Source organism: Schistocerca cancellata, chromosome 2, assembly GCF_023864275.1.
Source record: "Schistocerca cancellata isolate TAMUIC-IGC-003103 chromosome 2, iqSchCanc2.1, whole genome shotgun sequence".
NCBI classification, from domain to species: Eukaryota; Metazoa; Arthropoda; class Insecta; order Orthoptera; family Acrididae; genus Schistocerca; species Schistocerca cancellata.
Window position 1 is genome coordinate 192,194,622 of NC_064627.1, and position 72,089 is coordinate 192,266,710.

General features: G+C 42.3%; 1 protein-coding gene across 1 annotated transcript; it reads right to left on the bottom strand.

Moving 5' to 3' along the window:
* Positions 1 to 20,211: 20,211 nt before the first annotated feature.
* LOC126161510 (uncharacterized) lies at positions 20,212 to 55,393 on the bottom strand. The gene is made up of 3 exons (XM_049917414.1): positions 55,270 to 55,393; positions 29,808 to 30,063; positions 20,212 to 22,582 (listed from the first exon to the last, which is right to left on the bottom strand). The coding sequence occupies exons 1-3, from the start codon at positions 55,291 to 55,293 to the stop codon at positions 22,149 to 22,151; spliced, it is 714 nt and encodes a 237-aa protein (XP_049773371.1). The 5' UTR covers positions 55,294 to 55,393; the 3' UTR covers positions 20,212 to 22,148.
* Positions 55,394 to 72,089: the final 16,696 nt, after the last annotated feature.

The following is a 72,089-nucleotide window of genomic DNA, read 5'->3' on the forward strand; positions in this document are numbered from 1 at the left end:
TATTCTCTTCTTGGCTAAAATGTTTATCGTCCATGTTTCACTTCCATACATGGCTACACTCCATATAAATACTTTCAGAAAGGACCTCCTAACACTTAAATCTGTAATCGATGTTAACAAATTTCTCTTCTTCAGAAACGCTTTTCTTGCCATTTCCAGTCCACATTTTATAACCTCCCTACTTCGACCATCATCAGTTATTTTGCTTCCCAAATAGCAAAATTCCCCTACTTTAAGTGTCTCATTTCCTAATCTAATTCACTCAGTATCACCCGATTTAATTCGACTACATTCCATTATCTTCGTTTAGCTTTTGCTGATGTTCATCTTATATCCTCCTTTCATGACAATGTCCATCCCGTTCAACTGCTCTTCCAAATCCTTTGCTGTTTCTGACAGAATTACAATGTCATTGGCAAGGCTTAAAGTTCTTATTTCTTCTCCCATGACTTTCCAGTATTTTTTCTTTTGTTTCTTTTACAGTTTGCTCAATATGCAGGGCATGTGTAAAAACTCTGAAATATTGCACTGATAATGGCTGGTTACTAGCCGAAATCTGGATCTGCTTTAATAACGGTAGAAGGTAACGACGACTCGTTGCTGCTTTCTGTCATTTTTAAAGTCATATCACAGTCGTTGAGCTCATCCCACTTACCTAATGGAAGGTAATTTGATCAGAGATATTGGCGGTTTGTGCTCTTGCGTTGTCCGGCACTAGATTCCCGTAGGTCGTCTCGTTAGTTGAAATAATATATATCTACTAGTAGTTATGGTTTGGTGGAAAACAGTTGGTCCAGTAATTGCTGTTGCTGTGACTGAACATCATATTCCTGTTTTGACAGCTTTCAGAGACAACTGGTGTAACTCATTAGGATTTTCAGAACTACAACGTCCATTGTTTTGTGCGTCAATGTACGCGATAAGCGTAACGAACCTTCATCTGAAAAACAAAGTATTTACGGATCAACCTCTCCATCGTGCACAGAATGTAAGAACCATTTGTGGTACTGACGTCAGGCAACAGTATCTGAATTACTCAATAAGATGACAGTAGACACACCAAGCTAAAATGCTAAATAGTTGAATGATTTTCTCGGACTTCTTTCCAAAGCCGTCTAGTTTGAAGTTGTTGTTACTGTGGTCTTCACTCCGTAGATTGCTTTACTTCATTTCTCTGCGCTGGTCCATACAAGGCAAGTAACTTGATATATGCCTCCGAATGAGATTGCGTATTCTCAAGACACAGGAGATGATGAAATGACGAAATGACGCTCAGCAAATCTCCCGTCCATCATGATGTACGGTATTCGCTATTTGCCTGAATCATTTAAGGCAGGTACCTGGATGTCCCATTTGAAAAGGCACAGGCGGCTACTTTGCGCCTTCCGAGTTTGCTTGACTCTGCTCAGATAGGACGTTAAACCCTAATCTTTTTTCTTTGCACGACTCGGCACTGTTACTACCAGGACCGCTAGCTCGCCATTACCGGACATTAACTACATATCAACTGTCGTGTCATTCTATCCGAGGAGACCTCACGGCATTTGTATTTTTGAAATTCTTTATATTTCTGGTACTTTAGAACTCAAATATCAACATCCCAAAACCGTTGGATAGGACCCTCAAAAATTCTCCATAAAATCGACATTGAAGACTCCTAAGCGTATTGAGTGCAGTAAAGGAAGGTCGACATTCCGATTGACAGTGTATCTGTGTAGTAGAGGGTTGGCCTGCCACGCGGGAGGCTGGAGTTCAGTTTCCTAGCCTTGGCAAATACTTAGACAAAGGTGCATGTACTACGAGTATTTCCATGAAACGTAAGATATTAAAAAATGGGAAAAAGAAATCAGTAGCGCTCGACACTGGAAATTTCTGGACAGCTAGTTCTACACTTGTTTCTGTCACTGTATTTTTTCGTTTTATTTTTTGTCGTCCAGTTCGATTACCTACCTCATTTAAATATAAAATAATCAAATGTACGCTCATTAAAACATAACTAATTGCCATTACTATGAAAATTTAGGTTTTCTTATTTCTTGTTACATATCACACATAAAATTCAGTATTCATTGCAAATGTAAATTTTTATTTACCGATGTTTTATAAAAGATTGTTAATAGAGATAGTTTAATTAATTTTTTCATCTTCATGTATTTTGCTCTTCACGGAAATGCTCGTAGTGCATGCTCCTTTGTTTAAGAAGTTGTATCAGTCAGGAATCTAACGGAAGCACCCGTCGTGGCAAGTGAAAATTGTACCACCCAGCCACGCTGGCTCTCGAAAATTTGAACTTGATTGAGACTGTCAAAGACGCTGGGAGTACTTCAGAGTCGATTTTCTCGAGAATTTTTGAGAGTTGCAAAGAACTGATTTGGAATATTTATATTTGATTCTGAACTTCACGTACTGTAAATATTAAAAAAAAAAAAACGAAAATCCCGATTACCGTGTGGTCGTGTCATACACTGTGTAGAGAGGCATGAGTCACCCCGCCGCTGTCCTCGCACCAGTGCGTTTCCCAGACCTTAGAACCGCTACTTTCCACTCACGTAACTCCCCTGTGGGTATCACGAGGCGGAGTGCACACCGTTCCAGTACTCCTACGAAGCAAAAATCCCTGGCAGTGCAGTCATCTGACCCTGGGATCTGCGCATAGTAGTCACACACGCTCACCACTCAGCAACGGAGGTGTATATTTTTCCACAGCTACTGCAACCTGCTTACTGTAGCTAATCCGTAGTTTCCATAACAGTTTCTAGCTGTCCACCACCTCCCCTCCCACCTCACACACAGGCGCACACATACCTCCCTCACCAAATTAACTATTCATTTTATGTATTGTATTGTACGTTAACGGGGGTCCTTGAAACGACGGAGAGGCTCCATCCCCACCGCAGCCGCAGTGGTTCACAACCCCACGACGACTAACGCAGCTCACACCAAACCTCTTTCGCCCCACACCGAACCAGGGTTATTGTGCGGTTCGGCCCCCGGTGGACCCTCCAGGGAACATCTCACGACAGACGACTGTAACCCCTAAGTTCGCGTGGTAGAGTTAGTGATGGTGTACTCGTACGTGGAGAACTTGTTTGTGCAGCAATTGCCCACGTAGTGTCGCTGAGGCGGAATAAGGGGAACCAGCCCGCATTCGCCGAGGCAGATGGAAAACCGCCTAAAAACCATCCACAGACTGGCCGGCTCACCGGACCTCGACGCAAATCCGCAGGGCGGATTCGTGCCGGGAACCGGCGCTCCTTCCCGCCCGGAAACCCGTGCGTCAGACTGCACGGCCATCCGGGCGGGCTACAACTATTCATTGATGATTTGGTCCTATGAACCAATATCTTCTTTTATCCCCAATTATGTCTAGTATTTCTTCATTACTTGACCGATCTACACATACAATCATCACTGTACACTTCAGAGTTTATGTTATTTTTGTATTGCTGTGAAAGTTTCTTGTAAAACTTATTTCAATATCGAAATGCGTAAATTTCAGTCCAGGTCAACAAAACTGTATGATAATCTAGTTTTGAACGGAAATCTGAAGAATTCCCGCTACCCGATGCGAAATCCAGGCTACATCAAAAATTCACCTGCGAGAAAGCGATTAGTTTTCAATGAAATTTACATATTAATATGTTGGCCCTAAATATTGTTAATTTTCGTGTTAGTCTTGCAAGCAAACACTCTATCAGAAATGTTATTGTAATTACTGAGAAAATGAACATAAAAATTAACGGAGTGGCTCCGTCCTCGCCGCAGCCGCAGTGGTCCACAACCCCACGACGACTACCACAGTCCACTTCACTCCTACGTCGCCCCACACCGAACTGATAAAACTGCTTGAAAATTCACCTGGTAGCACTTTACTGAAATCATTTACTGGTATTAAGACTCAGAAGTGATGCTCATATTTTCCCTAAAACGTGCTGACAATCCCTGTGCCTTACAATGGATATGAACTTTAGTGGTAATTAAATTTATCAGCCTACCTGTGCGTAAGGATCGCTCGTCTGCTCTGCAGCCTGTCGCTATTAGAACAATGATGTGTCTGTCAAAAATCAGTTTTCATTTACTGTACTTGCGATGTGCAATGCAAGACGGTATCTTATCAGTTTTCAGAAAAATGCTTCTGAATACACAACTCGCGATGTGGCATGCGAGTATGCAAACACAGTCATGAGAGCAAAGAATTAAAAAATGAGGAACTAAACGAATGATAAATGGGAACAAAGTGTAACTATGGTTCATTAAGTCATAAAAATAATAATAATACACCATATCATAAAGTTCTCACACCTAGACAAGTTAACAAAAACGTTTCTTAATAACGGTCTTGTACACAATTACCTTCCTTGACACTTATTTCAACTATTAGACAAGTCCTTTAATTTTAATTAAATGATAATTAAAATTAATAAAATTTTAATTATCATCTAGAAAAAAATAAATTTACGTACGAGTAGCATTCTATAACTATTGCAACACATTTTTTTTCTGAAAGCAAGTTGGTTTTATTCAGGATTATAATACATCATATTATTCTCCACTCTTTTGGTTACAAAATCCGGTTTCTCAACGTAATCTCCGTTTAACGAGACTGCCTTACGCCACCTTATTGGGAGGGCCCGTATGCCCTTGTGCTTCACTATAAAACTTCTGCAGCAAACTTCAACCATACACCATGTTCCAACAATACGCACATACAAATATAAGAAGACCAGTTTCTTCATTCTTGCATCCACATCGACTCATTTCCACAAAATTTTTTCTCAAAGCAAATTACTAGAAAAATCTTTTTTTTTTTTTTTTTTTTTTTTTAAGTAATGCTATATCCGCACACGACAGGTCAGCTTGCAATGTTTTAAAACCAAGTGCATATCCAGACTGTCCAACACTCACTGCTTTCTACTTTCTTCAAAAGAAGGAACGTCTCTGCCCAACATCCGTGGTCTCAAGAACACACTTACTGTACAAAGAATATGGTTATATCGACACTATAGAGGTTGAATGCATTTGTCGAATTCGCAATTTCATTCACATTTATGGGAAAAACTTCTTGAAAATCGTCATGGCAAATAAGACAGCGCCCTTTCAACTGTTTATCGTTAACGCTCACCTTCCATATATGACTACAGTCTAGAAAAATACTTACAGTGACACATAAAATAATATTTGAATTTAACATATTTATCCAGAAGTGATTTACTTGCAATTTCCAGTCAACATTTTATTCTGTTTACTCAGTCATTCGTCACTTTCCTGCTAAAAGTGTTTCATTTCTTGATCTAATAATCTCAGTCACTCTGCATCACCTTTTTTGATCTCTGTTACAGTCGTCTCATAACCTCGTTCCTAGGCACTAGATGTTCTGATCTTGTAAGTCCTTTGTCATCCGTAACAGAATTACAATGTCACGGGGAAATCGTAACTTTTTTATTTCTGCTCCCTGAAGATTAATTCCTTGCAAGGGTCGTCCTTGGTATCCTTTACTGTTTTGGACATATCAAGTAATCCTGCCCAACTTCATTCTTAATGCCTACTATGCTTCATGTCCTTCAGTTCTTTTTGTGTAATGTACCTCACACACTTTCAGTTCATTTTTTCGCTTTATTTTTTAGTCGGCATATTTTCACTGTTTCGGCTATGATTTTGAAGAGGGTGTTTCTTTCATGTCCACTCTTCTGCATGCCATCGGTCTTTTTTCTGGTCATGAACTCATTGCTGTACAATGATTCCTGTGAATCCCATTTACATAAACCATAGCTAAGAGTGAAACTGCAACGACATTCGGGTCATCAGATATGAATAACATCATTTACACGTAAGTTATGTTCCATGCTGCACAAAGAAACGATGAAGGTACGTAGCAATAAAACAATAATACTTGCCCACGTCAGATATGTGGGGCAGCCGTTATATGTTGCGGTAATAGCTCCTGGACGAGTTTAGTTTCATTGTTTGTATTTCTGTAAGCTGTTTATCTTGTATATCCTGCTACCGTGATTATTTACGTTTTATTCTGCTAACGCTGTTAATACTCGTACCGCCATCACGATTACGTGATTCTATTTATGATTAACAGATGCAAGTGCATTTATACGCCTGATTTACACAAGGTTACTGTAAACTGTAACATCCTGAAACACCAAGGTCACCTTATTTTGAAACTCAGCAAAATAATCCTGTTACAAGAAATTAGAATAAGAAGAAATGCTGTACGTGCAAGGAGGTCAATTTTCACAAGCTGTAATTTGCCCATGCTGAGCCATTACGTTCCGGCAAAGTAAAGAGCCTTCGAAATGCGTTCGCTACGTTCATGACATGATCCCCGCTTTCGAGACAGGTTTGAACAATTACTCCTGCGTTCAGGTAGGCTACTAATTTTTGTAGAAGTAACTGCTGCAGTACAGCGTCAAACATTTGCCGAATGGCGTTTATTATAGTAGCAAATGTTTCTCATACAAGCGAACGTAATCGATTCAGAAACTGAGACAGGCTCTGAATATAGGTTTAACAACATCACTGATGAAATTTTTTCAGAAATATGTGTGTTTGAATTTGTTTGTGCTAACGTGCTTGAATGTGTGTGTGTGTTTGTGAAGGAGGAGGAGGAGACTAGTGTTTAACGTCCCGTCGACAACGAGGTCATTAGAGACGGAGCACAAGCTCGGGTGAGGGATGGATGTGGAAGGAAATCGGCCGTGCCCTTTCAAAGGAACCATCCCGGAATTTGCCTGAAGCGATTTAGGGAAATCACGGAAAACCTAAATCAGGATGGCCGGAGACGGGATTGAACCGCCGTCCTCCCGAATGCGAGTCCAGCGTGCTAACCACTGCGCCACCTCGCTCGGTGTGTGTGTTTGTGTCTATTTGTGAATTAGAGGGTGATTAAAAAGTTATGTCCCTTAGGTGAAAGTCTAGATTTTGCTCTTATGATAGGAATTTTGGAGCCCGCGTATACTATACAAATTTTTATTGTTTTGGACCATACCACCTCTTCGCAAAATGTGGAAATTCAAGAGCTTGCAACAGAAGCGATTCGTTTCGCAGTATAGAAGATGAAGAACTGCTCAAAGCTCTTAATGCATATATTTTAGATCTCATGTTTACTAGATGATTGCTCCTGTCGTACTCCTGGATACGACTTTGTCCTATGGGCCAAGGCTGTTGAAACATGAACGTAAACTTCGTCCTACGGGACATGACTTTTGATCACCGTGTGAACAGGAAAGCCACCGACAAACTTTCAGAGATTGTTCTTGGATACCTTCTGAGAATTTCGATATAAGGGACGCACGGTCTCCGGAAGTTCGTTTCTGAGTAATACTGTAACTATGATCTATTCGGTTTGTTACCGCAACCACCCTTATATCTATGAAAATATCTACACAGCGGTGAAGATGCTTGTAATATGCAATAATCAAAACATACAACACACAACATAACGTAATGCAACAATCCTCAGACAGATGCAGAAAGTAATGTGATTTGGTTGCCATCGGTGTGGAAACAGCTCAATGTTGAGTCGTTTTGCCATTCATCCACTGCATTTTGTGAATCCATAGAGTGAAGAGAATATTGGCCAACTCTTCCATCAGTAATCCTACCTGTAGAAATAAGGGCGACACTTGCACTGTTGTGCACTATTGTCAGTGCAAGTACACATAAAGCTATTTCGGGCAAGAAACCAGACGCAATGCAATAATTCTGTGACAAGCTGTCAGAGACCGCCCGAGATCGTGGATCCATTATCCCAAAATACCCAGAACAATACCATGAACAGCTTTTGAGCGTTTGTCAGTGGAGTTGTGATTCACATAAGAAACCTCCACGACACAATTCGGTAGTTTTGATCTTTGTCTGCAGGTACGTACAGAGGTTAACATTTCTATTTTTGCTAGCTGCATTCTGTCGTCTGCTTTACGTTTCATTCTTCTATTTTGTTGATGCGATCTTCAGTCATATAGGGTGAACTTAAATTCGCCCACTCGGGCGCCACTGTGACATTCTCTGCATACTCACATCACATAGACGTGTCTACCAGAATATATATTTTCGGTAGAAAACGATCGTCAAAGAATGGCAATTTGGCAACACTACTCTCCAGTCTGCATTGTCTAGGTTGGCTGTACAGTCATCGGAGTGTGTAGAGATATTTGTTAGGATGTTCGGGTTTGTGAGTTCGATTCCATATCTATTTGTACTTTTTTATTTTCTAATATAGTTTTCTGTTTTATCTGGCTTCTTAATCACTATACGACAATTACAGCAGTTCTATGTAAAATACAGCCGACTATTTAATACTAACACAGAAATGAGATTCCAATTGTTTTTATCATTCCGTTGTTGAAGACGTATTTTGCCTTTCAGCGTTTATTCTCTTTCACACATTACATCCTTCAATGTTTTCCGGTCAATCGACATGCTATCCATGACGGTGTATTTCAGACATTACGACTTAGTGTATTTTAGATACTGCGACTGGCCAATCTTACGTATTGTACTACTACTTGATTACTCAGCATTGCCCGGATATGAATTTATTCCAGTCTTCTATTAATCCGCCTCCTCCTTCCTCACCCTCTCTGTGTCAATCTCCTCTTCCCCTCTCTCTGGTCATCTCCTCCTCTTTACCTTTCCATCTCAGTCTCTACCCTCTCTCTCTCCATCTCCTCCTCTTAACATTCCCTGTCCACTTGCTCCTCTCCCTCTCTCCATCTCCTTCCCCTCTCTCACTCTCTGTCCATCTCTTCCTCCCCACTGTAGGTCTCCATCTCCTCCTCTTTTCTTCCAAGTCCATCTCCTCCTTACCCCCGCCTGTCCATCTCCTCCCCCCTCTCTCTGTCCATCTCCTCCTCACAATTAACTGCCTCCAAATTCACCTCTACCTCTTGTGAATGTCGCCCTGCTGTTTCGTTTTCACGGCAGCTTAATGTTTATGACATCAGATCTCGCGAACAGTGTCGTACAATGATATAATTTTGTAGTAACATTCAACGCCACAAGTGAATACCGCCTGCGAAATTTGTTGCCCATGGAGTTAGTAGCAAAGAAGTAATAAATACAAACGCCACACATGATGCAGCAGTTTTTCACACACGTCAGTGTTTATGATGCCATGTCTCTTGAACTGTGTGTTGTACAATGACATAATTTTGTAGATACATTCAGCGACATATGTGAATACTGTCTGCGAAATGTGTTAGTAGCAAATAGGTAATACAATTAAACGTCATGTACAATGCCGGAGCTACACTCCTGGAAATTGAAATAAGAACACCGTGAATTCATTGTCCCAGGAAGGGGAAACTTTATTGACACGTTCCTGGGGTCAGATACATCACATGATAACACTGACAGAACCACAGGCACATAGACACAGGCAACAGAGCATGCACAATGTCGGCACTAGTACAGTGTATATCCACCTTTCGCAGCAATGCAGGCTGCTATTCTCCCATGGAGACGATCGTAGAGATGCTGGATGTAGTCCTGTGGAACGGCTTGCCATGCCATTTCCACCTGGCGCCTCAGTTGGACCAGCGTTCGTGCTGGACGTGCAGACCGCGTGAGACGACGCTTCATCCAGTCCCAAACATGCTCAATGGGGGACAGATCCGGAGATCTTGCTTGCCAGGGTAGTTGACTTACACCTTCTAGAGCACGTTGGGTGGCACGGGATACGTACGGACGTGCATTGTCCTGTTGGAACAGCAAGTTCCCTTGCCGGTCTAGGAATGGTAGAACGATGGGTTCGATGACGGTTTGGATGTACCGTGCACTATTCAGTGTCCCCTCGACGATCACCAGTGGTGTACGGCCAGTGTAGGAGATCGCTCCCCACACCATGATGCCGGGTGTTGGCCCTGTGTGCCTCGGTCGTATGCAGTCCTGATTGTGGCGCTCACCTGCACGGCGCCAAACACGCATACGACCATCATTGGCACCAAGGCAGAAGCGACTCTCATCGCTGAAGACGACGCGTCTCCATTCGTCCCTCCATTCACGCCTGTCGCGACACCACTGGAGGCGGGCTGCACGATGTTGGGGCGTGAGCGGAAGACGGCCTAACGGTGTGCGGGACCGTAGCCCAGCTTCATGGAGACGGTTGCGAATGGTCCTCGCCGATACCCCAGGAGCAACAGTGTCCCTAATTTGCTGGGAAGTGGCGGTGCGGTCCCCTACGGCACTGCGTAGGATCCTACGGTCTTGGCGTGCATCCGTGCGTCGCTGCGGTCCGGTCCCAGGTCGACGGGCACGTGCACCTTCCGCCGACCACTGGCGACAACATCGATGTACTGTGGAGACCTCACGCCCCACGTGTTGAGCAATTCGGCGGTACGTCCACCCGGCCTCCCGCATGCGATACGCCCTCGCTCAAAGTCCGTCAACTGCACATACGGTTCACGTCCACGCTGTCGCGGCATGCTACCAGTGTTAAAGACTGCGATGGAGCTCCGTATGCCACGGCAAACTGGCTGACACTGACGGCGGCGGTGCACAAATGCTGCGCAGCTAGCGCCATTCGACGGCCAACACCGCGGTTCCTGGTGTGTCCGCTGTGCCGTGCGTGTGATCATTGCTTGTACAGCCCTCTCGCAGTGTCCGGAGCAAGTATGGTGGGTCTGACACACCGGTGTCAATGTGTTCTTTTTTCCATTTCCAGGAGTGTATTTACGCATCTCAATTTTTATGACGACATCTCTCCAGATACTTTCAGTGTAAACCCGAATATTGTCTGTAACATTTGTCACGAATAAAGTTAGTAGTAATGACGTAACAAATTGAAATATCATGTCTGGTGCAGTAGTTTTATTGCATGAACAGTCGAAATGTGGATAGCTACGAATTTTTTTCCTTTCACCATTTTTTGGGGGTTGTGAATCAGAAAAATTTTCTTGAATGTTTGAAATTATGTGTCAAGTTTGCAGCTAGTCACTAAGCGCGTTCATTGTCAAGTACTGGATGAATAAAATCTGGGTATCCTCATGTCATGGGCTACACGACTTTTTAAGCCCCACTCGTTTGGTAGGTTGGTGGTCTTGCTCCTAAGCGATTCTTTCCGGACAGTAATTGATTTGTATACCAAGTTTGGTTGAAATCAGTTCAGTGGTTTAGGAGGAAATTTGAACGCACATAAGTATAATTTGCGAATTTTTGGCGTAGGAGAAGAAGAGTAGGAAAACGCAGACGGCCTGCTTATACAGGTTGTTCGTGAGAAATTAGGTACTGAAGTCAGTAAGTCAGCCATCGGATGGGACGAAGCCTATCAGGTGCTACGAAACCTCATCCAATAATTGTGAAGTTTGTCTCATACCGAAAGAGGGTGGCGATCTTTAGCCACAAGGAAAAATTAGCAAGAACAGGGCTTACAATAAGGAAAGCTCTTACGGACCGACATCCAAGGATTTTGAATAATGCCGTATCGCATTTCGGTGTTCGGAATGAGTCAACTCAGGATGGCAGAATAATTATCAAGATCGCAGCTGGAAAGAAGGTAGGACAAACATGACAGCACTGAAAAGCATTCAGTGAAACTAAGTGAACCAAAGTGTAAATTTAACATCTCTCGCCCTTGGTTTAATACTACTCTAGTGTAATATCCCTTATACTCTAAATACATTCTTATGATTTTATCAACTTTAGAACTATCTTTGTATCTGTGCCTTCACTTATCGTTCTCGTAATTGTAACTCTGTAATTATTTTTGTGGTAGTACCTTCGCTTATTGCCCTTATATTAATCTTAACTTTAGTATTTCTTAATTTTATATTATTTGCTGTTAACAGCATTTGTCTGAAAATTCTCTACTACTGATTGTTTTAATTTCAAGTTTGACGCTGGGGTATAGATGACAAAACAATTTGTGCAAATTTATAGTTTTCGGATTTTTCCTTTGGTTGTACTGTGAAACCCTTTTTCCTGGACAAATTTCTTGATTCTACGCCAACGGGAAATACCATATAGGTTTTGATGAGTGACTTTGGGAAAATCAAAATACGTCGCACAAATGACCGTATCTTTTGACTACATTGACCTAGGAGCTTCAATTTTCATACCGCCAAGGTACCATAGTTCTTAGTATGAGACATAAATTTCAACGAGATACATCTAACCGTTCCTAAGAACTAGGTGTATTACCAGACGTTCAGACTGCCGGATAAAAAATTACAAACTTTTTCGCGTGGCATAACATTAAATTCACAGTTTTCGGATTTTTTTTTCCTTGGCTGTGTTGTGAAATCTTGCTTCTTGCCAAATTTCATTACTCTATTGCAACGGGAAGTAGTCCATAGGACTTGAGTTTGCGAGCATTAAAATACGTGTCATAAATGGCCTTGTCATTTGACTTTATGGACGAAGAAGCTTCAATGTTTCTCACCGCCAATGGAATATAGACGTCAGTATGTGACACAAATTTCAGCTTGGTACGTCTACTCGTTCTTGAGAAAAAAGGATTTTAATAGTCGGACGGACAGAAAGACAGGCAGACAATGGTTCAAATGGCTCTGAGCACTATGGGACTTAACTTCTGAGGTCATCAGTTCCCTAGAACTTGGAAATACTTAAACCTAACTAACCTAAGGACATCACATACATCCATGCCCGAGGCATGATTCGAACCTGCGACCGTATCGGTCGCGCGGTTCCAGACTGAAGCCCCTAGAACCACTCGGCCACCGGGGCCGGCACAGGCAGACAGACAACAAAGTGATCTAATAATGGTTCCGTTTTTACCGGCTGAGGCGCTGAACCCTGAAAACTGGACCAATAATTCGGGAACGAAAATAAAAGGAATGAAGGTAAACCGCCTGCCTTTTGTAGATTTTACAATGCTTTCAGAAGGACTGAAAGAAGCTGTTAGTGAAATAAATCTTCTGGGGAAGGTAGGGGACAGAACTGATCTCAAAAGTTCAGCTGAAGAAGCTAATTCATAACAAATATTTAAAAAATTCCCGATACTACAAAGAAAGTTAAATAAATGAAATAAAGCGAGTTTGTAAATTAAAATTTCTCGGAGAAGTTATGCAGCCAGAATGGACTAGAAAAATTTGCAGTAGGTATACGAGTTAATAAAATGGAAAGGGCATAATTGTGGTTTGACAGAATGTATCTATATTACGTTATGGGTACCTAGTAAAATGAAACTAAAACACAGTTGTAACACCAGAATGTTTATACGCATGTGAACACTTAAAAATGTACTATAAACTGGACAGAACAGGGGTATTTGAAATACGGCTTATTAGAAAAATGATGGGTGCATACATACCACAGATGGTTGGAAAGTGAGACGCAACGAGGAGATTTACGAAGATGTAGAGAAAGTATCATGGGTAATAGCAAAAGAAAAATTAATTTTCTGTGGACACCTCTACAGAATAAAAGAGAACACGCTTGCGAAACAAATATTCCTGTATTTGTGGAAAAAGGAAATGACATTAACATGGACTAAGTATAGAAAATAAATGGAAACAAAAAAGTCAAAAAATAGGAAATAACAGAATGAAACCTTTATAGAATAAAATACTGAATTTTGGAAAGATTCAAGGCGGACAACATAAAAAATCGGGAACAGCATCGGCAGAAGAAAGGAAATGACAGGCAGAGGATGAAGGAGTACAGGAAAAATATTAATCAAGAAAACAAAGAAGAGGAACTATGGTTGTTAGATGATCCTGGTTGCTCAATATGGTGATAAGAAAATGAAAATAATAACTTTGTGGCTAATGGTTTACGAACATTGCTCACACCATGCGTCAGTGAGACGGAAAGTGTTCTTGATACACATTACACTGAGAGGTATCATATGGCTCCTCTCATATGAAGCGACTGGGTTTCAGTGGAGAATGTAGCGATTGAATATTCCCATCGTCAGTGGAACGAGCAAAGTTTTGGGGCCTTTCGACCACGATAACTGGTTCAGTGGAAACATGCTGCCAGTTTGGAGATGGTGACATCAGCGGCGTGCCCACTGCGGACTACTGGAATTCCAGGGAGTCACCTTGCGCGCTGGAGGCCGGCCGGCGGCTTCTGCTATAATTACGGCCGTCTAGTTGGCAGCCGAAGCCGCGCCGCTGCATTTGGAGCAACAGGAGCGGCGGTTGCGAAACAACCGGAGCGCCGCTCCTCGCGTGCCCTTTAGGCGGTGCTCTTGAGTTGATCTACACCTGTCCTTCCCTCAAAAACTTCCTGTCGTAAATGCTGCCAAGGGACGATTTCTCACCTGTGACCGTAATCTGATTGTTGTTGGCGTCAAGTTTATATCTCTAGCAGCTCATCAATCTGCAGGTAATTTTTTAAGGAACAAAGAACGTTGCTGAAAATAAATATGCGATTTGAATCAATCACTTTGCATATCCTCCTCAAACTACAAAGTGGAAAACACGAAAACGGAAAACATTTGATGCACCTGAAGTCGGCAACTCCTCTTACAACATCCGCATCCGAGCTAAGTGATGTGAATTATGCTAAGTCCTCACCATCAATGGGCTTCCCAAATTCCAGAACACATGAAATGTCTTTTGATATTATTTTGATGTCTATGTTAAACAGAGAACATTCACTTCTTATATTCTTTACACACCACTACTCTGATATGCTAGTGTTCTTTCCTCTATACAAAACATATGACATGAGCATCTGTTGTTAATGAAATATGCTTTTGCCATTACATAACGTCTATACTTCGAATGGTGTAAATGGCTCTGAGCACTATGGAACTTTACATCAGAGGTCATCAGTCCCCTAGAACTTAGAACTACTTAAACCTAACTAACCTAAGGACATCACATACATCCATGCCCGAGGCAGGATTCGAAGCTGCGACCGTAGCTGTCGCTCGGTTCCAGACTCAAGCGCATAGATCCGCTCGGTCACATCGGCCGGCGTCTATACTTCGAAATCGTCAAATTACGACTGTAGTGTCATGATAAGCTAATTTCTTTTTAACTGGTTATTACTCTTTATGAATGTTCTAACATGCCTAAACAGTAAACAATTTAAAAAAAAAACTTCAGTTGTAGGAAATGAGTCTTCTAAGAAACGCTGTGTACTACAGTATTACTGGACGTACCGTAATTAGAAAATTAAAAAAAAAACGTGGATCTGGAATCCAGCTGTCTATCTTGAGTGTTCTAACGCAAAACTCTACCTATGCTCTAACTGCACAGCACAGCTACGCAGTACTGAATGACGATGGCTGACGTACGTGCTGGATTGCAATGGTCCGTGGATGCCTTTCTTTGACCTCCATTTCCCACCGAAAATATGTATGGCATGAAGAGCATGTAGTATGTGTTACGTGTTGGCTTCAAATTTCCAGGCCAATACCGAATCCCGCATTGTTTTTCTGCAGTGTATAAGGATCGCTGCAAGGAAGTAGATCACTTGGGTGGAAATAAATGGAAGCTTTGCAATGTCGTGTGATCAACTACGAATTAAATGCGAAAAAAATAATGTACGCAAATCAGGAAGCCATGACTTTCTTGCCGTTGTCGTACGATTTGCTCTATAAACTATCCACGACGAAAAATAATATTGAATTGTAATAGAGGACAGTTCTTAATAACTTCTGATATGTTTTATACCTGCTGCTTGACAGGGATTCCCAATATCCCCCCCCCCCCCCCGCTCGAAATTCTGTTGCTTCGTGAGAGTGAACCAGTACGATGGACGAACTAATGGTAATACCGGGCCGGCCGGTGTGGCCGAGCGGTTCTAGGCGCTTCAGTCTGGAACCGCGCGACCGCTACCATCGCAGGTTCGAATCCTGCCTCGGCCATGGATGTGTGTGATGTCCTTAGCCTAGTTAGGTTTAAGTAGTTCTAAATTCTAGGGGGCTGATGACCTTATATGTTAAGTCCCATAGTACTTAGAGCCATTTGAACCTTTTTTTTTTTTTTGTAATACTGGTTGTCCAAAAAAGGGAGAAAGAACGGAAGTTGAAGTGTACCACATCTTTCGCTGGGGAGCCTAAGATACGCTAGATACGCTGCACTAGATCAGTTAAGGAGGATTGGGGAAATGGAATGGCCATGAATTTATGTATAAGGCATCCTGGTGTTCGCCAAGAATGAATGACATACACAACAGAAAACTGTGATCGGGCAGACTGGCAGAGCTTTGAAAGCAGCTCCTTCGAAATACCAGTCCGCCACTGCGTCATCTCGTTCAAAGGTAGAAACCTGTATAATGGCAGATCATGCAAAATTTGTAAATTTTTCTCTCTTGCTTTGGTTTTTGTCTACTCCTCTCACTGAGCAAAACTGCTTCTGCTTCCTATGCATTGTAACAAAACCTTACTAGACACTCCGTATACATTTGAATAAACTGAATCTCCCAAACAGTCATCAAGATAAAAATATTAATAAAAAATACATTACTTCTGAAAAGTATTGCTCGGCAAGGTAAAAGTACTTTCCTCCTCATAAATTCTCGTGGCTTTGCTAAAGGAATGCCACACCTTCCCACATGCGCAGCTCATTGTTCCGTGTAAATGTCAAGGACGTGTTGGCACAGGGATGTGGTGCAAGAGTACAAGGAAATGGAGCGTTTCCTGGTGGTTCTCAGTATAGTAAAACGTGACCCACTTAAGTTCTTTACCGCAAAGCTTATACTATTTCAACCCGTAATAGCAGGATCATGCCATACACATACAGGGTAAACAAAACATTGCTCATTCGGATGCCACACCGCATTACTTATATACTAACAGTACAAAAATAACTCTACAAAAATTTCGTAGTGCATATTTTCGGTAGAAAATGTAGGTTAAAGAAAGACAATTTGCAACACTTGCAACAAGTCTCTTCAGTCAGTATTTGGTCACCGCTGTGCAGTTTTTGTAGTGGGTAGAACTCTCCGTCAGAATACTCTAATTTGTAGAATCTAATTTCGGTTCTAGATTCAATTTCTAGTTTTAGACTGCATGATCGATTATCGGACTTCTTAACCGATATACAGCAATTACGGGATGAGTTATAAAAAAACCACATATAATCATTTAATACGAACTCAGAAATTACAGCATAATTGATTTTATATTCCGCTTTTAAGACTTATTTTGCTTTTAAATGTATACTCTGTTCTCTTCCACGCAGTACACCCTTACATGCTTTCCAGTTCATTAACGTGCTGTCACTGATAGTGTATTTAAAATATTACAACTGGCCACTCTTACTCTACGTTTAACGTCTCAACACTGTTAATTTTTTTTAGTTATTTCAGTCCTGTGACAGCTAATTTCTTTTTAAGTGTTTATTACTCTTCATGAATATTTCTAACATGCCTGAGCAATAATTCGTATTTTCAACATTTTAAAAACAATTTTAGCTGTAGGAAATGAGTTGTCTAAGAGACAGTGTATATCATAGTTTTACTGGACATACCATAATTAGAAAATACAAAAAAGACAGATCTAGATTCGGAATCGAGTTGTCCAACTCGAATGTTCTAAGGAAAAACTCTACCCACGCATTAACTACACAATATAGCTACGCATTACTGAATGACGATGTTTGACTCACGCGCTGTTGTAACGCTCCCTAGTTGGCTTTCTTTGACCTCGATTTTCCCACTAAAAACATGTACTGCATCGATCTTTCGTACAGATTATTTTTGACTGTCGGTGTGCAAGGATTTGGCCAGTGGCGGCCGACGGTGCAAATTTTGGTTCCCCCATTATAAAAACAGGCTGCCCCGGAAGGAATATTCACCTATATGACAGGAGCGATCATTCGAAACAAATAAGTGTAGTAAACATGGGCTCCAAAATGCATATCTTAAGAGCTGTGAGTTATGCACCATCTTCAATGTGTGGAACAAATCTCTTCTACTGCAATCTCTTTGCTTTCCATATTCTGAAAGATGCTAGTATGGATCAAAAGAGGACGAAAGTTTGCCGGCCAGGGTGGCCGAGCGGTTCTAGGCGCTACAGGTTGGAACCGCGTGACCACAAAGGCTGCAGGTTCGAATCCTGCCTCGGGCATGGATGTGATGATGTCCTTAGGTTAGTTAGGTTTAGGTTGTTCGAAGTTCTAAGGGACTGATGACCTCAGAAGTTAAGTCCCATAGTGCTCAGAGCCATTTGAGCCATTTTTGAGGACGAAACTTTCCGGTAAACACGGGTTGTAAAGTGCATACCTTAAGGACTGTCAGCAGTTATTCATCTTCGCTACTGTGAAAACCGTCTCTTCTGAAATAGTGCTCATAGCTGTTAAGGTATATATTTTACTGTACACGTTTAGTACCCTTTTTTGTTTCGAATGATTGTATCTTGCCATATCACCGAATGTCGATCATTGTATTTATAATAGGGGAACCATATTTATAATAGGGGAACCAAAATTTTCGTACTCGGACGCCGCCATACGCAGGTGTAGCAGGTAAAAGTGCATATATTTTTATATGTGGTACCTTAATATTTTCTCATCAGTGTCTTGGTTGTTTTATCTCTGTGACGGACAGTGTTCCCACAAATAAATCAAAACCTTTACGACCTGATGTTTTCTGCACGGTTGTATTGTACCACTAAGACAGCGCCTGAAAGTATGAACTAACCGTTTCGCCGTCACGTGTCGACACTTCAACACCTGACGTGCTGCCCATGGGAAAATAACCATCAATGGGTTGCTCTTGCCACATGTAGTTGGAGGTATTAACCAACCCACAAACAATCGACTTGTAATGGCTATAATTATTAATCTACAAACGACGTAAATACATATGGCAAGGAACTGCTGTTGTCAGTTAAAAGCTAGGCTCTTCCAAATGTTCATATAACTACTTCTTATAAAAAGATCGCTAATTACTGCAAACATTAACATTACCGGTTTAAGCACGTTATTGTCTTCAGGTGTGACAAAAATTCACAAAACTTCATGTTACATAAAGCAGTTATAATATAATTTTTTGCTAAAGAATATTACATGCATAATCGCGAGTAGTGTGGACAATTCAGGTGAGATTTTTAATTCAAAGTTCTAGATGCACTTCTACACGTAAATGAAAAATGTTGGCTGTCACAGAAATAGGCCTTTATTGACAAAGACAAATCACTAGTCTTAGCAATCACCGATCATCACGACGCTATTGGATCAAAACGTTATTTATTTCTTACCTTACGTCTCTTCGACGTCACTCAACGAAAACACTAGTTTGGGCGCTGTATTTGTATAAGGATGACGAAATTATACTTTCCTGATTTAGATTTAAGTCTTCTTGCCTTTTTCCTAATCATTTCAAAAATATGTTGGCGTGATTATAGAGCGCCATAGTGTTTTTCTACATCTCTCCCCTCCATCTGTTGTACAGGTGGACGAGAATTTGTTGGTTAATGGCCTTAACGATCATGAGACGTCCTCCATTGTCTCTTTCTCTGAAAACTTTTCCGCACATCACCCTATCTAAAAATAATGTGTGGAGCAGTACGAATCGTGAAACACTAGAGTAAAACACGTCTTTTTAAACGTAGGAGAAATGGGGTGTACCGTGACTTGGCCTAAAAAGTATGTTCACATACCTGTGAGATTTACTGCTCGAGAAGAAATCTAGAAGTTTAAAACGAGAATCTGACCCAGTCAATTTACTACCCGATAATCAACTTAAATAGATGGCTTTAATGTAGACATTAAAACATTACCTTATGATATATAATACTTATTATTACGTCACTGGAAACGAATCTCTTTCTCACAAAAGTATCAGGAATGATAATGTGGATAGAACATGGAAAAAAAAAAATGTTCCTGCCTTCCCAGCCGACTCAGTTGTCCAGCACAATATTTTGAAGCCTGCCATATCCAGCTGGCATCTGCGAGTGATGGTTCGTCCTGAAATCGTCGCCGCTACTGCAGAAAGGCAACACATTTTATATCTGTTACATATCGAAGACACAAGTAAGCCAGCAGATTATACTTCACCGTTGGTCATAAGGCGTGATCAGATCCTTCTAGAGAAGAGCGTTGGTCTTTTATCCTGACAGATCTCTTGTCTGTTGTCTGTCTGGTGGTGACACAACGGACTACAGTCTCAAGAATTTGATAAGTATTTACTGACATTTACACACAGTTTGATGCTCGAAAGAGCGTCAAATCCCGAAACCATGAAAACTACAGGAAAGGTTATATCAATAAATCTGTGATATTTCTTTGCGTTCTTTGTGTGAGTATGTAACTTTGCACATTGGTAAATAAAAGGTACATGTGTGCGTAAGTCTTTATTCAACGTGCAAGAACACAGATGACTTCTTAAGTCGTTTAAATACTTACATACAAAAATCTTACAGTACAGTATTTGTATAAATATTGACTTCTCTCAGATAGAGATTACACTGAAATTAAATGGCGTAATGTGTAACACGTATTCCCCTCTAAGTATCTGTGAATGACATTGGGCCTCTGAGAGTTTGGGGAAATTACAGTGTGTGCACAAAACAGAGTGACACTGAGATATGAAAAATTATACACTACGAGTGATATCTCATTCTTAGTTCTCATTATGAGCGTAATAATTAAGCGTAGTTTAGCACCATATACATTAATTCAAGGAAAAATTGATTTAAAATTTATTACGCTTTCATAACATTGACGTGTGAGAAGTTTATGTAAAGTCGCTTGCGATGAAAGGAATAGAGGTTACTTTTCCTTACCGTGCTGTATTAAGGAACGTAGAAAGGAAATAAAGTGATCTATTTTACGTTTTGGTAATGCTTTATTTATAGAAAAACTGTTTGAAAATTCACTTCTAAAATACTGCAAAGACTAGAAAAATAATGAATAGAAAATGTACGGTCCTGTTCAGCGGCGTAACTCTGATAAATATTTTATCAAATTTATAGGTGAAATAACCTTTACTACAATTTAGGTCATTCTGAAACAATAAAAGAACTAAGCGATGCATGTGCTGCCCGAAAAATCTGTTGAAAAAGCTCACTGCAAATTGCATAGTAAAATATGTGTAGAAAAGGTGCATACTGCTTGCAAGAGACATTGGTATCACTTTCAGTGATGGTACAGTTGAAGGAGGAAGATAAAAGCATATGTTTCAGCAATCCTTTAAATATTTCAGTTAAAGTTCTCGTTTATATTACATATATAAGTAATATATGTTTTATACTGCGCCAGTTTGGGCCGATCTGGAAGTTATATTACTCTTGAAGAATCAAGTTAGCCAAGATCGCTAGCAATTCTTCTTGTCCAATTTCGAGAGATCTAAGCTGTCATCATCGGATATATTAACATTATTAGTTGTACATGCTTGTTACAATACTGAATGTCACGTAGTGATGTTGCGTCAAGTATAGCGTGGCAGAGAACATCAGTTAGTCATCAATACAACACCACAAAATTAAAACATATAACTGTTGTGCTGATGTCACAGCATGCACTCAAGAGTGCTAGGACATCAGCACAGAATGCTGTATGTTTTAACTGTGTGTTATTTTGTTTGTGGCAAGCTGATGTTCCTTGCCACGTTTTGTTTGACGATACGTGACTGTGTGACTTCCAGTATTGTAACAAGAATGTACGACTAACTGTGTTACAAGATCCAATGATGACGGCATAGATCTTTCGAAAGCGGTCTTAGCAATAGAAAAATTGCTAGGTGTCTTGCTAACGTTATTCATCAAGAATAACACGTATAAGCACTTCAAGCATCACACCAATGACGTCTGCGCCAAATTTATATAATTTATAGAAAAGAGATAAAGCTGTATAATGTTATTAGGGAAGCTGTTAGATTGTGTAATCAATAGGATAGTTCTTGGTTCCTGCAACAGGAATAACGTGTGTTTAATATTTAATTTCTTTACATCATTTATCAACATGTCCGTCGGTCACCAAGTTATTCAGTGTTGTCAGAATAACCTTCTCTGACGTTTAATCTGGCAGCTGTTATCTGGGTGGTCTCATGCTATCATTACAGTAACGAGCTCGTAACTTAAACCAGTGGAGACCTCCATTGACAGGAACAAATATTTCCGTTGGCACGATGCAGTGGCCAGTCTACCTCCTGCTTTAATAACGGTAGAAATAGGAGGAGGAAGGACTGAATATATACGGTGTAGCTTGTGGATACAATAAATAAAGCATAGGTTTTATTGGTGGAAACTTCGTTAGGGGACAGAGAAGAAGAGGTGGTCAGCGACCGGAGTAGGTGATGGTGTACGACCCAGTGTTGACGTCAAAGTTGCTGGCGGGGTGTCCCCGGAAGATGTTGGGGTCGACGCTGATGGGCGGCCGAGGGTATGAGGGCTGGTTGAAGTAGCGGTGCTGCTGCGGGGGTGGGTTGTAGTAGTTGTTCTGCGGGGGTGCGTTGTAATAGTTGTGCGCCGGCGCCGGCGCCGGAGCGGGGGCGGGCGCGCTGTACTGTGGGGGCGGTGGGGGCGGCGGGGGCGGTGCCGAGAAGGCGGGCCGCGAGCGGAAGCTGCTGCTGGGGCGGCTGTTGTAGCCCTCCGACTTGTAGTAGACGCTGGGGTCCTCGCGGTACTGTCCGTCGTCGTAGCCGTCCGGGTTGTCGTAAGACGGCGACGCCGTGTTCTGCAGCGTCGGTGGAGGCACGTTGATGCCCGTACCTGTAACCACGCACACAGCATCGCGCTCAGCGTACAGTGTAAGGACAGAGGATAGTATATAAGTTGTCACTAATAGAAGGAAATTGTGGGTTATAGACAGTGCAGGACAAAGCTTATCCATAATGGACATTGTAGAACCCGTGACTGTTAATTGAATGTAAATACATAAAACTGCAACCAGTCACTTTTTTGAATAGTTCTTTATTATTCCATGAACCGGTATTCAAACCTTTTCAGGTTCATCTTCAGATGGTGTTTTGGAAGTTAAATCGCTATTTCTAGCATAATGCTGGGTGTTGGCTTGTGACAGTATGGGCGGCTTTTTACTGTTAGTGTCCATCTGTCTGCTTCCATTTTCTTGGCCAGTTGGTACATCACTTCACATACTTTGACACAATCTGTATGCATTTACTCTGTAATAGCGAAACTATTACAGTGTAAATGCACAAAGATTGTGTAAAAGTGTGTGAAGTGATGTACCACCTGGCAGCAGACAGGTGGACACTAACAGAAAAAATCCGCCTAAAATGTCGATAGCCATCACCCAGCATTACGCTAGAAATAGTGATTTAACTTCCAGAAAACCATCTGAAGATGAACCTGAAAAGGTTCGAAAACCGGTTCATCGAATAATAAATAACTAGTTTAAAAAGTGGCTGGTTGCAGTTTTATCTATTTACATACATTACAGGGTTTTCACAAGGACCTCTGGGGTTTCAGAGGACGACTACATGGCAATTATGGCATGTACATCTCTACATGTGTCGATTCGTAATAAGCGGTGTGGAATAATTGTAGAGCGCCCTGCCAAGGAGTTGGCGTGTAAGAGAATGTTCACAAATCATCCGCTCCGTATTGTCATATAAAGTTATTTCGTGCCTCCAGATAGGCAATACCATGAACACATCTCCAGAGTACTTTTTTATACATGCTTTATACGTATAGGTTTTTTACATAATTTATACGTGTTCAGTATGACTCTCCTGGTCACACGGACATCTAAAGATAATACACTTCACGTCATAATCTGAAGCATATGTTGAGTTACTGGCGCAATGCATTAGAAATGCGCGTTTTGAATTCTGGAACTTTTTTTCTGCGAAGAACGCACCTAAACCCATAAAGTAAATCCATTCCTGTCACGTCCGCAAATGTAGGTATCCAAAATGAGAATATTGTATCCTCATGTCGAACACCACCGAACCAGCTGTTTGGGAGCGATGAGATTTAAGAACGTGCGAAGCCTCCATACCCCAGTACTGAGGTGCTCCATCCTGCTGAAGTACGTATCATCTGTGGCATCACCCACTGCGCAACACTTATCTCAATGAAGAAATATAGACACATTACACAGAGGCGTATGAAATGATTCAGCACTCGTTTTGGCACTAATTTTTTAGGTTAGCAATTGTTATTCTGTATTGTGTTGGTAGAATTGAGAATAGCTCATGGAGGTTGGTGTCTTTTATTTTCGATTGCACTGTTTGTGCATCGTTCCATGGCTGACAGAGGAGGACTGACTCTTGAACGGTGCGGTATAACTGTACTGTTCGTAAATGAAACGAAAAGTGTGGTGTTTTCACAAGGACGGTTTCCTGCACGTTTTAAAATTCGATGTTCACCATCATTTAAACGTGATGATTCAGTCCGTAAGAGGACACGTGAACGGCCTTGCCGATTTTCATTAACCACAGAATATCAAAACTGTCAGGGCAGAGTTTCCGAGAATCCAAGGCAAATCAACCAGAAAAACAGCAGCACTGTTTAGGATTTCTGTACAATCTGTACAGCGAATTTTAAAAACTGATTTGCATTTGTATCTGCAAAATATAACGGTGTTACCTAAATTAACATCGAAGAATGACATTACCTGAACGGGTTGTGAATCGATACGTATTATTGAACAATATTTAATTTTCACATGAGGCACATTTCAACTTGATGGCGTTGCTTATAAACAAAATGTGCGCTTTTGAGTTCCCAGAATCCAAGCGTGCTTCGTGAAAAAGTGCATCACGCTCAAAGATTTAGTGTATCTCCATCTCTCTCAAGTTATGTAGTAACAGGGCCATTCATTTTTGAACACACAGTCAACACTGAACGTAATCTGACCGTGTTGCGTAATAATTTTGTTTCCTTGACCCTTGTAAAAGGGTTTCAATTAGAAAACCAGTGGTTCATGCAGGATGGAGCCAAATCAATTACAGATAATGTTGTCTTATGTTGAATGCATGGAATTTTTAACCCAAATGTCATTTCAGACAGATTTCCTAATCGTTTCGCGTATGGACAAAACTGACCCCCCCCCCCCCCCCGCCCCAACAGTCCTGATTTGAGTCCATGTGATCTTTTTCTTTGGGAATTTCTGAAGGAAATGATTTTCCCGAAACGTGTTCGCACAGTGACAGAACTGCTAGCGTTTGTGATTGAGGCGTGAAAGAGATAACCGAGGATAAGTGTCGGCGAGTAATTCAAAACATAGGAGTTTGTGTTAAAGAACCTGGTAGACGCAACGGTGGACATTTTGAACACGTCATAAGCAGAACATAATTTTCAGTTATATTATTAACACGCTGCATTTTACATTTATGTATTTCGACTGAAGTAAATATTTTTTACAGAAACAAATGTTGGTTTATGTCGTGCACCACTCTTTACTTTTTTGCTGACATAGCGCAGAAAATTAACACTCAGGGAATCATAATAACGCTGAATTGCAGACGAAGGTGAAGCCCATATGCGACTGTTGCGGTGATTAACCTTTCCACTTATTCATAATAGCAGAAATTTATGCTGTCCTCTTAGGTTCCTGCCTAAACAAACACTCGGAAATAGCCAAATGTTCGGAAATGAAGAGCAAAATATTTATGTCATTCTTCACATTCTAACCAAACAGAAATATAAATGTCATCGAATATTGCAGAACATACTTTCGTAAGAAAGTACCAGACTGTGATAAAACGCTAAGACGGAGAAAGAGAAAAAAAGAAAACATTAGTTTAGAGCGAAACGCGAACCTACTCTTTTCGATACTGTAAGCTACGACATTATCCATTACACTACGCCGTAGTCGAATGGATTCCGTGTTTTGTCTTGGTTGTCATAGTGTCACCTGAAGGCTTATATCGTTGATGCGTCATTAACTGGTATTTAATGATAACGGTGACGTGTTACGACAAATCTTCAGTGCGCCGTAACCTTGAAAACATAATACTGCAAGTTGTAATAAAAAAAAGCTAAGTATGCGAAAATAAAGTCTGTGGCGTGGAGTGACTTCCGGTTAGAGCAGATTCGTATTGTAAATTTAATGTTTTCAGCTTCCAGCACCTGCGCAGCGATCGATACTATGAACTTTGTTTTACATTATCTGTAATTCTTATCACTACGCATTAAATAGTTATAGCCATTCGCAGTCGATGTATTAATTTTGAAATGCTACGTAGATAGAGCACTCAGCTACATGAAACATTGCAAACACGAAGTATAAAGTAGCTGTTAGAACTAACATCGTGCAAAAATTAACAGGTACTACCCGGGATGCCAACCTAGGTCAATGGGGACTACAGCTTTAGCCATGTGATTCTCATCAGAAGAGTACGCATGTGCTGTATTGTATGAGCCTCCAGCCATGCTAGACAAGTGGACGTACCACTCATTGAATCACATCGCATCATCACCAACTGTTTGAGACCAGCAATGACTGACAAGCTGTACTATCTAGCCGGTATCGCTCCGCTAGCGAAGTGGCAGCCAAGAAGCAAGAAACTAAAATACGAGGTGCATTCAAGTTCTAAGGCCTTCGATTTTTTTCTAATTAACTACCCACCCGAAATCGATGAAACTGGCGTTACTTCTCCACGTAATCGCCCTGCAGACGTACACATTTCTCACAACGCTGACGCCATGATTCCATGGCAGCGGCGAAAGCTTCTTTAGGAGTCTGTTTTGACCACTGGAAAATCGCTGAGGCAATAGCAGCACGGCTGGTGAATGTGCGGCCACGGAGAGTGTCTTTCATTGTTGGAAAAAGCCAAAAGTCACTAGGAGCCAGGTCAGGTGAGTAGGGAGCATGAGGAATCACTTCAAAGTTGTTATCACGAAGAAACTGTTGCGTAACGTTAGCTCGATGTGCGGGTGCGTTGTCTTGGTGAAACAGCACACGCGCAGCCCTTCCCGGACATTTTTGTTGCAGTGCAGGAAGGAATTTGTTCTTCAAAACATTTTCGTAGGATGCACCTGTTACCGTAGCGCCCTTTGGAACACAATGGGTAAGGATTACGCCATCGCTGTCCCAGAACATGGACACCATCACTTTTTCAGCACTGGCGGTTACCCGAATTCTTTTTGGTGGCGGTGAATCTGTGTGCTTCCATTGAGCTGACTGGCGCTTTGTTTCTGGACTGAAAAATGGCATCCACGTCTCATCTATTGTCACAACCGACGAAAAGAAAGTCCCATTCATGCTGTCGTTGCGCGTCAACATTGCTTGGCAACATGCCACACGGGCAGCCGTGTGGTCGTCCGTCAGCATTCGTGGCACCCACCTGGATGACACTTTTCGCATTTTCAGGTCGTCATGCAAGATTGTGTGCACAGAATCCACAGAAATGCCAACTCTGGAGGCAATCTGTTCAACAGTCATTCGGCGATCCCCCAAAACAATTCTCTCCACTTTCTCGATCATGTCGTCAGACCAGCTTGTGCGAGCCCGAGGTTGCTTCGGTTTGTTGTCACATGATGTTCTGCCTTCATTAAACTGTCGCACCTACGAACGCATTTTCGACACATCCATAACTCCATCACCACATGTCTCCTTCAACTGTCGATGAATTTCAATTGGTTTCACACCACGCAAATTCAGAAAACGAATGATTGCACGCTGTTCAAGTAAGGAAAACGTCGCCATTTTAAGTATTTAAAACAGTTCTCATTCTCGCCACTGGCGGTAAAATTCCATCTGCCGTATGGTGCTGCCATCTCTGGGACATATTGACAATTAACGCGGCCTCATTTTAAAACAATGCGCATGTTTCTATCTCTTTCCAGTCCGGAGAAAAAAAATCGGAGGCCTTAGAACTTGAATGCACCTCGTATTCACTTCTGCAGTGCACCGTTTTTTTGGATACGAAACATCCCGCCACCGACTTTAATCGAGGAGGAGTTTCCTGCACAGAACAGAAAACCTCACAAACACCCTGCAGCAGACTAGAGTAGAAATGTGACAAGAAAAAAATAGCCACTTCCGAGACTGGTCTAAAGGCTACAATTTTCCCCAAGGCTGGCAGGAAATCTTGGGACTGACTACTTTCAGGAATTGCAAGAAGCAAAAGCTACAATAGTAGATGGGAATTATCAGACGAACTGGGTGCTCTACGACTGTTGACAAGAGAGAACTATCTCTCTCCCTCTGTGTCATGCAGTGCTACTGTGCACTATGCGCTATGCACTATTTAGAATCTCATGAAGGCTAACGCACATCCACTAAATAAGACCAACTTTTGGTCTAAAATTTCTTAGTCATACAATATTTTACACAGTTTTTAGTTTAAAAAATTTGTGTTTACAAATTTCATCCACTGTTTGTCGTTATGTGGCGTGTTTCTTTAAGTAAGGTCCATTTTGTTGTAGACACTAGTAGTTCGCGTGCATATCGCAACGAGCGCGTGCGTCGTGTACCAGCATGCCTCGGGAACAACTGTGCTCAGTTCCAGCTCTGTAGCTAACCTTTACGGTTCTGTTCTGTGCTTTCAAAATGTTTCAGACTATCAACTCGCCCGCCGCGTGTGAGGTTCGCTCAGTAATATGGTTTTTGTCAGCAAGGAACATGTCTGCTGCAGAAATTCATCGACAGATCAAAGATGGCCGTGACATCGTCCATGACGAGGACCGCTCCGGTCGCTCTTCTTTGATTACAGAGTATTTGGTGGCTTCAGTTGAAGCGAGGATTCGCGAGAACAGGCGCTTCACAATAACAGGTCTCTCAAACGAATTTCCTTACGTGTCGAGAACAGTGCTTTGCAACATTGTTTCTGAACACCTAAATTTTAGACAACTGTGCACCCGTTGGGTCCCGAAACTCTTAACAGAGAACCACAAAAACCAAAGATTTGAGTGTGCGATGAACTGCTTGACTCGTTATCATGAAGATGGTGACGGCTTCTTGAGTCAGATCGTACCTGGAGACGCAACATGGGTTTCGCATATCACGTTCGAATCGAAGCAACAGAGCATGGAATGTAGACACACACACACTCGTCTGTAGAGGTGAAGGCCAAACAGACTCTGTCCCGGTCAAAATCATGGCGCTGGTGTTTCGGGACAGGCATGGTCTTTTGTTGGTCGACTTCATGCAACGAGGAACCACTATCAATGAAGAAGCATACTGCCAAATCCTGAGAAAGTTAGGCAGAGTGATTCAAAACAAAAGATGCGGCATGCTGACAAAGGGAATTGTACTTCTCCATGACAATGCAAGACATCACACTGCAGCCGGCCGCGGTGGCCGTGCGGTTCTAGGCGCTTCAGTCCGGAACCGCGTGACTGCTACGGTCGCAGGTTCGAATCCTACCTCGGGCATGGATGTGTGTGATGTCCTTAGGTTAGTTAGGTTTAATTAGTTCTAAGTTCTAGGCGACTGATGATCTCAGAAATTAAGTCGCATAGTGCTCAGGGCCATTTGAACCATTTTGAACCTCACACTGCAGGTCAGACCCGCTATTTATTGGACAGTTTTGGCTGGGAAGTTTTAGACCACTCACCCTATAGTCCTGATCTTGCGCCGAGCGTTTACCATCTGACCGTTACAATGATGACGACGACGTGAAAACGGCAGTGAACTATTGGTTATCGGAGAAGGCGGCAAATTTCTTATGAAGAGGATATTTTAAAATTGAAAGACAAGTATGATACGTGTTTGAACAAACCTGGCAACGATGTTGAAAAATAGAGTGAAGTATGAATGTACTTTCTGAAAATAAATTTACTTTTTTGAAATAACCTTTCGTTGTGTACTTATGTTCAAACAGACCTTACACACGCCTCTTATATGCAAGAGGTTTTTCCTTCTAGCACGATCAAAAGGAAAGTGAACCAAATTTTTGCCGTCCACATTTGGAGCTGTCCGTGACGACTTCGGGTTTTTGAGGTATGGTGGCCTCGCTGGACGACTCGTAAGAATCCTGTCAAGGGCAGAGGAGATGAAGGTGAGCGCGGCAGTGACGCTTACCTGCGGGCTCGAATCCCCTCCTGGAGGCGCCGTACTCGATCTCGCGCAGGTGTCCCGAGTCGTCGACGTAGCCGTACTTGCCGTAGACCTCGCCCGTGGGGTGCTTCGTCTCGATCTTGAAGGAGCCGTCGGCCGCCTCGTAGCCGTAGCTGTAGGAGCCGTCGTCGTTGTGGCGGTTGATCTGCTTCAGGATCGGCACCGGCGTCGTCTGCGGGCCCTTGTACTGCGCAGCCGCCACGGCGGCCAGAGACACCACCTGTCGCAACACACACGTACACATACCCGTTACATCACACAACCGAGGCTTCGAACACCAGTTGTCTTAGCTGCTAGCGGATCTACATCTACATCTACATACATACTCCGCAATCCACCATACGGTGCGTGGCGGAGGGTACCTCGTACCACAACTAGCATCTTCTCTCCCTGTTCCACTCCCAAACAGAACGAGGGAAAAATGACTGCCTATATGCCTCTGTACGAGCCCTAATCCCTCTTATCTGATCTTTGTGGTCTTTCCGCGAAATGTAAGTTGGCGGCAGTAAAATTGTACTGCAGTCAGCCTCAAATGCTGGTTCTCTAAATTTCCTCAGTAGCGATTCACGAAAAGAGCGCCTCCTTTCCTCCAGAGACTCCCACCCGAGTTCCTGAAGCATTTTCGTAACACTCGCGTGATGATCAAACTTACCAGTAACAAATCTAGCAGCCCGCCTCTGAATTGCTTCTATGTCCTCCCTCAATCCGACCTGATAGGGATCCCAAACGCTCGAGCAGTACTCAAGAATAGGGCGTATTAGTGTTTTATAAGCGGTCTCCTTTGCAGATGAACCACATCTTCCCAAAATTCTACCAATGAAACGAAGAGGACTATCCGCCTTCCCCACAACTGCCATTACACGCTTGTCCCACTTCATATCGCTCTGCAATGTTACGCCCAAATATTTAATCGACGTGACTGTTCAAGAGCTACACTACTAATGCAGTATTCAAACACTACGGGATTCTTTTTCCTATTCATCTGCATTAATTTACATTTATCTATATTTAGAGTTAGCTGCCATTCTTTACACCAATCACAAATCCTGTCCAAGTCATCTTGTATCCTCCTACAGTCACTCAACGACGACATCTTCCCGTACACCACAGCATCATCAACAAACAGCCGCACATTGGTAGCCACCCTATTCAAAAGATTATTTATGTAGATAGAAAACAACAGTGGACCTACCACACTTCCATGGGGCACTCCAGATGATACCCTCACCTCCAAGGAACCCTCACCATCGAGGACAACGTACTGGGTTCTATTACTTAAGAAGTCTTCGAGCCACTCACATATTTGGGAACCAATCCCATAAGCTCGTACCTTAGTTAGGAGTCTGCAGTGGGGCACCGAGTCAAACGCTTTCCAGAGGTCAAGGAATATGGCATCCGTCTGATACCCTTCATTCATGGTTCGCAAGATATCATGTGAAAAAAGTGCGTGTTGCGTTTCGCATGAGCGATGCTTTCTAAAGCCGTGCTGATGCATGGACAGCAACTTATGTGTCTCAAGGAAATTCATTATATTCGAACTGAGAATATGTTCGAGAATCTTGCAACAAACCGATGTTAAGGATATTGATCTGTAATTTTGAGGATCCGTCCTTCTACCCTTCTTATATACAGGCGTCACTTGCGCTTTTTTCCAGTCGCTCGGGACGTTACGTTGGGCAAGAGATTCGCCATAAATGCAAGCTAAGTAAGAACCCAATGAAGTAGAGTACTCTCTGTAAAACCGAATTGGAATCCCATCAGGACCTAGCGATTTATTTATTTTCAACCCATTCAGTTGCTTCACAGTCCCAGGGATGTCTATCACTATGTCCTCCATACGGGAATCTGTACGAGACTCAAACGGCGGTATGTTTGTACGATTCTCCTGCGTGAAAGATTTCTCAAATGCTAAATTCAAAATTTCAGCTTTCGTTTTGCTGTATTCCGTTGCCAGGCCAGACTGATCAATGAGTGACTGGATGGAAGCCTTCGACCCGCTTACCAATTTTACGTAAGACCAGAATTTCCTTGGGTTTTCAGCAAGATCTTTTGCTAAGGTATGACGGCGGTAGTGGTTGAATGCTTCGCGCATCGCTCTTTTTAAAGCAGCACGAATCTCTACTAACTTTTGCCTGTCCTCATTCTCCTGATCTTTCTTGTACCGCGGGTGCAACTGTCTTTGCTTCCATGTTGTGTGGTCGCGATCTATTAAACTTTATCGTTGCTGACGTTTCGTCCCAAACTGCGCTGGACATCTTCAGAGGTGCTCCTGGTTCTACTGTGTCTTGCCAGCTAACGGGTTGGGCGTTGGAGAGCGAGTTAAATACTGTGAAGAAAGGGATCAGTACAAGTTTACAGGTGGCTGGCACAGGAATGCGTGTCAGAGATTGAACTTAATTATCGAATTGAATGTCAAATTCTGTAGAGCTGCTGCCCATATATCACTAAATTTCATGTCTTCTTCTGTCAAAATTATCACCATGTTTATACAGGGTGATTCAAAAAGAATACCACAACTTTAGGAATTTAAAACTCTGCAACGACAAAAGGCAGAGCTAAGCACTATCTGTCGGCGAATTAAGGGAGCTATAAAGTTTCATTTAGTTGTACATTTGTTTGCTTGAGGCGCTGTTGACTAGGCGTCAGCGTCAGTTGATGCTAAGATGGCGACCACTCAACAGAAAGCTTTTTGTGTTATTGATTACGGCAGAAGTGAATCGACGACAGTTGTTCAGCGTGCATTTCGAACGAAGTATGGTGTTAAACCTCCTGATAGGTGGTGTATTAAACGTTGGTATAAACAGTTTACAGAGAATGGGTGTATGTGCAAAGGGAATAGTTCTAGACGGCCGAGAACGAGTGATGAAAATGTAGCACGCATCCAGCAAGCATTTGTTCGCAGCCCAGGAAAATCGACTCGCAGAGCTAGCAGAGAGCTGCAAATTCCACAATCAACTGTATGGAGAGTCCTACGAAAAAGGTTGGTTATGAAATCTGAACGTCAAATACCCGAGGCGATGGATCGGCCGCCAGGCAGCCCGTGACAGAGCACTTCATCACTGGCCTCCAAGAAGCCCTGATCTTACCCCCTGCGATTTTTTCTTATGGGGGTATGTTAAGGATATGGTGTTTTGGCCACCTCTCCCAGCCACCATTGATGATTTGAAACGAGAAATAACAGCAGCTATGCAAACTGTTACGCCTGATATGCTACAGAGAGTGTGGAACAAGTTGGAGTATCGGGTTGATATTGCTCGAGTGTCTGGAGGGGGCCATATTGAACATCTCTGAACTTGTTTTTGAGTGAAAAAAACCTTTTTAAATACTCTTTGTAATGATGTATAACAGAAGGTTATATTATGTTTCTTTCATTAAATACACATTTTTAAAGTTGTGGTATTCTTTTTGAATCACCCTGTATATTTCGATGGCTTCTCAAATAGACGTGGATAATACAGGGTTATTGTAAATGATGGTCACATTTTCAAAACTTCGTATTTATTCAAGAATAAATCCAAAATGAACAAGCTTTATACCAATAAAAAGAGGAAGTTTCAAAGTTCTTTTCACAATGTTTAATATCAATTTAATAAAACTAATAATTTGTAACTAATTAGTTTTTAATAATTATTTAATAATTATAAATGTGATAAATGTTATAAATGTTAATGTGGCCACCGTTGGCTGCACGGCAAACATCGCCGCAGTAGCCAAACTGTCCCACACACGCGAAAGCGTATCTGCTGTTACTGAGTCACGGCAGCAGTGATCCGGTTGTGCTAACCGTTCAGAGTGGTTGATAGAGCTTCCTTCACATAATCCCTTAAGAAATAGTCGCAGAGTTTGATATCAGGAGATCTCCGTGGTCAGAAGTATAGAGCCAGGTCCTCAAGTCCACCGCGACCGATCCAACGCTGAGGAAGCGAGTCATTCAGAAAGTCTCCTACATCACGGTGGCAATGAGGCGGAGTTCCATCCTGTTGTAAAATGAAGTCCTGGGAATATTTCATAACTTGAGGGAACAGGCATTGTTCCAAGATGTCCAGGTACGTGATTCCCAGTACAGTTCTTTCCGCAAATAAAAATGGTCCATAAGCTTTTGTACGGGATGCTGTCCAGAACACGTTGATCTTCGATGACTCTTTCATGTTGCAATGATGAATGTGGATTTTACAAACCCCTCATGCGAAAACTGTGTCTATTGACTTTTCCACTAAGGTGGAACGTCGCTTCATCGTTAAAAATTACACGCTGTAGAAATGCGTCATCCTCCATCTTTGCTAACAGAATGCAAGATGCTTTTCTTTGTCATTGGGGTTGAGAGCCTGTTATCGGTAGGGTTTGTACAGCAAACGCCGTCTCAGAACTATCCATACAGTTGGTTAGGGTATTCCAAGTTCTTGACTGGTTCTACTGGTAGACTTACTGCGACTGCGCACAAAACTCTCTTGAATCTGTGACGTACGCGGTCGGCCTGCGCTTTTTTCTTTTCACACACTCCCGGTCTGTTTAAATTGCTTAAATCAACGGTTAATGCTTTTGCGAGTTGGTGGTTCAATACCAAACCTGATACGAAATGCCCGCTGCACTACAATTTGCGACTCACATTTCGCGAACTCAATAACGCAGAAAACCTTGTGCTCCACAGTCGCCATCTCACTCGCAGCTAACAGAGAAACGGAATGACGGCCCTATCGCCGCGCGAGCTCTACCGGCCGCTTCTGAAACCATCACCGCCCGTCCGCCACCGCCACCCAAAAACTTTGAAACTTCCTCTTTTCATTGATATATTTGGATTTGTACTTGAATACATACGAATTTTTGAAAATGGGTCCAGCATTTAGAACAAACCTTTCGTTACTGCAGATGAAAACCAGTTTTAGCAGGCTATGATATTCAGTCAGTAAATCATGAAGTTTTCCGAAACGAAAATTTCGTCTGCGCTGACTATTACTCACATATATGTAGAAAAGCAATCGAAATCTATAAACATGGGAATAATTTTAACAGAAAAGAAGAAGCCCTGAAACTTAGTTACCTATAGATAGCACTGTGTCACTCTCCGACACCCGACCTACCAGTCGACAAGACTCCGGAGAACCATGGAACACCCCTGAAGATTTCGAACATAGCTCTGAATGAAACGCCAAGAAAGAAGATGTTTCATGGACCACGGCCATACAGCTCGGAAGATTCACCAGCAGCTATTCCCACTGCCCCAAAATGTTCCCCATGTGATCCCATGAGGAAAGGTATCGTAGTAAGCCAACACGAAGGCAAGTCCGTAAGTAAAGGTAATTTTATTTATTATTAATGCATTTACTAGCTTAGTACGCGGCATTGACTGGATATGTATTTATTTCAACTCCACCAATTCATCTTCTCCTTCCCTCTCTCTCTGTCCATCTCCTCTGTCCCTCTCTCTGTCCATCTCCTTCTCCCCCTTCTCCTATCCACCTCCTCCACCCACACACTCCCTGTCCCTTTTGTCCATCTCCTTCCGCCCCTCTCTCTGTCCGTCTGCTACTCCCTTATCTCTTTGTCTATCTCTTCGTCCTCTTCTTTCGGTCCACCTCCTCTTTCCTTTTTATGTCTAACTCCTGACTCCCCATCTCTTCCTGTCCATCTCCTCTTCCCTTCATCTCCTCCCCCCTCCCACCCTCTCTGTGTCGTACAATGATATGTTTGCAGGTACATTCAGTGGTATATGCGTATACTGTCTGTGACATGTGTTGCGAATAGAGTTAGTAACAAATAAATAATACATCTAAATATCATGACGTTATGCCTGATGCGGCAGTTTTACTGCATGAACAGAGAAAGTGTAGTAAGTGATAACCATTTTTCTCTCATCATTTTTTGGGCGTTGTGAGTGAGAAACGTTCCGATAGATTTCAAATTACGTGTAAGGTTTGTTGCAAGTCATTAAGTGCTCGCGTTCTCAAGTACTGGTTTGCGCGCATAATAACAATACATTATGCAACGTGTACAGTATGAAACGAATAGTGTGGAAGTATTGAATAAACACAGTAACGATCGTGCATTGTGCCATTACGTTGAATTGAATTATGTAGCACATAAAGTATTTTCATAAGTATGATAAAGTTCAAACGTCAAACTCTAAATAGCTTTTCCAAAGAGTAAATATTTTTCCCGAATTCGCGTAATGTTTTTCAAACCAGTAAGGATCTTGTACTATATACTTTCTAAAGCTGCCCATATTCTTTCTCAAGGCTCGAGCTATCCCGTTACCAAATTTCATGGAAATTGGTTCATCGCGTTAGTAATAATAAATTTAAACGTCATGCATGATATGGCAGTGTCTCACGCATCTCAGTGTATATGACGTCATATATCCTTAACTGTGTGTCTTACAATGAAATAATTTTTCAGATACATTCTATAGTGTATATGGAAGTATCTGCAAAATGTGATGCGAATACAGGTAGTAGTAAAGAAGTAATAAAGTAAAACGTCAAGACTGTTGCGAAAATTAACAGCGTAATGTAGTAAGCGATAAACTTTTTCCTTTCATTATTTAGAGTAGGTGTCAGCTAGAAAAAAGCTTCGTAAATGTTGAAATTAAGTGTAAGGTTTGTTGAAAGAGACAGACTTCTCTCATAATCAAATACCGGATGAAAAATATCCGGGAATTCGCGCGTCTTGGCCTATACTTCTTTTTCACCCCCACCCCACCGCTTTGATAGGTAGGTGGTTTTCACCCCACAGCTATTCTTTCTAGACAGTAAGTGATCTATGCCTCATTTTTGGTAGAAATTGGACCAGTCATTTCGGAGGATTTGTGGAACATGCATACACACACATATACATACATACATTTTTATAACATGTGGGGATATATTTTTTCCGTGACCCGATTTTGATGAAATAAAGCCTATACGGTGCCGAAAGCTATACTCAGGTTACCAGTGAAAACTTGAAAATTCTAGTTCATTTGGAGATTGGCGTGTCCAAACAGAGACAGATAAGAAAATGTTAGTCAAACTTTAATTTACGTTATATTCTTCCTGCCACTCGATTTTGATGAAATGAAGTCTATGAGTTGCCCTAAGCTAGACTTAAGTTACCACTGAAAACCGCATGGAAATCTGTCTAGTAGTTTTGGAGTTAACGTGTTGAAAGGCAGAGACGACGGTTTTACAGTTTTATTATTAGGGTAGATTTTATCTAGTAAGATTAGGGCCTTCAAACCCCCCCCCCCCCCCCCACATCTAACATACATATTCTGGGAGTCATCGCTAAAATATCCATAGTATATGAGCAATATGCAAGGTGATTCAGCTAAGCTGTTTCACTGAGATATTTCTTGAACCTTTTAAGATATCGTAATTCTGTTTTCTCCCAAATGAATCGTGGAAATGTCCTCATTTCAGAGAAGTCGGTATAAACTTCGGTTTTTCAAATGCAACTATAGTAATTTCTCCTGCCAATATGGGAGTTCTAAAGGCGTTTCACTTCCAAAATTCATTTTCGGAGACGTTAAAGTGTTCAGAACTGAGTATTTGTCTGTTTTGGACATGAAACCACTTGTTCTCTTACGCGGAGCTCGCGCCAGGCTGACGGGGCTCTCCAGCTTGATGCCGCTAAGAATGTCTACTTACTTAGCGGAATAGTGGGAAAAATTTAACTCAAAATATACTAATCACATGTGCTTACATGAGGCTGAACCGAGACGCGAACTACAAGCAAAGGATTGTTCACCAGTTAACTACGGTAACAGTTCTGCTCTGATTTGCTATAGCCTTTAACGAAACGTTTACGTCATAAATTGAATTTAACTGTAAAGCACGTAATTGAGCTATAGAGTTTGTAAATAATATCTTCACATCATGAACACACTTACATCGTAAAGAAAAGGAAATTACAATGTTGACTTTGACTCTCCTGTACTAGTAGACACTGCATTACCCACGCCGGCCGGGGTGGCCGAGCGGTTCTAGGCGCTACAGTCTGGAACCGCGCGACCGCTACGGTCGCAGGTTCGAATCCTACGTCGGGCATGGATGTGTGTGATGTCCTTAGGTTAGTTAGGTTTAAGTAGTTCTAAGTTCTAGGGGACTGATGACCACAGCAGTTAAGTCCCGTAGTGCTCAGAGCCATTTGAACCATTTTTGCATTACCCACGGCAATCTATGTACTCCATTTGCTGAGTATGACAGTAAACAAATGGAAACACAACAAAAATGGACACCCATCATTCACTCAGTAATGAAGCTAAACTAATAACTACACAGCGTTTCGAAAGGATAGTCTAAACACAGTTGGCTGTGGCGTGTTTGTTGTTGTTAAAAGTAGTTTATCTTGTAGCGAAACTGAAGTAGATAATTCCTGCGAATTAGTTTGGGAAGAGGTCACTCTTGCAACAAGAATCCTTTTACTGACCTCCCAACGCAGATAATATAATTTCTGAAAGGTTCAAAGAAAATTTGAGTTTTATTTCAAACATCTATCCGACTCACACAATTATAGTTGGTGGTGACTTCAGTTTACCCGCGATATATTGGCGAATATACATGTTTAAATCTGTAGGTACGCATAAAACATCATCCGAAATTGTGCTAAACGCGTTCTCTGAAAATTATTTCGAGCAGTTAGTTCATGAGCCCATTCTAATAGTAAACGGTCGTGAAAATACACTTGACCTCTTTGCAACAAATAATCCTGAGCTAATAACGAGCATCAAAATGGATACAGGGATTAGTGAACACGGGTTTGTCGCAGTGCGACTGAATACTGAAACCCCCAAATCCTCCAAACAAACGAAAAATATTTCTATTAAAAAAAAAAACCACATACAAATTCGCTCGACACCTTCCTGAGGCACAATCTCCACTCCTTCCAAATTAAGAATGTAAGTGTAGACCAGATATGGCAAGAATTCAAAGAAATAGTATCGACAGTATTTGAAATATTTATTCTAAATAAATTAGCAAACGACGGAGCTGATCCCCCATGGTAACCAAAACGGGTCAGACCACTGTTGCAGAAACAACAAAAAAAGCATGCCAAATTTAAAAGAATGCAAAATCTCTAAGATTGACGATCTTTTACAGAAGCTCAAAATTTAGCGCGGACATCAATTCGAAATGGTTATAATAGTTACCACAACGAAACTTAGTCTCGAAACATGACACAAAAACCAAAGACATTCAGGTCATATGTAAAGTATGGTAGCGGCAAGACACAATCAGTGCCTTCTCAGCGCGATAGAAAAGGAAATACTATCGACGACAATGCTTCCAAAGCATAGTTGCTAAACACAGCCTTCCGAAATTCCTTCACCAAAGAAGACGAAGTAGATATTCCAGAATTCGAATCAAGAACGTCTGCCAACATCAGTGAAGTGGCAGTAAATATCCTCGGAACAGTGAAGCTATTTAAATCACTTAATAAAAGCAAGTCTTCTGGTCCAGGCTGAATACCAATGAGGTTCCTTTCAGAGTATGCTTATGCAATAGTTCCATTCTTAACAGTATATACAACCATCCACTCGATGGAAGATCCGTAGTCAAAGACCAGAAAGTTGTACAAGTCGCACCAATACTCAGGAAAGATAGTAGGAGTAATCCATATCAAATGGCTCTGAGCGCTATGGGACTAAACTCTTGAGGTAATCAGTCCCCTAGAACTTAGAACTAATTAAACCTAACTAACCTAGGGACATCACACACATCCATACCCGAGGCAGGATTCGAACCTGCGACCGTAGCGGTCGCGCGGTTCCAGACTGTCGCGCCTAGAACCGCTCGGTCACTCCAGCTGGCGCCCATATCAGTAACGACGATATGCATCAGGATTTGGGAGCATATATTGTGTTCTAACATGAATTACCTTGAAGAGAACGGCCTATTGACACATAGTCAACATGGATTTACAAAACATCGTTCTTGTGAAACCAACTAGTTTTTTATACGCACGAAATGCTGAGTACTACTCACAAGAGATTTCAAATTGATTCCGTATTTCTATACTTGGTGCAGAAAGCTTTTGCACTGTACCACTCAAGCAGCTTGTAGTGAAATTGGATGCTTATGAAATATCGTCTCAGTTATGTGAGTGGATTCGTGGTTTTCTGTTAGAGAGGTCACAGTTCGTAGTAATTGACGGAAAGCCATCGAGTAAAGCAGAGGTGATATCTGGGGTTGCTCATGGTGGTGTAACAGGCCCTCTGCTTTTTCTTATCTATATAAACGATTTAGGAGACAATCTGATCAGCCGTCTTTGGTTGTTTGTAGATGATGCTGTCTTTTATTGTCTAGTGAAGTCATCAGAATATCAAAACAAATTGCAAACCGATTGAGAAAACAGATGCCGCGAAAATTGACAATTGATCCTAAACAATGAAAAGTGTGAGGTCATCACATGAGTGCTAAAGGCCGTAAATGCAGTTAAATACCTACGAATTACAATTACGAGCAACTTAAATTGGAAAGAACACATAGAAAATGTTTTGGTGATGACAAACCAAAGACTGCATTTTATTGACAGAACACTTAGAAGATGCAATAGATCCACTAAAGAGACTGGCTACATTGCGCTTGTCTGTCCTTCTTTGGAGTACTGCTGTGCGGTCTAGGATCCTTATCAGACAGGATTAACAGAGTACATCGGGAGTTAAAGGAAGAGCAGCACGTTTTGTACTATCGGGAAATAGGGAAGAGATACATGATTTGGGGTGGACATAATTAAAACAAGGGAGTTTTTCGTTGCGGCGGAATCTTCTCAAGAAATTTCAATCACCAGCTTACTCCTCCGAATGCGAAAATATTTTGTTGCTGCCGACATACTAAGGGAGAAACGGTCATCATAATAAAAGAAGGGAAGTCAGAGGTCGCACGGAAAGATACAGGTGTTCGTTTTCTCCACGTTCTTCGAGATTGGAATAACAGAGAACTATTGTGAACTCTCTGCCAGGCACTTAAATGTGATTTGCGGAGTATCCATGTAGATGTAGATGTAACGTGATGAGAAGAGGAAGGACAAACATTTCTCAAACGCGCAGCAACTGTTGATGGGACGTGAGTCCATAATTCGAACAACAGAACAAGCAGCAGAGCATGGTCAGTAAACATCCATTATCACCTGTAGCGAACACTTTCTGTAAGACAGTTGATGACAGTGTTTTGGGATATGAAAGGTTCATGGCTAATTCATTACGTCCTAAATTTCAAATAGTGAACAGTGATAGCTGACGTGAGCCAATGCGAGTTATGAATCCCAGAATCAAACTAAGAGGATACGACAGCGTAGAAACGGTGTTATTTCAAATGACAGTAATGTTTGCCGTCATGTAGCTTCGAAAATCTAGCTTATTGAAAATCCATGTTTTGGTCTGCTGAAGCACCCACCGTACAGTTCTCACCTAGTTCCGTGTGCTTTTCACCTGCTTGGTCCAATGAAAGAGCACCGGCGTGAATCCAAGTTTTAATCGGATAACAAGTCACATAGTTGGAAAGACTAACTATGTGACGACATGATGTATAATTCATCGATATGGTTTGTACCACATCAGGATGTTCAGAGTACATGAAATGAGCATATATAACAGGACGAAGCTGTCAGTGGATTAATAAAAAATTGGTTCTAATGGCTCGAAGCACTATGGGACTTAACATATGAGGTCATTAGTCACCTAGACTTAGAACTAATTAAACCTAAGTAAGCTAAGGACATCACACACATCCATGCCCGATGCAGGATTCGAACCTGCGACCGTTGCAGCAGCGCGGTTCCGGACTGAAGTGCCTAGAACAGCTCGGCCACAGCGGCCGGCGTGGATTAATCACATCTGAAGGTGACAACAGGAGGCCGTAATCGGTAATGTGAGAACTGTCATTAGAAGCTGATATGGTAGTAATAAATAATCATTACATAAACATTTGTAAGCCTCAGTAGCGTCCATCCAAAGATATGACACGCCAGGTCCTTATAAATATTTTGTGCCTTTGCTTGTGTGGGTATCATCTCCGACATCGTAAAGTGTTTCAGAGATGCTGTATACGCTAAAATAAATACGGTCAGTGTTCCTAACGCCATATCAGAAATACTGTACGTCCAAGAGCAAACAAAGCGCCCCCTGTTCTCAAACAACACGTTTTTTGATTTTGCTGATTCAATGTCACCTTATTTTCCAAAGACGAGGCGTACGTTTTTAATTGTCACAACTTCTGCTGTTCCTTGCTGCTTGAACCTTCTGTGAGGGTCGCTTAATCGTTCTCTGTGTTATTCAAGTAAAGTATGCCGTATTCTGTGATTGAAGAAGTGTTTAAAGTTGAAACTTGCAACAGCGGCTTATTTGAGAAGACTCATGAGAGTTATTATGAACAGTTCGCGTCCTCCATTATTCATACAGAATTTAGTATTTCGACATCGATAACAAAATGGCAATGTCCCTAACTCCGAAAGTTATTGCAAAGATTTCGCGGAAAATTACTGCTAGCCCGAGAAAATCTGTCAGGTAGGTTTCGCAACTCATGTGTTAAACGTACATCTTACCATTTTCGTGTTAAATTTAATAAATTTTACTAAATTCAACGTATTATTTCTCAGGCATTACGCCATTGATAAAGGTTGGTTGGTTGTTTGGGGAAGGAGATCAGACAGCGAGGTCATCGGTCTCATCGGATTAGGGAAGGACGGGGAAGGAAGTCGGCCGTGCCCTTTGAAAGGAACCATCCCGACATTTGCTTGCAGCGATTTAGGGAAATCACTGAAAACCTAAATCAGGATGGCCGGACGCGGGATTGAACCGTTGTCCTCCCGAATGCGAGTTCAGTGTCTAACCACTGCGCCACCTCACTCGGTCATTGATAAAGAAAAGATTGTTAGGTACTGCGAATGATTGGGTGGAAGAGTGTTGAACTTGAACGAACACGGTACTTCAGAACGATGAAGCTTGGTTTCACCTTTCTAACTGCTCACATAAATAGCCAGACCAGTCTCTAGTGGTCTGCCCTCACGTTATGCATCACGTACGTCTTAACGACAAAAAATGGGAGTTTGGTGCGCGGTTTCTGGCAGTCGAATTATCGGCCTTTGAAATCATTGTTAGTACAGGCCGCCATTCAGATTTGGTGATTTCGGTTAAGGCGAATTTCGGAATGATTCCGGTTCTTGACACAGGCGCAACATCAAGTACCAGTAATGTGCCAGTCATCAGCTTGTTTAGTAAGCGCCAGCTGCAGTAAACACAAAACCCGATGTACGAATTACGGATGTACTGTGTAAATGTGTCCATTCGAGTGACGGAAAGCAATTCGAATCCTGAAATGCTGCCTGTAATTTGTTTGTTGTATTTCGCAGGTATAAGTTGTAGAGAAAAGCGGGTACTACACAACATGTGTAAGAATCAACAGAAGACAATAAGAAGGGAAGAACAAGAACGAAGTTATCGGATTAAAAACCTCACACAGGGCTGCATTGTTTCTCACAGTGTTTCCCTCTTACTATTCAGTCCGAAGCAACAATGTAAATAAAATACAAGTTCAAGAGCGGGGTTAACATTTAGCGTGAAAAAATATCGATGGTAAGATACAATGATACCTTTGCTATGTTCTGTGAAAGTGAGGAAGAATCACAGACTTATTGTATGGAATGAACAGTCTGCTGAACACAGATTACGGATTGAGAGTAAACTGAAGGAGGATGAAAGTAAAGAACTGTACCACCTAGCTTAACATCAAAGTTGGGGACCACAAAGTGATGTGAAGGAATTCTGCTACCTCGGAAGCAATATCGCAAATGACAGTCGAAGAAGGAGGACATAAAAATCAGGTTAGCACAGGAAGAAAGGGCACTCGTAGCTAAACGAAGTCTACTAGTTTCGTACACAGGTCTAAATTTAAGGAAGAGATTTCTGAGAATGTACATATGGAGCACAGCACTGGACGGAAATGAATCATGGATTGTGGAAAACCTCAAAAGAAGAGAATTGAAGGGTTTGATATGTGACGCTATAGAAGTATTGTGAAAATTAGCTGAAATAAGAGGAACCTATGGGAAATGTTGACTGAAAGAAGGGACTGAATGACACGAGATTTGTTAAGATATCAGGGAGTAGCTCGCATAATACTAGAGGTAATAAATGTAGGGAAAGCAGTGATTGGAGTATAACCAACAAACAACAGAGAACGTTGAGTGCAAGTGTTGCTCTGAGATGGAGAGGCTCGCATCGAAGAGTAAATCGTGATGGGTTGCATCAAACCAGTCAGAGGCATGATGAATAGCACCTCCCCCACCTCTCCAAAAAAATAAAGTGGAAATATTTCAGCCACCAATAGCATTTGTCGAAGAACACGTCTCTTTCATTGCTAATGTGTGAGACATTTCCTGTTCTAACGACCGCTGCTGTGACAGTCGTCCTTTGTCCAGCATGAATAATTTATGCCGATATTAGTGCATTGTTCTGAATGTCAGACAGCGGAGGCCAGGGAGGGTGACATTTCGCGCCGACCTTGCCTGCCGTTCTCACTTGCTGTTACTCTGGAATGCCAGTAACGGTAGCAGCGAGCAGTTAGCTGCTCTGACCCGCCACTCACCACGTGACGCTGTTGTGTACTCACTTCCTTCTCTCCGGGCGTCTTTCAGAGTAGGTGGTGAACGCGAGAAGCGGAATTGGTCGAAAGAGCATAGCATTTTGAGCTTTCACAAGGCTGTTCAGTGAGCCACGCAACAATAACTCAACTTATGAATGAGCACAGTAACAGTGTGCTCACATGGAATAAAACCTTGAAATGTCTAGATAAGTTACCAGCTGTGGACTGTACTACTCATGTTTCTTTGGGAAGGAAGGAACGTGTTTTTCGGGTCGTATGGTCTTTGAATTTGATAAAAGCGTTGTCTAAGTTAATAAGGAGGAAATTAACTTGATTTACTTTTAGAACATACTTTAACTTACCTTTCCATATAATAACCACCGTTACACTCTACATTTCAGTGTAAACATCACCGATATCCTTGAATTTTAAGGGTGTGGAACCAAGCTTTGGCAGTCTAGCGTATTCCGCCTGATTTGTCAGCCAGGCTATAGCTGCGTCTTGAGAATACAGGTCACTTACAGAAAAACTGTCTGCCGTTATATTTTATAATTTTAGACATGGCTGCTCTTCAGCGACCCTGCCTACAGAAATTTCATACGATTGTAGAATAACAGTCAACCAGTTGCAGTTTATTAATGTTTTATCATGGTTTAGACAAATATAAATTTGTCTTGTTCAGAAGGGAAATGGACTCATAGAATCACAGATTGGAGCCAAAAGGCTCTTGCCTAGTGCAGTGTGCGTTTCAACCGCAAATATCAACAGCTAAAATGCGTAATTGAAGATAGTAGCCCAATGCTGCAGGGCTTTGTCGTAAAAATTTTAAAATAAAACGCATGTGCTAATGGCTCCAGTACGGCACATCGTGTCACTAGCCACGTATATGCCATACCAAATGCCAGCTGGATCCAGTGTCACGTCTGTTTTGTTTTAAAAGACTTACGTCAAAGCCATACTAAATCTCAGCTGGATCCATTGGAAAGTTTTACGACAAAACTCTGTAGCCACTGAGCTACTACACGTCCAGCCATGACGTACCAAATTTCACACATGTACGGTGTGTGGGCTGCAGGCGTGGCAAGTCCCTGCCTGTCACTCGGGTTTGCTCGATCCTTCTCGGAAGTAACCGGAATAGAGCACAATTTATTTAGCATTGCGGTCAGTTCAGCAGCGCTATTTACACTTTGCTGTTTGTTCATTGTATGAAGGACGTCCACAGGTGCAATGGCTGTTTGCTCAAAAAGAGGCAATCTATCGATCTATCGTCACAATCCTTGAAAATGAATGGAAATGACAGAAGACAGGGTTGAGAATTCTCAGCTCGCATAAGTGTCGAGTACTGCTTATTTGCTACGAAACGACATTACAGTACCGTACAGAGAGAATTTAAACATTTTGATGATAACGAAAGCGCAAAAAAATTACAACGATCGACAGATGGGATTCATTGTTGCAAACATCAAGACGTACTCTATGCTAAATTTAGAGGCAGAGAGTACTTGAAGAAATTGGTGGTACGAATAGTAAAATTCCAGAAGTGGCCATCATTATACCGTTGTCAGTTGCGACAGTTTTCAATGGAAATGAAAGAAAAGTACGGAGACTTCATATATTAAGTTGGTGAACTCAGGGGGCATGCCTGGAAAGATTCTTCGATTCGAAACTAACCGTTGTTGAATTTATGAAATAAAAGGGATGGAGGAACGAAAATTAGAACATCCGGAATGGATTGCAGACTGAATTTTAAATGGACTTGACTGCACAGTGCCCACAGTAAAACATTGCAAGATAACTTCTTTCTGATTTGATGGGAATGCGTTTAAAAAGAAAATCGAGTTTTGGAAGGCATACAGTCTGACAAAGACAGTCCAGTTCCCTAAGCTCACTAGAGTTAAAGAAAGCGTGAGGTTTGAAGAATTCATTGTGGCCTTGCAGAAATTAAGAGGATAGTTTTATAAAGGTTTTGAGGTCACTGTCAGTCTTACACCTCTGTTCGAGCTGTTTTGGAGACCGTTTGATTATTTAGATGAAATCACCCTGTACATGTGCAGACGTAACTGATTAACCTTCCAGTTTCAATGATAAACATTTTTACGTTAGAACTGTCCAGGACGTCTACATTTCCCTCATCTCCATAGTGAGGTTGCAAAAGTGCTACATTATTTCGATCGACATATTCAGATGAAAAACTTTTTTCTATTATCAAACGAAATAAGTCAGGTTTACGTGGCCACCTGAGTCCGAAACTCTGTAGAATTGTCTGCGTCTGTCTTCTGTCCGTATGCCGACAGTTTGTATCAGATAAAATGTATATTATGTCTCCTGCACACCAAAAGTAATTAATTAGTATTGAAAACTTGATTTGTTTGTGTTCTATGTTGTTGAGAAGCGTGAAATCAACTGCACTGCCATTTAAAAGCAGCGCGTTCGCTGATTTCCCCTCTTCCCCCTCCACGCGCTTGGACAGCGTGGAGTGGCGGTCGGGAAAATGTGATGCGAAGCTGAGCACTTGGGCTCTCGGGCCGGGGCATAGCCCGCGAGCCGAAGTCTAAGGCACCTCTGTGCTGCTGAAGACAAATTTCTATTTATCGAGACCATGGTAAAGGGTTCATAAACCTTTAATGCTGCAACTGATTGGCTGTTATTTTCCAATCCTGTGAAGTTTCATGCAGATATACCTTCACATTTGGATAAAAATAAAAATCAGGCTGTTATCATGATTGTTGTATCAGTCTGAAGCAGAAGAATCCAAATCGTACATCAGAGTGAGAACACAGCTAATGTGGTCAACAAACGTGGTTCGTGGATCTTACGCTTTACAGTGACACGATACACAAATTACAGCACCTCCACTATGGTACATGAGCAGCACGATGCATCTGTGCGAAACAATTTTCTTTGTAGAGAACACCAGATTGTCCAATGTTCACGTCCGTCTTCCCCGTCTCAGAGAAGATTGAATTTTTACTACGCGTGTCTCCATACCAGATATAACCATACTCAATGGATTGTGAGACTGACTAGGGTTGTAATCTAGCGGATGCAACGTAAATCACAGAGCCTGATCGCAATGCTTAACTCGCAGTGTGCTACCTAGCGAGCCAGCGGGGTGAGCTGCACATGAATTCAATCCACATGGAAGATTAACGCTCGCTGGTCTTGTTCATCAGACAGCCTAAGTGTGGGTTTTAGGCGATTTTCCATGCTAATTTTAGCGTGGGTTGGTCCTGAATCGCTACCTCAGAAAATACGATACACGAACAAAATATGTTATGCTGACCAAAGCTTACGCGTTTCAGACTTAGTGATAAAGTTCGTAACAAGACTGGTGAAGATGCGAAAGAATCCTGCTATCTTGGAAGCAAATAAGGCATGATGAATAGAGCAGAGGCTAGCACTGGCAAAGAGAGCATTCCTTAGCGACAAAAATTAGCATTAATCTGGGAATTTATGTGAGGAGTATTTATACACTATGAGTTTTCACCATGACATAGGTGTAGCGCCTTTGATTACTAAATAAAACGTCCTGGGCCCGGGTTCTAACGAAGCCAGTGGTTAAATTTTGAATAAAAGTCATCCGCAATGGCGGCCAAAGACTTTCGCCGTGAGAAATCACCCTCGTTCTCCCAACAGCCTTGTCAAAGAGGGTAGAGGAGTGGACAAAGGTTCAGCACATTCTCTTGCCCTCGCGGTGGGAAACTGCCCCTAAGAGACTGAAGAATCTGCAATGATTAATGGTATGAAGACGCATAAGCCAACAGAAACCACTGCACTGATGACACATCATACGTAACCACGAGATATGTGATCTACGATTAATAAACTGTCATAAAATTCCTCCCACTGGCTAACGATACAGGATTAGTTCCCCATTCAAATTGCCAGGAGGGGCCGCCAAAAGGTACGTATATTAAATAATTAATGAAAGCGTAATATTCTATGTGTCGAAGATTCGAATGTAAGAAGTCTTTAAATGATAGGGAAGCTAGAAAGTCAGGAGGAAAATGCTAAGTATCAGTCTAGATACACTGGTGGTCAGCGAAGTGAAATAAAAAGAAGATGAAGATTTCTGGTCAGGTATATATCAAAAGCAGCAGAAAAAAAGTGCAACGGGAGTACGATTCGTCATGTACAGGAAGGTACGACAGAGAGTGAGCTACTGTGAACAGACCAGTGATACGTCCATTTCCAATAGCGACGACAGCAGACCAACGCTAACAACAGTAGTTCAGATATATGTGTCAACTTCAGAAGCAGAAGAAAGGTAGAGAATATTGAACGAGTACGTCTGTAAAGGGAGATGAAAATCTAACAACCATAGGTTAGTGGAACGCTGTATTAGGGAAAGGAACAGAAGACAGAGTTTGGAAAAATATGGAATCGGTAGCAGGAATAAGATGGGAGAAAGTGTAATTAAGTTCTGCGATAAATTTGAGCTAGTAAATGATATTAAACTGTTTAAAAATGACAAGAGAAAGAAGTGTATTTGGAAAGGGTCTGCTTGGAAAGAGTGATAGGAAACAAACAGCAAAGGATATGAATCGGTAACATCAGATATTTGTCTGTAAGGACGAAGACGTGGATCTAACATTGATGACACTCAAAACCATTGTACGATGCGCCTTCGACAAATACAGGATGGTCAGAAACAGTCGGAAAAGCATGTAAAGGGTATTTTAGGGTAGGTTATGCTGAGACATAATTGCTAAGAAAAGATTTCGATATGTTGTGCTACCAAACTGCTCGGTCGCACATCTTGGTATGATGCTCGATGACTTCTTGAAGGCTTTCTATACGGTACCGAACTATCGTTTAGAACGCAAAATACGAACATACCGAGTAACAGACAAGATTTGTAATTGGATACAGGACTTTCTAGGAGATAGCTTTCAATTCGTTATTCTTAACGGGAAGAAATCGACATATGAAAAGATAATTTCTGGGTATATCAAGGGAGTGTTGGAGGTCCATTACTGTTTATAAAATGCATATAAATGATGTGGTAGATAACATTGGAAGTTCCATGATGCTTTTTTTCAGACAGTGCCCTTGTCTACAGAAAGATTGTAGTAGTAGAAGTAGTAGCAAAATATTAGAGGATATGAGGAGGATCAAAGATTGGTGCAGGGCCTGGAAAATGACCATGAACGTAAGTAAATACCCTAACATATCGCCGATAAATAGGCGAAGAGAGCCATTATTGTCCGACTACATTATTGGCGAAACTGGAAATAGTAATAACCATAAAATAACTATAAGTGACCTACTGAAAGTGTAGGAAATGTTCAAATGTATGTGAATTCCTAAGGGACCAAATTGCTGAGGTCATCAGTCCCTAGACTTACACACTACTTAAACTAACTTATGCTAAGAACAACACACACGTCCATGCCCGAGGGAGGGCTCGAAGCTCCGGCGGGAGCGGCCGCTCAATCCGTGACATGGCGCCTTGAACCGTGCGGCCACTCCGAGCGGCGAAAGTCTAGCTACCACCGAAAACTAATAGTAGGAAAAACAGATGCCAGACTGAGATTCACCGGAATAATGTTAAGTTAATGTAATTCATCCAGGAAGCCTAACAAAACATTAGTTCGGTCGATTCTTGAGTATTGTTTATAAGTATGGGGCTCTTACAAAGTCGGATTAATAGAAAATGTAGGTAAGATCCAACGAAGAGTGGCTCGTTTCGTCACAGGAATGTTTACTCGGTGTGAGAACGTCACGAAGATGGACAGACATTCGCTACAAGAGAACAGTTCAACTGAGGCTGAATGCTGCATAGTACATATTGTTGTCACACCCTTCATGAACAGGTTAGACATTTTCCAGCGGGATAAAGCAAGATCCCACACTATAACTCACATTAGAAATTCCCTGAGGAATATGCAATGAATGACAGGCCTTTCCAATGTTCCGATTTTCCACCTGTAGAGGATGTCTGGGATGCGGTGGGCAGACGTGTATTTTCATACAAAATTCCAGACAGCAGACTTCACAAACACACTCAGTATGTGTTTCAGGCATGGTGAGTAATTCCTGAAGATGACATTCGCAGGTTGTTGGCATCCACGCCATGACGAATATAAGTCTGCCCACACCTGTTGGGATGGCACCATTAATGTTAAGTAGGTAACTGAAAAAGTAACTGAAAAAACCGCATTTTAACTATTATGTATTTTTATTTTAACCTTAATATGTACCTGTTTCGGTCGTGGACCATCTTAACAGGATATACTTGGTCTGTTTATGCCTTATATCATTGAAGATGGTCCACGACCGAAACCGGTAGATATTAAGGTTCAAATAAAAGCATCTGATGGTTAAAATGTCCGCCCCCGGTAGCTGAGTGGTCAGCGCGACAGACTGTCAATCCAAAGTGCCCGGGCTCGATTCCCGGCTGGGTCGGAGATTTTCTCCGCTCAGGAACTGGGTTTGTGTTGTCCCAATCATCATCATTTCATCCCCATCGACGCGCAAGTCGCCGAAGTGGCGTCAAATCGAAAGACTTGCACCCGGCGAACGGTCTACCCGAGGGGAGGCCCTCTTCACACGACATTATTATTATTATGGTTAAAATGCTTTTTTTCTGAAAATTTAATCATTTAATACACCTTCATGACGATCGTCTCCTAAAACCTTGTTAAAAAGGCTCGTTGACTTGTGCTTCATGGTATAGCACGTTCCACGTCTGTCAGTACATAAAATTAAGAAAGAAGTCTGTGCTTAATGCAGTTGAACCACCACTGTCGATAATGACTTGGCGTATTTATCGATTTTTTATTGTTGCGCGTCTTTGGATTACGTTATTGTTGACAGCGAAAGTGGATTCCTGAGGCGGGAGACAGTGGTGCCCGGGCCTGCGTGGTTAGGCCGCCAGTGACGCGCGTTTCGCCGGTCGAGCGAGCACGGGACGAAGTGGAGCGGTGAGGCGAGGTGAGGTGGGCTGGGGGCGAAGAGGGCAGCGGGAGGCAAGGAAGGCGAGGCGAAGCACACGCCTTTGTGGCTCTCAAGGCCCGCGCTGACCGCTGGCATTCCGCGCTGGGCAGGTCCAACCTTGGGTGTGGCCAGCAGGTCGCGTGTTGCTTGCAAGCTGTTGCCAGGACGCGGCACTACACCTCCTCTGCAGAAAGGAAAACGACGAGGGCCAGCCGTGGCAGACCAAACGATGGAGTACAACGGAAGTTCCCGTAAATCAGTTCTGAAGCAAAGGATTGGTATTTAAAATTTCGTCGACGACTAGATCATTAGTCACCGAGCGCACGTTTGTACTGCGGAACGATAGGGAAGATTGCAAAGGAACCATCCTGACATTTGTCCTAAGTGATTTAGCGAAACCACCGAAACCGTAAATCCGGATGACCCGGCAGAGAAGCATCGTCCTGCCAAATGAGGATCCAGTGGCTTACCACTGCGCCACTCAAGTTGACAGATTATGGAATAAGTGAAATGTTCACAGAAGGAATAGGCCTTTGGTAGAATGAAAAGATACAAGAGAGCACAGGAGAGGAATGGATGGGAAGCTAACTCTTAAGGCCCGGTGAACATTCAGGGCGTCACTGACAGAGGTAATACACACGTGGAACGATTTCATAACACGTCTGTCGTAATATCTTTGAACGGACAGTCCTTGCAAGTATCGTTAAGGAAAAAACACGAACATCGTTTCCGGAACAAATTATAGGTTGGTTCAAATGGCTCTGAGCACTATGAGACTTAACTTCTGAGGTCATCAGTCCCCTAGAACTGAGAACTACTTAAACCTAACTAACCTAAAGCCATCACACACATCCATGCCCGAGACAGGATTCGAACCTGCGACCGTAGCAGTCACGCAGTTCCAGACTGAAGCGCCTAGACCCGCACGGCCACACCGGCCGGCAAATTATAGGTCAATCACACGACTGTGAAGGCATCCGTTACTACAGAAATAATACGAATCGAGAGAAACAGCGACTGTTGCAAATTTGTGTGCGATTCTTTATTAACTTCACAGTTGCGATATAATACTGTTGATTATAAGTTTCGGCCGTTACACGGCATCTTCAGATGTACAAAAATGAAAGAAAAAGAACAAAAATACATTAAGATACGAAACTACTGCATTCAACTTAAAACTTGGTGCACATGTGGCTTATAGTAGATCTGTGGCGAAGCACATGGCAAGACTCGTCACGTTCTTCGCTACAGATACACTGTAAGCCATATGTGCTCCACGTTTTTCGTTCTGTTAACATACTCGTTCATGGTATGATTCCTGGTAAAACCATGGTTGGTCGTACATCTGAGTATGTCACATTACGTCTGAGAATGGTATGTTTATGACCGAAACTGATTGTTTAATACAGTCACAATACAGCTGTGTGAAATCCACGATATTCTAAAAATTTCTAGACTCTGTAAATCATTCTCTCCGCAAAATAATCGTTATTTTCTATACCCACACCGCTATTTTAACTCCCAGGAGTATTTTCACGAATAAATATATTAAATATGATCGAGGTTGAAGAAGTTAATTAAAGAGAAAATATTTGAAAATATATTTTGCTACAGAAACCACATTAATATCCAAAACAATAATGACAGAAATTTAAAGCGTTACTTATCGCTCGATGTAGGGACATTAATACAATGTTTTCAGCAAGGGTCGTTGAAGTGGGTGAAAGTAATTTATTTCCAGTATTCGAATGTCTGCTCGAAATTAATAGTATTAAATGGAGATTAGTAAGCAGTTAGGAAAGATTTGTATGTTTTAATGTTTCATGAAAGGGAAGCAGTGGTTGGGAAAGGAGTGAGACAGGATTGTAGCCTATCCCCGATGTTATTAAGTCTGTATATTGAACAAGCAGTAAAGGAAACAAAAGAAAAATTCGGAGTAGGAATTAAAATCCATGGAGAAGAAATAAAAACTTTGAGGTTCGCCGATGAGATTGTAATTCTGTCAGAGACAGCAAAGGACGTGGAAGAGCAGCTGAACGGAATGGACAGTGTCTTGAAGGGAGGATATAAGATGAACATCAACAAAAGCAAAATGGGGATAATGGAATGTAGTCGAATTAAATCGGGTGATGCTGCGGGAATTAGATTAGGAAATGAGACGCTTAAAGTAGTAAATGAGTTTTGCTATTTGGGGAACAAAATAACTGATGATCGTTGAAGTAGAGAGGATATAAAATGTAGACTGGTAACGGCAAGGAAAGCGTTTTTGAAGAAGAAAAATTTGTTAACATCGAGTCTAGATTTAAGCGTCAGCAAGTCGTTTCTGAAAGTATTTGCATGGAGTGTAGCCATGTATGGAAGTGAAACGTGGACGATAAATAGTTAAGACAAGAAGAGAATAGAAGCTTTCGAAATGTGGTGCTAGAGAGGAATGCTGAAGATTAGATGGGTAGATCACATAACTAATGAGGAGGTATGGAATAAAATTGGAGAGAAGGGAAATTTATGGCACAACTTGACTAGAATAAGGGATCGGTTGGTAGGGCATATTTTGAGGCATTAAGGGATCACCAATTTAGTATTGGAGGGCAGCGTGGAGGGTAAAATTCGTAGAGGGTGACCAAGAGATGAATACAGTAAACAGATTCAGAAGGATGTAGATTGCGGTAGGTACTGGGAGATGAAGAAGCTTGCACAGGATAGAGTGGCATGGAGAGCTGCATCAAACCAGTCTTTGGACTGAAGACAACAATGTTTCATAGTTTACGTCAGAATTTATCAGGTATTCTCGAAAATAAACACGATAACAAAATTTTTAAAAAATGTGGATTTAAACAGAACGTGTATCAACTCACTGTAAGTAAGAGGAAGCACTAGTATTCTGTGGATATCATACACAGTACTGTTTCGATATTAATATCAATTGTTGGAGACATGCTATGCATAATAACTAAGAGTAGCAAATAGACATTTCCTGAAGTAAGTACAGAAAGTAAATAGCTCTACAGTGTTTCTAACGTTTAAAAATTTTATAGTGAAGTAATTATGCTAGCTTCTACACACATGTAAACAAATACATGAAGAACAGCAAGTTGGGGTAACTCTCTGTAAGCAGTTACAAAACATTAATAATGGTCCTAAGGCTTCAAAAGTTTGAAACTTTTGTGCAAAAATAAACATATATGCCTGGAAATAAATAAGTTGAAGTAGAATTTTCGTTGGGGTGATTTTCCATGGGCAAATGCAAAAGATAAATATTGGCTATAATGCTCCCGAAATTTAGAACTTTTATGCACAGATAGTCACACAATTTTCCTGTAACTTATTAAGAAATTTTAAAAATGGCCTAAATATTTGGGAAGTAAAAACTTTTATGTACAAATAATCAAGGAAGTTTGTAAATAATGAAAGTGAAGTACAATTAAAAGTTAGCTAGGCACAGTTAAAACTTTTGATGTAAAAATAATGACGTAATATTGTTAGTAAGCACAATGAAGTAAAACTATATGTTGGGATTACTTTCAGGAAGGAATCGGAAAATATGAGTAGTGCGGCTTTAATCCTTGGGAAGTTCGAAACTTCGATACATAAATAATCATGCAGGCTTGTCAGTATACATACTGAAGTGAAACTATAAGTTCTGATGATTTTAAGGAAAGAGATTAGATAAAAAGTGGCTTTAATGCCTGGAAAGCCTGAAACGTTTATGCATAAATAAACATCTTAGTGTATAAATAAACAAACTGACGAATGTTAAATGATTTTTTGTGAACTTTTAGAAAAAATAAATGGCGACTTTAATATTACTGAGGGTTAAAACTTTGAAACCCAAGTAATCATGAAAGATTGTAAAAGCACAAATAGAAATAAAACTGAGGTAAGTTAGAAAGGGAGGGCAGAGAAAGTGAGGAAGCAAGACAGAAGCGACTTACGATAGCGAGCGTGGCCGGCGACATGTCTTGCTGTTAGCGTGCGTCGGGCCGGAGTGCGGCGGCCCGGCCACACGCCCTGTATATATAGCCTCGCCTCGGCCGACGCCAGCCAAGCCAAGCCAAGCCTCGTCGCTGTCCACCAAGGCTGGGGCGCTCCAAGGCTGCGGCGGCTGGGGCTACGACGGCGACAGCAGCAGCACCACTCATCTCCTGCGCCGGGTGGGTGTGCGTGCTGGGTGTTCCTCCCTGCGTGGACCGCGGACAGAGGCCACGCGTCCTGAGGATGTCTTCACAAACGCTTCCTGCTCGCCTCCGTACGGCACCCAGCCTTGACACGCCTTACACGTCCGCCGTTTCTCTCTTTCCGCTGACGCAGCTGTGATCCACAGGCTCCGACAAGTGAGCTTTAGGTGCTGCCGTCGTCATTCCTGTTGAGCTGTTGTCTAGCTTTCGACTGGTGCCACCAGCTGCAGTATTTGATAACCACAAGTTTCAGATTGGAATTCAAATACTGTGACCCACAACAAAAATGAACAATAGATTGGAATTAAATAAAATGAGGCAAGCTGCTGCTGAAATATTAAAACTAGGAAAAAGGAAAATCTAAAGAGTGACTGGCGATATCGAATGATAAAATAAAGACATTAATCTTTTATATATAAAATTACATTATATTATATAATAAAATGTATCTTTGTATGTATATACGTATGTACAAGAACCACGTACCTACAAAACGGCTGGGGTGGGGATAAAAAGAAGTATACACCACGATGCGCAAATACGCAAACTTCACACAGCCAGAGTTAGAGAATGAGAACAAGTAGTGACTGGCAACAAAACTTTATACACTACTGGCCATTAAAATTGCTACACCAAGAAGAAATGCAGATGATAAACGGGTGTCCATTGGACAAATATATCATACTAGAACTGACATGTGATTACATTTTCACGCAATTTGGGTGCATTGATCCTGAGAAATCAGTACCCAGAACAACCAACTCTGGCCGTAATAACAGCCTTGATACGCCTGGGCATTGAGTCAAACAGAGCTTGGATGGCGTGTACAGGTACAGCTGTCCATGCAGCTTCAACACGATACCACAGTTCATCAAGAGTAGTTACTGGCGTATTGTGACGAGGCAGTTGCTCGGCCTCCATTGACCAGACGTTTTCAGTTGGTGAGAGATCTGGAGAATGTGCTGGCCAGGGCAGCAGTCGAACATTTTCCGTATCCAGGAAGGCCCGTACAGGACCTGCAACATGCGGTCGTGCATTATCCTGCTGAAATGTAGGGTTTCTCAGGGATCGAATGAAGGGTAGAGCTACGGATCGTAACACATCTGAAATGTAACGTCCACTGTTCAAAGTGCTGTCATTGCGAACAAGAGGTGACCGACACGTGTAATCAATGGCACCCCATACCATCACGCCGGGTGATAAACCAGTATGGCGATGACGAATACACGCTTCCAATGTGCGTTCACCGCGATGTCGCCAAACACGGATGCGACCATCATGATGCTGTAAACAGAACCTGGATTCATCCGAAAAAATGACGTTTTGCCATTCGTGCACCCAGGTTCGTCGCTGAGTACACCATCGCAGGCGCTGCCGTCTGTGATGCAGCGTCAAGGGTAACCGCAGCCATGGTCTCCGAGCTGATAGTCCATGCTGCTGCAAACGGTGTCGAACGGTTCGTGCAGGTAGTTGTTGTCTTGCAAAGGTCCCTATCTGCTGAGTCAGGTATCGAGACGTGGCTGCACGATCCGTTACAGCCATGAGTATAAGATGGCTGTGATCTCGACTGCTAGTGATACGAGGCCGTTGGGATCTAGGATAGCGTTCCGTATTACCCTCCTGAACCCACCGATTGCATATTCTGCTTACAGTCATTGGATTTCGACCAACGCGAGCAGCAATGTCGCGATACGATAAACCGCAATCGCGATAGGCTACAATCCGACCTTTATCAAAGTCGGAAACGTGATGGTACGCATTTATCCTCCTTACACGAGGCATCACAACAACGTTTCACCAGGCAACGCCGGTCAACTGCAGTTTGTGTATGAGAAATCGGTTGGAAACTTTCCTCATGTCAGCACGTTGAAGGTTTCGCCACCGGCGCCAACCTTGTGTGGATGCTCTGAAAAACTAATCATTTGCGTATCACAGCATCTTCTTCCTGTCAGTTTAATTTCGCGTCTCAGCACGTCATCTTCGTGGTGTAGCAATTTTAATGGCCAGTAGTATACATAGTTTCAAACCTTTATGAATCATCTTCTCTCTGACAACCCCAACAAAATGATGAATGGAAAAAAAGTTATCGCTAACCACATTTTTGAAGTTCATGCAGTAAAACTGCCATATGAGGCACGACATTTTAATTAGTTAATTACTTCTTTACTGCTAAACGTATTCGCGAAAAATTTTGTAGTCAGTATTCACATAGAGTACTGAATATACCTGCAAAATTATATCATTGTACGCACATATTTCGAGAGATGTGATGTCATAAACATTGGGTTGTGTGAAATTGAAACTGCAGGGTGAAATTCGCTAGAGTTACAGATAGAAATACATGTGAAATACGTAAAATATATGTGATATGTGCAGACAATCCCACTGGTAAAAAGGGCCTCCTAAACGCCTGGATTTCAACGAAATTTGAACACATATTACTTACTATCCGGAAAGAAATACCGTAGGGGTAAGAATCTGCAGCCTTCTATTGGGGTGGGGGTGATAACGTGGCTGGAGACGGGGAAAGAGAAGACAGACAGACAGAAAGGAGGAAGGAGAATACGGATACAGATACTAGGAAGGAGGAGATTTACAGAGAGAGAGGAGGTGATGGACAGCAGGGAAGATGAGGAGATGGAGAGAGAAAGAAAAGAGTAGGATGTGGGCAGACAGAAGAGGAAGGAGGAGGAGAGGAACAGCGAGATGGGAAGGATACTGACAAAGAGAGGGGGAGGACGGACGTGGTCAGAGAGGGAAGCAGCAGATGGACAGAGGGACAGGGGGAGATGGAAGGAAAATGAAAGTTGGAGTATGTGTACAGAGATAGGGAGGTGGAGGACATGGACTGTGAGGGGGGGAAGGGGGATATGGACAGAGAGGAGGAGAAGGAGGAGATAGACTAATAGAAGACTGGAATAAACAGGTACCCAGCCAATGCCAGGTAATCAGCCAGTAAGGAATTAAAAAGAGTAAACTGCAAAATAGATTATAAAAAATCTCCTATAAACAAATAAGTGCTCAAAATGGGAGAGTTTGGACAGCTACTTCAGCAATTTAGGGTAAGAAGTATATGGAAGTCAAAGTAAATCTGAAATATAGTATTCCTCAACATAATATCAGAAAGAGAGTAGTCAAATTATTTGAAATCCTTGAGGGCGAGTAATCAAGAAGAAATTGAAACAAGAGGAACATGCTGAATCTTATCTGAATAAAGCGACTGAAGTCATTAAGGACGTGGGAGATAAGAAATCACTAGGCGCTGGCAATATCAATATCGAATTACTCAAACAGACATTGCACGGTCTGTTACAGAGACGTTTACACTTTGTTATCATTGGTTGACAAGCGGAATATGTACCAGGAGAGTGGAGTAAAGCTCTGATGTATACATCAGGTAATAATGCAAAATTTTCAGTAATTAAATATAATTCAACAGCAGTAATAAAAAATTAGTCCTTATTATCGGTACACGAATTTCAGTTGCCCAACATGGCTTCAGAAATACAAAGTGATGTTCAGACTGGATTTTTTTACTCTCATATAAATAACCGAAAAAATGGAGAGAATTCAATTTACTGTTACAATATGTTCATACATCATAACAAGGCAGATAGTGTGAAACGAAACCTGTTATAGGAAAAATTAGGAAACATAGGAATCCTAACGCACTCATGGTCAGCTCCTGAATATGTGTAAAACAATATAAAGTTTTACCCTCTGAAATGTTGATCAATCTCAGAAAACATTTACCACACTGTCAGACACCATAGTGAACGGTCACCTGCACGTTTCAGTATTTACATTCACCGTGTTATAAGACACTGTCATAAAATAGAAATAATATTTCTGTTATTAAAAACATAAATTTTAGAACTTTATTGTTTGCTAACAACCAGGTCATAATAGGCAATACTGAAAATGACAGACTTCAAGCAGTACACAGAATCATATTGGCATGTGCCAAATAAATGAGTCAACAACTGTCCTCCAGTTTCTTCATTTTTCAAAATGTTCACGTGTATTCCTAGATTTTTTTGTTATTCAGAAAATCTGTAGCAACTTATGGAAGAGGAAGGAGCCCCGTCCATTAAAGCAGTTAACAGCCTTCATCTCAAAACGAATACTAGAGTGGACGTGAATGGCAAAAAAATAAATACAAATCACGGTATCTGACAAGAGAGTCATTTAACAAATGGTTAAAATGGCTCTAAGCGCTATGGGACTTAACATCTGAGGTCATCACTCCTCCAGACGTAGTAGTTAAACCTAACCAACCTAAGGACATCACACACATCCATGCCCGAGGCAGGGTTCGAACCTGCGACCGTAGCAGCAGCGTGGTTCCGGACTGAAGCCCCTAGAACCGCTCGGCCACAGCGGCCGGCAGTCATTTAACACCTACGTTATTTTTTATGTGCTCTTATATACAGTATGTAACTGGTTTATGTGCAGATACTTATGTCGATAACGGAGGACGGTGTACTGATCAATATTACGTCAGTATATCTCATTTGCAGAGTAATAATTATGGTTACTGCAAGTTGTATGTTTTTAGGTTGGTTAGTATCTCCAAATATGTGTGGCAAGAGAAAACCATTAATGCTTATTTCCCCTGGGCAGCAGGTCACGTACGAAAGTGTGGACACGTGGACCGAAAACAGTCAATCTATACTGACGGGCATGGTCCTCGTAATGGTGAATGTACATCCACACAGAAAACAGTAGATCGTAAAGTTCGTGATATGTTTGTGAGAAGACTGCTCGATGCAGAGAAAAGACGACCAACATACCTATGAGTGTACATATTAAGGTACTACATACAAAAATATCTGAACTTATACCCTCTAAACCTCTTTTCCTAATTTGAAAATCATGCTTTGTTCTGCAATACAGTAAGGAGGTACCGAAGATAAAATTACTCTTTGCAGATGTCGTTGTACTAACAGAATGAGAAGATGATTTTTGACCGTGCTGTCGTGACAGAAATGGTTTCCCGACGCCATACATTCAAACCAGCGGCGATCAGACTAATAGTAGACCGTCGACTGTACCGTATGGATTTCGAAAGCAACGAGACGCCCGTACGTCGACGACGAACACTTGCGGTCGTCCTAGGGTGTAGGTTTATGCGTGTGGAAAGATCGTTTCTGTGATAGTGAGTACACACCTTGGACACTGTGGACCTCGGGAATCCAAATTCTTGACTATTACCCCATATGCGTCCACCCATTCATCATCCACTTGTCTGTATGGGATTGCTCAGACATTTTTGCGCCATTCACGTCATATGCATCACCTAGCAGCCACACATGAAGATATACAGCTCTTATCTTAAAGTGGTACAACCCTCCCCTTAACTATCGACCGGTCACTTCAGTTTCAATTTAGACAGTTCCAGTGACACCGACTACAATTTTTCCAATTAAAAGATCCATGGATTGCAAATCCAGTGCTGAGTCAATGGTAAAACTTCGGAGAATCACAACAGTCCTAATAGTCACTTATGGAGAAAAGTGCTGGACCCTGACAGAAAAAGATAAATGAAGAATACATGCAGGTTTCGAGGCTTGACTACAGAGTGACCAAGAGATGATCACATATGAAATGAAGATGTAAGACTTAGGTAAGGTGTAAACAGTATACTGGAAGAAACTAAAGCACAAAATGATTCATGCATGTTGCAGTAATGGCCAGTGCCCCAGGAATGTTCTGACAAACGTCGAGGGTTTGTAGAGGGTGTCTTGAGGGATAGATCGAGGATAGTAGCCCGTGTCGGGAAACATCATCCGACGACGCTACAGAGAATCGAAGTTATAGACGCCGGCACTTGCTACTAGGCCAGGCGTCTCGCAATGTTGTTTGTTATTCAGTGATGGCGACAGGTTTCCACAGTCCCGAGTGGAGAAGATAGTGCCAGCTATTGTGTAGACAGGCCTTGTCTCTTATGACTATTTCGGACTTTGGTTTCCATATGCGGTTTATTTTTCTCCTGTATGCCGAAAAAAATTGGAGGTCTTGCAGGGTTCCAGAGAAAAATGAACTGCAAATAGAAGCCTGAGTCCAAAACTGTCATTGGCCAAGACAACAGAGCATCGCATTCATAGAAACCGAGGCGTGTCTACACAGCAGCTAGCTGTATCTTCTCCACTGGCGACCACGGCAATCAGTTGCAAGCACTGAATAATAAAGAACATTGTAAGGCGTTCCGCCTATGGTCTACCAGTGTACGAAGTCACGTTTCCTGCCGAAGGGGTGGCCTAGTGGCAGGCGCCAGTACCTATAATTAAGAATCACTCGAGAGTTCCAAGCTGCTACCGGAAATCCAGCTAGCGCACTGACTTTGCGTCAGGGGTCAAAAAAATAGGATACAATGGTCGAGCATCTCCTCATAAGCTACACATTTTGTAGTCAATACTAAGTGACGCATAAGGTCGTAAAACAGTGACGCTGCTGGACAGTATAAAAGATGCCCACATCAAATGGACTTGGTGAAGTTATTGTCATACCTGTCAAGACCAGAAAGTGGCTCTCTGTCTGTAAATCGCACTGAGTGCAATGTCGTCTGAAATCAGGAAGAAAACATGATGATATCTGACAATACGAGTTATCTGAAGATGCACAGCTAAATATGAATAAATGCCTCAGTAGGACTAATCAGGAAACTAATTTTATTGAAGATTTAAAGCATTTCTCAAGCAAGAACAGCTATTACCATTATTCACAGAAGGTGAAAAGTATCTGTGGAGCACCTGTTGACGGAGAGACTATCGAATAATACACCATGAAAAGAACATTTGTAAAATCGAGGTATTCTCTCCCTGAAGTTTAGCAATAATTTAACAAATAAGGCCCACCTTAACCGTATGTCTGCTTACCGGTTCAAATGGCTGTGAGCACTATGGGACTTAACAGCTGTGGTCATCAGTCCCCTAGAACTTAGAACGACTTAAACCTAACTAACCTAAGGACATCACACACATCCATGCCCGAGGCAGGATTCGAACCTGCGACCGTAGCAGTCGCACGGTTCCGGACTGCGCGCCTAGAACCGCGAGACCACCGCGGCCGGCTGTCTGCTTACCGGGTTATATTCTGTGGACTTTAGTCTGTCAGGAAGGGATTGAACAATTGCAGAGGTCAGACTTGGTTGCTCTAGTGAACACATTAAAAATATAAACACTGTCTACAGCAGTGGAGGAAAACACCAATACATCACACAAATTCCATGCAGTTGCCGTCAAGCCTTCCTTGTGACCATTCATTCTGCTCAAAATCTGTAGAGCACAATCGCAATATCATAATGAGGGTGCCGGTCGCTGCGGTCGAGCAGTTCTAGGGGCTCCAGTCCGGAACCACACGGCTGCTACGGTCGCAGGTTCGAATCCTGCCTCGGGCATGGATGTGTGTGATGTCCTTAGGTTAGTTAGGCTTAATTAGTTCTATGTCTAGGGGACTGATGACCTCAGATGTTAAGTCCCATAGTGGTCAGAGCAATTTGAACAATTTGAATTAGCACCGTGTGTTCAGACACACTTGTACTCTGCCATAATTAAAGTCTGGTGTTAGTTCTACCACAGTTCGCAACCTGTCCTGTTTTACGAATCTTCCCAGCCTCCGACGCCCGACATCTATAATAAGAGATGGCAGCCCAACCCCACGACGTCTGGACGTGGTTTCATGTCGGTTTCGCCACGTGTTGAGGACACTCACCACGGCACTCCTTGGACACCCAGAAAGTCGTGCAGTTTCAGAAAAGCTCTTGTCGAGCTGCCGGGCCATCAAAATCTACCCTCGGTCAAACTCAGATAGTTTTACAAGCTGCGACATCGTCGCGAAAAAACAGTGACCCGTATATGTAATAAGTTTTCTTTAATTTACGTCTATGGTCACAAACTTTTTGTTAACAGATTACCGGTCTCGTTCTTTAATGACCATCATCAGATCTGTTTCATAAAAACAAAGTGTTAATGTACTGCAGCCATAGTAGCATCGTCAAATATTAAATGCGGATGCTGGTGCTGATTCCGCATTTAACATTAGGCGATGCCACTGTGGCTGCAGTACATTATGACTTTGTTTTTATGAAACAGGTCTGATTATGGTCATTAAAGACCGATCCGGTAATCTGTTAACAAAAGGTTTGTGACCATAGACGTAAATTAAAGGGAACTTAAACTCAGATAGATTGCGCGCCATCCCCATTCTCGACACGGACAGCACGCTCACTGATACGACGGGCATCGTCCGTGTGTCTGAGTAGCAATCATTCCTCGCCAGTGGACGCTGTTCTCTCCTGGATGGGTCTATATCGATAGTGAGTCTTTGGTCATAATGTTCTGGCTGATAGGTGTATAAGATCGAAGAGGGATTAATAGGACTGGAAGAACGAAGTGGGATTAAAACTAAGAGTGAAAAGACGTCAATGATAAAATTTCACTGATGACGTTGTCATCATTTGTGAAGGTGAAGAGTTACAGGATGTGTTGACTGGAACGAACAGACTAACGAGTACAGAATATGGATTGAGAGTAACCATGGAAAGACTAAAGCAATGAGAAGTAACAGAAATGAAAATAATGAGGAACTTAACATTAAATTGGTGGTAACGAAGTCGAAGAAATTAAGGTATTCTGCTAACCTAAAAGCCAAATAATCCATGACGGATGAAGCAGTGACAACAGAAAATGCACACCGGCACAGGCGAAGGGGGCACCCCTGCCAAAGAGAATTTTAGTGATATGAAACATAGGCCTCAATCTGAGGAAGAAATTCTGAGAATGTATGTTCGGAGCACAGCGTTCTATAGTAGTGAATCAGGGACTGTGGGAACACCGGAAGAGAATCGAAGCGTTGCGGTGTCGTGGTACAGACAAATGTTGAAAATTAGGTGGACTGATAAGCTAAGAATAAGGAGCCGCTTCGCAGATTTGATGAGAAAAGAGATTTATGGGAAACAATGACAAGAAAAAGGGTCAGGATGATAGGACATGTGTTAACGGACCAGGGAATAGCCTCCACGGTACTAAAGTGATCAGTAGAGGGTAAAAGCTGTAGAGGAATACAGAGACTGGAATACATACAGCAAATAATTGAGGATGTAGGATGCAAGTGCTACTCTGAGGTAAAGAGGTTGTCTCAGGAGAGGAGTCCGTGGTGGCCGCATCAAACTAGTCAGAAGGCTGTCGATTAAATCATAATTATGCTTTCATTCCATTCCCCATTTTTTTTGTTAGTTGTCTCTTCCCAGTAATCCCCAACATAGATCTCCTATTTCTTCGATTAAGAACTCTACCTCCTGAATTGTTTCTGATCGTAATGTGTATGTGTATTTTGAAACTGGTAGACTTAACTTTACGTACTTAGCTCTCTATCCACGTGTCACAGACATGATACGTGAACTGGAGTGGCAATCATTAAAACAAAGGCGTTTTTCGTTGCGACGGGATCTTCTCATGCAATTTCAATTACCAGTTTTCTCCTCCGATTGCGAAAACATTCTGTTGGCACCCACCTACATAGGGAGAAATGATCATCACCATAAAATAAGAGAAATCAGGACTCGCACAGAAAAATTTAAGTACTAGTTTTTCCCGCGTGCCGTTCCAGAGTGGAACGGTAGAGAGACAGCTTGAAGGTGGTTCATTGAACCGTCTGCCAGGCACTTTATTGTGAATAGCAGAGGAATCACTTAGATGTAGCACTTTATGCGACGGTATTAGAAGTGGGGACAATTTAGTGGGGTTTTCAGCCGCTCTGGAGGTTTACAATTAATATATTAAATTGGTCATTTAATTTTGATATTTAAGCTATAACTTTCCAAAGAGAGGACGGCAGTTGGTCTGTCGCACCCGTTTTAGAAACGACCTGCTGCTACGTTATACTTCAGGAGTGATTTAAAGATGACTCAAAAATAAATGATACTATGCACACCTTTTCCTCAGTCATGGAAAGCTATGGAGTTGTTCGTTTTATTACCGCGACCTCAAACTTCGGCCTCTGCCGTTATGCGTAGCTGGTGAGAGGCAAGACACGCGTAGCATAGGCAATGCTGGCACCTTGGGCAGAGGCGGAATTTGTGAAAGCCACTTCTCCGATTGAAGTATTTCAAGGTCGAAAACTGCTGTTACCGCTATTGACGAAATTCTGCTTTAATCAGATACAGATCATAACGGGTAGCTGTGAGCTTGCAATAAATTACTTATTTGTACAGTGTTAGTTTCACGATGGTATCTCAATATACGTGCACACTTTACACGCTATTTTATGCCATTTGGAGTGCGATGTAGAGACGTTTTGTTCCAGTATCCACAGCAGCGAAACACTCTCATACACTACCAAAAACTTTTGCACTCAGATGTCGATGTATACAAGTTGCCTCCATATCGTCTATATTAAACATCTTGTTACTGAATGGCGTAGGACACTCCTAATACATGAACCCAGATACCACTCTTCCATTTCAAAAGTTTGTGGCTGATCTATAACTTGTCTTAGTCGAAAATGGTTTTCAGAGACCGTTACCGGTCTGTGAAAAACCTTTCGATATTTTTTAAACAGTCACGGTCGATTAACAAGCAAAATAGTTTTAAACTTTTATAAATTACTAACTGGCTCCCTACCATCTCCGAAGTCTTATAACTCTATATAAACGCACACCAGACTATAGTTCAGCACATGCTGAAAGGTAATTCGTACAACTATTAATTAATTATGCAGTACAGTAGTATATCTATTATCCGATACAATTAGGGACATTAGGGAGTTCGGATAACTGATTTTTTGGGTAAGCGATAATTTTCGGAAGCACTTTGTACCAGTTTTCATGGAAATATGAAAGAAATGAAAGAACTACAGCAGGAGTGGTGGGGTATATAAAGGGCATGAACTGGGGCATATGTGGAGTGATCACTGTGAAGAACACTAAAATGCCACGCACTCATGTGAGACAGCGTTATCGGCATGTGACATAGATTTAAAGATGCCGCAATGTTACACCTGGTGTCTTGGTGTGAGCAGCTATCTGGTATTGCTTCAGGTCATGGCTAGTACTAATTGAGGGGACTCCGAATGCCTAATGGCACGTCACGGACACCCTGCGTCATCAAATGTTTCGATTCGTGCGACGGTATCGTTGTGCCATTATACAACAGGACAAGGCTCGTCCACGCCCACGCATGGTACGTGTCCCTATGAGCTCTCTACGCGATACTAACGCACTCCTATGTCAAGCAGTTCCCAGATCCATCCCCGATAGAATGTGTGTGGGACCAGCTTGGGCGCCAACTAAGCCCCTTTGTCAGTATAAAGGATATCAAGGGCCAGTTACAGAAGTTGTCCTGCCAGTCTGCCCTTCCCAACGAAATAACTCACGCATCCAGGCAGGAAAGTGTGCAACATTCAGTGATAAGTGGGCTTATACTGCCTAATTCTACCGAAAGGAACTCGATTTTGCAGACAGTAAAATAACATCATATACCTTGGACATTTCATCTCGTTTTTCTTCCACATTGTCAGACTGTGTACTTTGTATCATCCATGTTAACAAGTTACACAGAGGATTGACCACATAGCCTATTTTGGAAAGTTAAAAATGGTCGTACAGTTAAGTTATGAGAGGATTAACGGAGTACATCGGCAAAGGTCAAAGGAGGGCAGCACGTTTTCTATTATCGCGAAATAGGGGAGTGAGTGTCACTGACATCATACAGGACTTGGCGTTTCTCGTTGCGGCGGAACCGTCTCACGAAATTTAGATCACCAACTTTCTCCTCCGAATGCGAAACTGTTTTTTTGGCGCCAAGCTACATAGGGAGAAAGGATCGTCATAATAAAACAAGAGAAAACAGAGCATGCATAGAAAGATAAAGCTGTTCGCCTTTTGCTCGCGCTCTTCGAGATTGGAATAATAGATAATTATTTTGAAGGTGGATCGATGAACCCTCTGCCAGGCACTTAAGCGTTATTTTCAGAGTACCCAAGTAGATGTAGATGCAATTCAGGAAAAGAAATCCAAAATTTTTGTTTGGTTCAGAGCTGAAACATTCATTTGCAGCTAAATCTCACAGTCCTTTTAAAGACAGTAATTGGGCGGTATTTTGTTGTTGTAATCAATTAATCGCCGTGAAAGGCTTCCTCAGTAGTTGTTTCTTTCTCAGAATGGTCGTTGGTGGAAGGCCTTTCTTCATCATCGCAAGGGTCTTGGTCGTCGATGAAAATATTTTGTAGTCCGTCAGTTCTTGATAGCCTGTGTCATCTAAGTGTCATCAACATCCCATTCGATTCAGTGTGGAATATTTTCCTCATCGTATTCTTTAAAAGCAGCAGACCCTTTAATCACACATACATTTCGGATACAAACTGACCAAATCGGACAGCTAAGTGCTGGCATAGTTTAACAGACTGTGTGTAAAAATTTGAATTTACCGATTGGTAGTACAAATCCCTGTCTAAAAAGCAACAGGGTTCGTTTTTCTTTATTGTTTTCTTTCGAATTGTAGAGTTAGGTTGATTGGGAGTGTGCTTCCTCTGTGCAGACGCAGGAGGAGCTAACCGTAGTTCTCCAACCCCTGAAGACATTGTTGCTCACCATTAGCCGTCTGCAGGCTGCTGCATGGAAGCGGCGATGGAGAAATTTGTGCGTCGCATTGGGCGCTCCAAGTGTCACTTCGGTGGCTCGTGAGCTCTGCTGCCGACGCACCTCCAAGAGTACGCTATGGGAGGGGAACAGTGCTCACCCCAGCGTGAGTGAGAGCTCGTAAACCGTCCGGGTCTCTCGACGTCGAGAGTGAATTTGGAGGCTCGGCATCTGGCCTCAGCCATTCGCCCGACGAGTCGACAAGTAGCCTAAGGTTCAGCAGAGTTGGTGCAGGCACCTGAGGGCGGGGTCTACTACTCTACTGGCCATTAAAATTGCTACACCAAGAAGAAATGCAGATGATAAACGGGTATTCATTGGACAAATATATTGTACTAGAACTGACATGTGATTACATTTTCACGCAATTTGGGTGCATAGATCCTGAGAAATCAGTACCCACAACAACCACCTCTGGCTGTAATGACGGCCTTGATACGCCTGGGCATCGACTAAAACAGAGCTTGGATGGCGGGTACAGGTACAGCTGACCATGAAGCTTCAACACGATACCACAGTTCATCAAGAGTAGTGACTGGCGTATTGTGACGAGCCAGTTGCTCGGCCGTCATTGAGCAGACGTTTTCAATTGGGGAGAGATCTGGAGAATGTGGTGGCCAGGGCAGCAGTCGAACATTTTCTGTATCCAGAAAGGCCCGTACAAGACCTGCAACATGCGGTTGTGCATTATCCTGAAGAAATGTATGGCTTCGCACGGATCAGGGATCGAATGAAGGGTAGAGCCACGGGTCGTAACACATATGAAATGTAACGTCCATTGTTCAAAGTGCCGTCAATGCGAACAAGAGGTGACCGAGACATGTAACCAATGGCACCCCATACTATCACTCGAGGTGATACGCCAGTATGGCGATGACGAATACACGCTTCCAATGTGCGTTCACCGCGATGTCGCCAAACACGGATGCGACCATCATGGTGCTGTAAACAGAATCTGGATTCATCCGAAAAAATGACGTTTTGCCATTCGTGCACCCGGGTTCGTCGTTGAGTACACCATCGCAGGCGCTCCTGTCTGTGATGCAGCGTCAAGGGTAACCGCAGCCATGGTCTCCGAGCTGATAGTCCATGCTGTTGCGAACGTCGTCGAACTGTTCATGCAGGTGGTTATTGTCTTGCAAACGTCACCATCTGTTGACTCAGGGATCGAGACGTGGCTGCACGATCCGTTACAGCCATGCGGATAAGATGCCTGTCATCTCGACTGCTAGTGATACGAGGCCGTTGACACCCAGCACGGCGTTCCGTATTACCCTCCTGAACCCACCGATTCCATATTCTACTAACAGTCATTGGCTCTCGACCAACGTGAGTAGCAATGTCGCGATACGATAAACGGCAATCGCGATAGGCTACAATCCAACCTTTATCAAAGTCGGAAACGTGATGGTACGTATTTCTCCTCCTTACACGAGGCATCACAATAACGTTTCACCAGGCAACGCCGGTCAACTGCAGTTTGTGTATGAGAAATTGGTTGGAAACTTTCCTCATGTCAGCAAGTTGTACGTGTCGCCACCGGCGCCAATCTTGTGTGAATGCTCTGAAATGCTAATAATTTGCATATCACAGCATCTTCTTCCTGTCGGTTAAAATACGCGTCTGTAGCACGTCATCTTCGTGGTGTAGCAATTTTATTCGCCAGTAGTGTAGTTATCGGGAGCTCCAACTTTCCCCTTAGGGAAACAGCGTCCAAGGTTGGAAAGAAATCCAATATGCGCTTGCTATGTCTGCCGGTGGACGCCATGCGAGAAATAGAGAGGTCCTGCCTGCGGTTTTCGAGTGTGGAGGGTGAAGGGTGCAGCCATCTTCAAGCTGTGGCTCAGGTTGGCAACAATGTTCCCTGTCGCTAGAGGCAGTCCTCTGGTCCTACAAGCGACTGACAGTAGTACTGGCCATACTCGCGGGGTGCAAGCAGAACTTATAATCTGCAGTATCACTTCTAGGGTTTGTAATCTCCGACTCACCTGCCCGGCTAGCCGCGCGGTCTCACGCACTGCTTCCCGAGCGGGAAGGCGTGCCAGTCCCCAGCACGAATCCGCCCGGCGGATTGGTGACGGGTTCCGACGTGCCGGCGAGCTTGGGGACGGTTTGGTTCGTTGTGGGGCGGCAGTGGGGTGGGTGGACGGCTGTGGCCTGTTGTGGGGCTGTGAACCACTGAGGGCTACGGAGGGACGAAGCCTCTCCTTCCTTTCTAGGTCGCCGGTTTAATACACAATACACAATCTCCGACTTCCTAACCAGCCTATTCGGTTGCGATAGAAATGACCGTGATAGCGCATGCCTAATGAAATTCCACAGCCAGTAAGACTATTGTTACCGAAGGAAAATAATATCGGTCAGTAAGAGGAATGTGTACCCCCATGCCCTTCTGAAGGGCCGCGCGGGGTAGCCGTACGGTCTAGGGCGTCTTGTCACGGCCCGCGAGGCTCCCCCCGGCGGAGGCTCAAGTCCTCCCTCCGGCATGAGCGTGTGTGTTGTCCTTAGCGTAAGTTAGTTTAAGTTAGGTTAAGTAGTGCGTAAGCTTAGGGACCGATGACCTCAAAAGTTTGGTCCCATAAGACCTTACCACAAGTTTCGAATTTTTTTCCTCCTGAAGGAAAAATACGTTCTAAAGCTAATCTAAGTACTGATAATAATTTTGAAATGGGATCAAATTTAGTGCCACTGCTCATGAGTCACACAGGGGAAAAGCATATTACGTAATATTTAAATGCAAAAAAAAAAAAGGAACAAGTGAACTGTCGCCAGCCCGCCAGAGTAATTAATATCCAACCTCCTACGAAAAGTAATGGCAAAGAACATTAATCAAATGATCACACTTTTCCACAACACAACAGCTCACGAGAAAATAAATGAACCAGAAAGCACTGACCCTGCAGGTACCCACTATCGAATAGTAAATTTTGAAAGCAAAGTTAGACCAAGTAGCTGGCTAAACAAATGACCAACTCCAACTGAAACTTTGTTTCGTAAAAGATTACTTCAAGTAACCTCAGCGTAACGTCACGCAAGATTTGGAAAAAGACAAACAATTTAATTGTAATTATTGAACGATTGGACTGCTCTTACTTTAAGCAAATGAGCAGCCGATTTGCTTGTAACATAAGAACAACAAAATACGTATCAATCCAGCAGAAGCCACTAGCTAAGCTAAACAGAGAATAAATGAAATTTCGCACTCTTAATTTGTACTGTATCTCTTGTTATTCGTTTTTGCCTGTGAAATTTTACATTACTTCAAGTGAGTGGAGTTAATATTAAAAACTGCAAATTAGTTAAGCCTCTGTTGTGCAGTACAAGAATGAAAAGTTACCGGGGCAATGAAATTTAGACTGAAACTGGTCGTTAGCAAAAAAAACAAAACTGGCAGTAAATAGTTAATCAGTTTTCATATTTTTACGACACTCTGTGACTGCATGGAACGGAAGGGGACTCTGCCTGGTGATGATGTCTGAGAACAGTGACTACACAGGTGCCCTACAAGTTTTAACTATCGCAGGTTATTATTCAAGAAAGTTAATCATTAAAGTTTGTTAAAGAAATGCCACTGGGTAATGCAACAGTTAACAGCCTTACTATTATGTAGATGTGAAGGCGATGAAGAATTTAGCCAGTGACAAAGCTTAGCACCTATTCATAACGCACGACCTGTGGCGGAATGGTTACACGATAATAACATTCCTATAATGGACTGGCCTGCACAGAGTCCTGGTCTGCTTCCTATAAACACCTTTGGGATGTCTTGGAACGCCGACTTCGTGCCAGTCCTCACCGACCTTCATCGATACCTCTCCTCAATGCATCACTCCGTGAAGAAGGGGCTGCCATTCCCTAAGAAACCCAGCACCTGATTGAACGTATGCCTGCGAGAGTGGAATCTGTGATCAAGGATAAGGATGGGCCAACACCACACTGA

What these genes read in the sequence shown, in the direction of transcription:
- LOC126161510 (XM_049917414.1), bottom strand. Translation starts at nt 55,293, where the DNA reads ATGTCGCCGGCCACGCTCGCTATC. An exon ending in CGCCGGCCACGCTCGCTATC is followed by an intron (nt 30,064 to 55,269) that starts GTAAGTCGCTTC and finishes GTGTTGCGACAG; the next exon opens with GTGGTGTCTCTGGCCGCCGT. An exon ending in GAGGGGATTCGAGCCCGCAG is followed by an intron (nt 22,583 to 29,807) that starts GTAAGCGTCACT and finishes GCGTGGTTACAG; the next exon opens with GTACGGGCATCAACGTGCCT.